The sequence below is a fragment of the Echiichthys vipera genome (assembly GCF_963691815.1).
Source record: "Echiichthys vipera genome assembly, chromosome: 4".
Classification (NCBI taxonomy): domain Eukaryota; kingdom Metazoa; phylum Chordata; class Actinopteri; order Perciformes; family Trachinidae; genus Echiichthys; species Echiichthys vipera.
The window spans coordinates 2,790,096-2,862,184 of NC_139829.1; the positions used below are offsets into that span (position 1 = coordinate 2,790,096).

At 41.3% G+C, this 72,089-nt stretch overlaps 1 protein-coding gene across 1 annotated transcript; it reads right to left on the reverse strand.

Annotated features, from left to right (window-relative positions):
• Positions 1-445: 445 nt before the first annotated feature.
• apba1a (amyloid beta (A4) precursor protein-binding, family A, member 1a) lies at positions 446-40,938 on the reverse strand (the record flags this gene model as incomplete). Its single annotated transcript, XM_083912743.1, has 12 exons — positions 446-678; positions 3,715-3,855; positions 3,975-4,094; positions 5,116-5,328; positions 5,520-5,699; positions 5,878-6,063; positions 10,103-10,189; positions 17,454-17,486; positions 24,645-24,790; positions 28,102-28,141; positions 28,249-28,347; positions 39,364-40,938. The coding sequence occupies 12 exons, from the start codon at positions 40,936-40,938 to the stop codon at positions 607-609; spliced, it is 2,892 nt and encodes a 963-aa protein (XP_083768869.1). The 3' UTR covers positions 446-606.
• Positions 40,939-72,089: the final 31,151 nt, after the last annotated feature.

Below are 72,089 nucleotides of genomic sequence, written 5' to 3' on the forward strand. Positions count from 1 at the left end.
TATAGTGCTCCTAAGTTTGAAAGTGTGAAATATGTCGAGCTTCGAAGCATCAACAGTAAGCCAGGAAGAACATTTTAGGATTCTGGGCCCGTATTCCCAAAACATTTTATCTAGGAGGACTCCTAAATAGCACTAAAAGTTCCTCACTACGAGTGTCCTCTTAAAACCTACTTTTACTAAGGAACTGGGAGGAATCTTCAGCTAAGAAAAAGGGAAGGGCTGACCCCATTTCTATTAATGATGTCATATTTCACCAAAATTAGAACTGACACGCCCTTTTTAGTTACTCCTAAATCAACAAATTAGGAGGTTCTTTGAGCCTTAAGATGGTTTAAGAATACGGGCCCAGGGGCACTACTAGGTGCTGAAAATGCACCCACTTTACATTTAGCCAAAATAAGAAACCACATCTTTTGTGACTACACATGGATAATATGTGTTTCTGTGTTGCTGTCACTTAAAGACGAGGCCAAGCAACAGAACAAGCCTGCTAACAACTCACTAAAGTCCATCAGCTTTGAAAAGAAGGGCACAGGATGAGTCGGCTTGGGGAGCGACGGCTGATTACAGGACATTTAAAGGGTGTGAGGTCAGGACTTTGTATGGTTAAATGTAAACAGGCTGCTCCTGGGCGGTCAGCAGGCGGTACATGGCTGCAGGCATCGTCTTCATGTGGATCTGAGAAAAAAAACAAAGCATTCAATTGATGGAATTATTAATAGTAAATGCCTTTGATGATCAAGTGCTAAAAGGCTAGCCTTCTTTGGCAACCCAGACATCCCACTGGACAATAGTAACTGCTGCTGTTTCTGCTGTTACTTAGCATCATCAGCTCTGTCTTTCCCTATGCTCTCCCCCTATTTAATGACACACTAATGTACATAGAAAATAAAAATTAACAACAAGCAAGTAAAAACTCACCAAAAATCTAAGGTTCACAAACACACACAATAGGCCTCATTTATCAATCTCGCCTAAAAACGGGCGCAGATCTGAACGCAGAATTAGTCGTATGGCAGGACCCACGTGTGATTTATTAAACATTCGTATCGGACCAATCTCAGCATACGAATGAGCCGGCCTGGATAAATGCGGCGGCTGAATTCGATCGTCATTAACATGTTACGCCCCTAAATATTCCTGTTTCGGAGGCCTCGCCCACTGAGGTCAAAGACGGAGAGACGAAACACTTGTAAGAAAAGAAACTTTTCCGACACAGAGATCGGCATCCTGACATCCGAGATGGAGCGAAATAAAGATGTGCTTTTTGTCAGTCTTAAGAGTGGAATAAAAGGGGCCCATTAAAACGCTGTATTGAAAAGAATAACGGAGGCAGTCAACCCGAAGCAGCGCTCCACTGAGACCCGTGTGCGCACTGTTGGACAGGTGTTGTGCCGTATTCAGCACCCCTGCCGTGAAATGCACCCCCTCGCATTATAGGTGATATTCTGGATCAGAAGGCTGTTGTTTCCACCTATAGGAGTAGTTTATATAGAGGTAACCACGTTAAAAGCACACACTTTTGAACCTATTAATTGCAAGAAAAACTGGGATTATATTTAGGAAACACTAAGTCAAATACATTCAACTTGCTCAAAAGATCCATTTCATTCATTTTGTAATTATGGCTGCAGTATATTTCCACAGAACATACAAAAAGTGTTGTTTTGTGTTCGCTATTATCCAAGTTTGTGGTTTTAAACTCTTTAAAATAGTTTAAAGACTGTAAGTAACCACTGTTCTGACAGTTGTGGGTTACCTGTATATGAACTACTCCTATAGGTCGAAACAACAGCCTTCTGATTCAGAATATCACCTATAATGCGAGGGGGTGCATTTCACGGCAGGGGTGCTGAATACGGCACAACACCGGCGCTCTTGCTCTGTAGCGGGGTTTGCCAGCGGGGTTATTAGGTATTCTGTTATAGGTTACCTTTGTCACTTAGAATAACCATACCAAGATGCCACCAACCGAGGAGATGACTTTGGCTCTGCAGTGCGTCTTGCTGCAGCCGCGCACCAACACATTAATTCATCTTCAACCGCTTGTCCCTGTCGGGGTTGCGGGGGGCTGGAGCCGAGCTGTTTTGAAATATAAAAGAATCGTGTGTGTCCACCTGGCCACCACGTTTAAAAGCGATAGCTTGGCATCAAAAATCACCTGTACATTTATCGAGTGGTAGTTTTGGCGATTGATGAATGCGTAATCATTCATGGATGGTGCCTTCAGACGCACATGAGTACAATCAATTGCTCCAACCACAATTTTTATTTATTTTTATTCGTTTTAAGAATCCGTTTTGATCTGTTCTTAATATGTGACTGCTTATGCTTAATGACAGCTGAGGTTTGTTCATTATTTTCAGCCAGATTTTGCTGTGCTGCACCGCAAATACACAGGCTGAAATGTGCGTACACGATCTCCGACCAGCCGTGAGATTTGATCGTAGCTCCCGCTCACGTCCAAATTGATAAATGCCGAAGTTTGCCAGGAAATGGTCGTACGCACGTTTTTCTGCCGTACGTTTGTTTGATAAATGAGGGCCAATGTGTTCTCTCGCTGTCATTTTGCAGAATGACATTTTTTAAAATGTGGTTCGAGTGAATAAAAAAGTGTCTATTTGCACCTGACCCCTCACCCACCACCTTCTAGTAGTATAAAGAGCGAAAGAGTGCTAAATTATGGAAGATAATAATGGGTTTAGGCAATACAACTACATGGTTAGGTTTAGGCAATAAAACTACATGGTTAGGTTTAGGGAACGAAACTACATGATCAGGTTTAGGGAACGAAACTACATGGCTAGGTTTAGGGAAAAAAACTACATGGTTAGGTTTAGGGAACAAAACTAAATGATCAGGTTTAGACATAAAACTACATGGTTAGGTTTAGACAACAAAACTACATAATTAGGTTTAGGGAACAAAACTACATGGTTAGGTTTAGGGAACAAAACTACATGGTTAGGTTTAAACAACAAAACTACATGGTTAGGTCTAGGGAAAAAAACTACATGGTTAGGTTTAGGGTACAAAACTACATGGTTAGGTTTAGGGAACAAAACTAAATGGTTAGGTTTAGGGAACAAAACTACATGGTTAGGTTTAGGGAACAAAACTAAATGTTTAGGTTTAGACAACAAAACTATATGGTTAGGTTTAGGGAACAAAACTACATGGTTAGGTTTAGACAACAAAACTATATGGTTAGGTTTAGGGAACAAAACTACATGGTTAGGTTTAGACAACAAAACTATATGGTTAGGTCCAAGGAACAAAACTACATGGTCAGGTTAAGGCAACTAAACTACCAAGGCTTCATGTCGGGTGGAACAACACCCCTTAGCTGTGATATTATCCCAATATACCACAGCCTGGCTGTAGCTGGGACTACTCTGGGAGGTCAGAAGTGTGGTGCTGCTTACACTGGGTCCACTGACATGCACCTTTGTGTGTCATGTAGCTGCTGTTGCTGTTTATAACCAAACAGCACAGCTCGAAGTCCTTGCTGCAAATCTAATTAGGAGACATCTGATGCTGTTTCTTCTGCTCAGCAACTGAGCTGTGCCATTCACTGCTAATAACTCAAATAATTATATGGCCATGCAGAAAGTTATGTGTTAACCACTTGTCATAGTCCCTTCATTTACAGTAGTAAGTAACCAAACAAGTAAAGGAACCAGATCACAGGGTTTGCCATGTATGACGTCTCACCTCTCCCACAGCATTGGACAGGATATGGACAATTTTTTCATGAGGCGTAGCCACCACGCTCTGGCTGTTGATCTCAATGATGCGGTGACCCACTCTGACCCCGCCCCTTTCAGCGATGCCGCCACGCATAAGGCTACAGATCTGTTGAAGGGAAACGTTGATTCTTTTAGATGACAATAATCAAATTTCACTGAGGAATTCTAACACGACTTAAAGGATCATTTCACATTAAAAGAGCACAGAATCACAGTGCTACCCACAATGCCGTTCTGGACGCTGAAGCCCAGCTGGTAGCGGAGGTCTGGCCGTCTGATGAGTACAGTGGTGACTGGGGGACATCTGACAATGTTTAGCTTGATCCCAGACTGGTTCTTCAGACCCTACATAAAGGAAAGCAGAATCAGAACCAGAAATGCTTTAATAATCCGAGGGGCATATGCAAGCATGTGGTATCAGTGAAATGACAAAAGGTTCTTGTAATGGAAACATTCAATTTGTAGTCCTATTATGCGTAGCTATTATATAAGATCCTTTCTAACCATCTATGCATGTTTTTATGTGTTGATCATTTGAGGAAATTTCCAAGTGGCTGTGATTCATTATACCTGCCCTGAACCAGCTCAGTTCAGTTCAGTTCAGTTCAGTTTATAAATACATCCTTTTTCAACTGCGTCTTGGTCACTCAGTTTTCACACTGTCCTGATCCATATTCGAGTGTGACTCTGTATGTGCTCTGAAAACCATTGGTAAAATAACCCTTAAATACAGATCTTTGTCTACAGTTTATTTCTTCTCACCAGTTACATTTCCATCACAGTTCTCATCACCACGCAGACAGATGATAAGATGCCAGGTGGTTTGCACTGCCTTCACACCGTGGAGGACGAGAGGATAAGATGCATGCCATATACATAGCTGCAATGCATTTCCAGCCTGGATCTCTAACATTTAGTCGTAAGGTAAACCAGGAAAAGTCTTTTAGAAAATGATTTCCACTCCGCAGTCTGGCATCTACACAATATTTAGTTCATAAAAAAGAACGAGTCATGCTAAGCTACCAGAAAAAAGTTTGTCGCTGAAATTCTGTGTAGATGTGTTGATGCCAGACTGCAGAGCAGGATGAAACAATAACAGGGTTCACCTTATGGCCTACATGTTGAACAAAGAAAGGCAAAATGCATCGTCTAACTAAACTAACTAACTATGAATTTTCTAACTTGTGTTGTGAAGTAACTTTTGCTCAAAACATTTACTACAAATAAAGTTTAATTGTGATTTTTGGAAAGGCAATCCACAATGAACTCAGACTCTGTGCAGTGAAAGGCAAGAACAGTGGTAGTTATACTACCTTTGCACCTCTTTTATCAATATCTTCATTAATTCCTCCGTTATTACACAAACCTTGATGATGCTCTGGCAGGTGGACAGTGGCAGTCCAACCAGACTGGTCCCATTAATGGACATGATCTGGTCTCCTATGTTCAGTCTGCCAGACCTCTCAGCCGGCCCAGCATGCATCATGTTGGCAATGATGACAGTTGGCAGGATGGAGCCCCACCCACTCTCCACAATGACCACACCCAGAATCTCCCCCTTCGCTTTCTCTATGAACACCTGAGGTCACAGCAGGCAGGAACAACACAAAAGCAATTTACAGTCAGAGTGAAATCTAATATGACTTTTCACTTGGTTTATTTGACACAACATAATGCAAAAATGTGAAATAGTCCACTTTTAGTATTTGTTGTGCAATATATGACTGTTGAGGCACCAGCACAAAAATGTTGATACACAGCCACACTTACGTCTTTGCAGTTCTCAGACTTGGAGAAGTGGATGAGGTCATCATTGTACATGTCCTGAGTGTTGAGCAGGTCACTGTACTCCTTCTGGCTCAGGTCCTCAGGGTTAATACCATTGGCCCGTAAAAATTCCTGGTAGGCCACACTGAAGGCCTGTCCTATGGACTGGGCAATCAACTGGGCCTAGAGGACAGGAGGGAGAACTATATCATTATTTATGTTATCTTAGGGTCAACTCAAGTTCATTTTTAATTAAGGTCAGTTTCACAGCTGTTTAAACGGTTAAAGGCAACATTACAAAAATCACATGCCATCCCTTTTGACAAGCTAAGACATCATATAACTTTGCTGTTGGACTCACATCCTCAGACTCAAACACGTGGCATATCATCTTGTACTGCCGCTTGCTGTCTTGACCCGGGTCTGAGGACTCCACATTCTCCTGAGAGTCGGGTCGAGGCATCCTGCGCCGGGCCATCAGAACCACAATGTTGCCAATGTCAGCGATGTAGGAGATTGTCCGCAATGGGTGGTCCATCATGGTCTCCTGGAAGTCAGAGAACCGTAACAGTCCTTATATCATCTAAATCCGGGGCTAGTGACCAAAGTACCCATGCCTAAGGCACTTAAAGTTGTACTCCATATGATTTGAGATTCCTTGTTTCTAGCGGCCTCTTTGTCAGTAAGATGTAACTGCAGGTGAGCCTGTTCTTTTAGAGCCTCCATATTGTCACGTTCACGGTCACTATGTGTGTTGAGTAATTATTTCTTAAAATTTTTTTTTTGCTCTTTTGTAAACTTTATTAAAACACATTCCCCTCTGTACTTCCGGTCCGTCCCCTATATGTCACCCTCTTAAATCCATACACACATGTTCCTATTACACTTCTGCTCTTACTACAAGACTACAAGCCTGACTCAGAAGTTGGAATTGAAAGCGAACGCAGCATAGCCGTTGGTGACAATCACGATCTGGGCCAACAAACCAACCAATGTCAGCAGCGTCACTAACATCAGAATCAGAATCAACTTTATGCCAAGTATGTAAACAGATTAGGAAACAGGAATTTGACCTGGTGATTTTTTGCTAAGCAGATACAAATGAACAAATGAACAACTATAAAAAAAATATACACATAAAAAACACAGAAAGAATTTAGCAATAACAACTAAATAAAAAGAAGAAATTCAACTATCATAGATATAAAATATGAAATACAACGTGCACATGTGTAGGTGATGGCATTAATGTAATGTACCATGAGTGTGTGGACGTTAATATATAACGTATAATGGTAGGGGGTGGCAAGGGGTTGGGTGGAGGGACTCGGGGCAGTGAGGTAGAGTGCCATCATGGTCGTTGATGGTGAAGAGGCCAGTTGCAGAGGGGAAGAAGCTGTACTTGAGGCGTGAGGTTTTGGTCTTTACAAACCTCAGCCTCTTGCCAGAAGGGTAGTGCTTCAAAGACTCTATGTCCGGGGTGGGAGGGGTCTCCCATGATCCTCTCTGCTCGCCTCAGTGTCCTGGAGGGACGGCAGGTTGCAGCCGATCACTTTTTCAGCGCAGCGGATGATACGCTGCAGTCTGTTTTTGTCCTTCACAGTAGCAGTAGTGTGCCAGATGGTGATGAAGGAGGTGAGGATGGACTCAGTGATGGAGGCGTGAGTGAAGTGCACCATCATTGCCTTTGGCAGGTTGTATTTCTTCAGCTGCCGCAGGAAGTACATCCTCTGCTGTGCTTTCTTGCTGATGTAGCTGATGTTCTGCTCCCACTTGAGGCCCTGGCTGATGACTATTCCCGGGAAGCGAAAGGACTCCAGTGTCCACTGGGGAGTCACACATGGTGATAGGGAAGGGCAGGGCTGTGTTCCTTTTGAAGTCCACAACCATCTCCACTGTCTTTAAAGCATTGAGCTTTAAGTTATTTTGTCCACACCAAGTCACCTGGTGGTCAATCTCCCACCTGTAGGCAGTCTCATCTTCATCAGAGATCAGTCCAATGAGGGTGGTGTCATCTGCAAACTTCAGGACCTTGACGAACTGGTGACTGGAGGTGCAGTTGTTGGTGTACAGGGAGAAAAGAAGTGGAGAAAGTACACAGCCTTGAGGGGAACCGGAGTTGGAGATGTGCTTCCCCAGCTTCACATGCTGCGTCCTGTCAGACAGGAAGTCAGTAATTCACCTGCAGTTGGAGTCGGGCATGCGCAGCTGGGAGACCTTGTCCTGTAGCAGGGTCGGATAGTGTTAAAGGCGGGATCCAGAAACGGGTCTGTAATCACTGAGTTCTGTGGGCCTTGTTTTTTGGGGCAACTGATATTTTGGCAACACTTGACTACATGGCGGTACATCTACGTTTAGAAAGGGAATGTCTCCACAGACATGGATATTGGAATACTCGGCCACAAGGCAACAAAGCGGTATAAACATTTTCTGGGTCTATACAACTTGTGTTTTATGTTGAGTTTTTGCTACTTACCACTTATTGTATTTTTTAGTGATTCTGTTGGGGCCAAATGGGTTAAACTGCATTGAACACTGCTCATCGTACAACCTTTTAGGTACAGATGTAGGGATTTTCACTATTCACACATGTAGCTATATTCAGGAACATTTCTGCCTTGCGTCTTTCACACTTGCCATGGCACTGTTGGGATGGATAGGGGAAGGGACAGTCAAACAGTGCTAATCCCTAATGGAGGAATTTCCCTGCACATTTCAGGGAAAGACTGTATGTGTGAAAGGGTCTTAACAGAAGCACAGACATGGGACAAGCAGCAGACTATGAAAATAAAAAAAATATCTACAGTATGATGGCATGCTGCTGTTTCTTATGCTTTTTTCTTGATGCACTCAATAATGATGGTATACATCTGTAACCCCCTTGGAAGTCGCCATGTTTAGTCAAAATTGACATTCTCAATCAAGACACTGTCCCGTTGGCCAGCCCTGACCAACAACGAGGAGCTGCCAGTCCCAACCTGGTCAGATGCGTACATGAACTGAGGAAGCCTCTTGGATGAGAGGTGAAACATCTTCCTAGACCAATAACCAAGTCCAGTTGCTTTTGACTGAAATTGCTTTGGGGATAATGTGGATACACTTTTATTTTTTTCGGGCAAGCCTTTATTATACAGGGGATACACCTTTTGATCCTCGTCCTCTTCACATAAAGTACAAAGGCAAGTATAGTCACTGCTCATACGTGTAGGTAAAAAGCAAATGCAATTGGTAAACAAAACAGCTTATTCTATTTAGACATTTCAGAGGTTACTGGTGTTATTCAATTCAATTCAATTCAATTTTATTTATAGTGTCGAATCATAACAAGTGTTATCTCAGGACACTACAGAGTAGGTAAAGACCACACTCAATGACTTATTTATGATTTACATAAACCCAACAATTCCTCTGTAGAGTACGGTGGCAACGAAAACCTTCCCTATAACAGGCAGGAACTTCAGACAGACCCAGCTCTGTGGAGGACGGCCATCTGTCTTGACCGGTTGGGGAGGAAGAAAAGGAGAGAGAAAGAGAGAAAAGACACACAGATGGACAGAGAGAGACAGACAGACACACTTCCAGAGATGCAAGCAAAGCCTAACAGTAACTATAATATTTATAGTAATGTGAATATAACGTTTATGTTAAGACAGTTAATACAACAGATTCTATTGATTTATTTCTGATCAACTTTTTACTCCTTAAAGATGCCCTATTATACTAGTTGTCAGGGTCATATTTGTATTTTTGGGTCAACTACAATAGTTTTGCTCGCTGTGATCATTAAAAAACACATTATATTTCTCATATTGTCCATTGCTGCAGCACCCATGCAGCACCTCTGTGTGTCGGGCTCTGTCTGAACCCCAGCCCCCAATAAAGCCTGCTGTGCTCTGATTGGCCTGCTGGTCTGCTCTGCTGTGATTGGTCAACTGTTTATGCTGCTCATAAAGATCAGTTACCTCAGCAGCTGAAAACACGGTCTATATGGAAGCTAGCCACGTTAGCTGCACAACATGATAACGTTAAGTTTAACAGGTTAACCTCCAAAATAAACAGCAAAAAAGCATAACAGTGTCTGAACTCACAGCTCACAGTTTGAGTCTGTGTGTAGCAGCATAACCAACAGGGAAGTCAGGATTCTTCTACGGAGACAAACTCAGAAAATTCAAAGAAATCTCTGATATCGACCGACACCCAGAACGTTCAGAGCTGAGTACAACCAACCCAGACGGTCGGCAGGGCTCACGTCTAAATGCTAAAAGTACTTCATTATTTGATGCTTTAGTATTATTTAACATGACTATAAAACAATATAACTACAATTATAGGTCAGAAAAGACGGGAAAGCAGAATAGGTCCTCTTTAAATCAATTATTGGCAGAACTATGCTGAGAAAGCAGACACTGGTCTGACCTGAACCCTAATCCCACTGTGCATATGGAACTGCGTAGCATCAAAATACTACGGTGTGCTTGGCTCTATTTTAACGTGTTTGTCAAGGATTATGTAATATATAAACAGCGGGTGGTCCTTCCTTAGCGGGGTGACAAGAAAAGGCACAGTATGTGAGTCAGAGCGAGTACCTGGGAGTCAGCGTTGAGCACTTTGATTCTCTGCGTGGAGATGAAGAGATCCACCTCTGTCATGGGCTGAGGCTCACCCTCAGGGGCCTACACACATATACACAACCACATTCACAAAGCAGTTAGACACACATTCAGAAAAGAGACAGACAGACATAAAAAGGCCAAAACGTTCATGAGCAGATGTTCCTGAGTAAACAGATATATAAAGTCAGTAATGTCACATTACAACCAGCGCACAGAGGAGGAAACACTTGCAAAATGAATGGCAGTACTACTGAATATTTTCCAAAGAATGCCACATTATGTTAAAACTTTGTTTCTGTACATTATAGGCGTGTTTCCATTAGGGTAAAATGTGGCTGGTCGGAAAGTTTCAGGGCACGCCCTCTAAAATGCTGTGTTTCCATTACAAAAAAGGCCCCAGAGGGATTTACAAGACCCCGGAGGTGACGCGTCACTTTGAATGGGTTTAGATCACCTGTGATCAGCTGATCAGTGGTTCGTATGATTCACGTCAACTTATGTATCAGTAAAATGAAAGATAACCATCCACCTTAAGAATTCTGCCGCTGTTAGAGAATGTGTTAATAGAAAGGCTGTCCCCCCACTGTGTGTGTGTGTGTGTGTGTGTGCGTGTGTGTGTGTGTGTGTGTGTGTATGTGTGTGTGTGTATGTGTTTGTGTGTAAATTGGAGACAGAGAGAAAGAAGGAACATGCAGCTGAGAGCTACAATCAATTTGCAACGAAGCTTCTCTCAGGGGTGTGAGCAGTGTTTCTTTAGCCCTGCTGGAAAGCAGGGCCAACAAATGGGTCAAGCCACTCACATGCAAATTAGGGGTGTCTCGGCGAGATAGACCCGCCTCAATCCGGGTATTCGAGCCTAATGGAAACGCACCTTATGACGCTCTAGTGAACTTCACATCTGCTCATCTTGCATGGTAATGCAAAATCCTCTCATCTTACAAAGGAAGAAAGTGAATATGTATAGTAAGCAGTACATACATAAGTGTAGCTCAGGAAAGTGAATGGAAACCAATGGCTACAAAATACCATACAAATACATATAAACATTTTAAACACTACAGCATGCTTTGGAATATGGTAAAGCAAATTGATTTGCAGGTGGTATAGGCCTTCACATACAGTATGGTGCTATGCACCATGTCTTACATTTGGTTCACTCTTTACTGTGACAAGTGCACACTAATTGAGAACGTAGTGAAAGTAGTCCCCATAACACAGCAGTAAACAGCAAAATAGTGCATTGATTTGAGGTCATCTCACTCAATTTGATGGAATATGTTTGTGTGTGAGCTGCAATGATTATTTGAAAAATAATCTGAGCAGCAGTTTACTCACATGTTGGGAGAAAAACTGGAGCTTGAAACATTAACATCCCTAAATATTTAAAAAGTTAAAAATAATATATTTTTCTGTGCAGTCATGTTCATATTGACGTATGGCTTCCTAACCTGGATAATCAAAAAAAGAACAAGCATATTGGTGCTAAAATGTTGTAATTTTAAGTGTGTATTACTCGTATATACTATTTTTAAGTTATATGATACTCAACTTAATTGCATTCCATATTTGAGTACATGAAGTCAAATTAATCCAACAAGGTGTTTCCTTCACTGTGGCCCTGGTTCACACAAACAAGTACACACAACTGTGAGTATTAGTATCAATATTTTGACTGAGGCGGATTCATCGGATCCACAGGAAGGTGAAATGCCAATTCCTCTTCTTCTTCAAATAAGTTAGATATATTTAACATATAAAGCCTTACCCCACCCAAAATCTGTAAGAAACGGTAAGGGCAGTTGTAAGATAGATGCAAAAATGTATTTTTGTTCTTCTTGGACAATGAAAACTGTGGCCAACTTGGATTCCAGGTTTCACAAATCAATCCATGGAAACATGCAAAACCACTGTTGCAGTGTTGCAACCTCTTCTATGTCCATCCATATATTCCAAACCAGGGACGTGCACAGACATTTCAGGGGCAGATGCTCTAACATGAACAAAGGACAACCCTTCTTATTATCAGTATTTGAACGCCTTAACTCTTTTAGTAAGATGCATGGCCAATGAGCCACCACTGAATGTTTAATTTTTTTTCAAAAATATATTTTCTGCATTTACAACCCTAATGCAAAATGCATCTAACTAAACGAAATGATAATGGAAGTAAATCATCCATTTATTATGGATCATTATGTATACACTATATATGTTTTAACAGTAACAAATAAATAATATCATGTAGGGAAAACCAATAATTTTAATTATGTTATCTGAGCATCAGAGCCCTGAATCTGAATCGAATCATGAGATGCCTAGAGATTCCCACACATACTAGCTAACTATGATTGATTAATGTGATAGCATTAAAAAAAGCAATATTTAATTTAGTCATTTTTTTATCTTGTTCAGACCACCTGGAATCAGGGAATGCCAATAATAACAAGTAAGGATGATATATGGTGATTTAATGTAGTCTAACTTAGGATGGGTGTTTTTATGCAACTTATCTTGGGCTCTCTGTAAATCATGAATATGTCAGAGTGTGGTCTTCACCTACTCTTTATGTAAGGTGTCCCGAGATAGCAGGTCTCTACTGACCGTAGTGGTGCCTGCTGCCGTGGTCTTGCATGACGCTTCCTTCTGCTGTTATCACTATTACTCATATATACTATCATTAGTTTTATGAATTATAACATTTGTAGCCATAAAAACATAATCAGTAATATATCTCATTATATCACAGCTGTTATTATCAATACTCATCATTGATCATATTTACCACCATAATTATTATCATTTTCATATTCTATCACCTTAGCTGTACTTGTTTCTACTATTCTGCTGTATTAACTGCCATAACATATAAGTCATAGTCACATTACTATAGATATTATTATAGTTACTGTTACTTTTGTGGTTGCTTGCATCTCTGGGACTGTCTCTCTGTCTGTCTTTGTGTCTGTCTTTGTCTCTATCTGTTAAAGGGAAGGTTTTCGTTGCCACTGTGTGAACAAGATTGCTGCTCATGGGGGAATTGTTGGGTCTCTGTAAATCATAAATAAGTCATAGAGTGTGGTCTTTACCTGCTCCATATGTAAAGTGTCCTGAGATAACCTTTGTTATGAATTGGCACTGTAAATAAAATTGAATTGAATAACATTAAATTGAATAACTTTTGTTATGATTTGGCACTATACATAAAATTGATTTGAATTAAGCTCAAAGGCAATAATGAAAATACAAAGTGTTCCTTCAGAGGGGCAGCTCAGTAAAAGAGGGCAACTTTAGCCTTGCCTTGTGCACCTCCCTGCCTTTCCCAACACTCATATTTCTTCAAAATAAAACAAAGCCTTCAGACCGTTTCTCAGCTCACAAGCAGACACACCTCCTATTCTTACACAACTGCTTTATCATACAGTAGTTCATTTTGCGGCTGTGATGACTCTGTATCCAGCTTAAATGTCAACTCAGCCATGCCCTTTTTTGTTCAGGACTGAGCACTCTTCCTTACCAAATTAAAGCATTATGGGTCGTGCATGAGAATTTAACTGGTAGCAGTGTATTTAGACCTATTCTGTTAAGGGTCCCCAAAGCAATTTCAGTCAAAAGCAACTGGACTTATTTGTCTAGGAAGATGTTTCACCTCTCATACAAGAAGCTTCATCAGTTCATGTACGCATCTGACCAGGCTGGGACTGGACCAACTAACTGGTGTGGAGATCCAGGTATTTAACCTCTCACAAGGCCGATCGTGTCACTGGAACCCTTTGTGCTCCAAGTGCGATGGTTTCTCTACTTTTGCATGGATGGCTTCTTCTATCCAAAAGAAGGGAAAACAATGCTAAACAGAGGAGGAGGTCTGAGACACCACTTATCTCCAATTTACAATGCTGCCATTTCATCCCTTCCCAGGAGATTCGACTATCTGGTGTGGAGATCCAGGTATTTAACCTTTCACAAGGCCAATGATGTCAGAAGCCATCTATCCTTCCCAGGAGATTCAACAATCTAACCTCAAATAATAACTGTTCACAAATGGCCTCCTGTGACTCCAACGACTGTCGTTAAGACTCAATAGAGCACTAACAAAGTCAAAACCTACTTCCCACCAACGACTGTCACTCTAATGACGGTCGTTGGCACTTGGAGCACAAAGGGTTCCAGTGACATCATCGGCCTTGTGACAGGTTAAATACCCGGATCTCCACACCAGTTAGTTGGTCCAGTCCCAGCCAGATGGGTACATGAACTGATGAAGCCTCTTGGATGAGAGGTGCAATGTCTTCCTAGACAAATAACCAATTCCAGTTGCTTCTGACTGAAATTGCTTTGGGGATAATGATGACCTGGACAAATGAGAACATTCACAGGTCTGTTGAGGATATTTCTTTTCAGAGAAATGGTTGGAAACTTGACGAAGTTGGAGGCTGTAACCACTGTAAATCCAACAACGAACAAACAGTTTACATTCACCTGGTGCACTGCTTCATCTCACTGTATCATCACTTTTAAACCAGTATAGTTGTAAGTCTTATGTTATGTAGTTAGATATCTGATTGTAAATATAGATCCCAGGACACATCATGTGTGCTGCCTTTAAATATCTGATGTAAAAATGTTTTAAGACCACACCAGTGTTTTTGCATGTTTTTGCTTCAAATCATCCTCAGTGATCTATATTGCTGAGAATGACAAAGGCCAGGATCTTAACACTGACTACAGAACTGTAGAACAAAGCACAGATTAGAACTCTGTGTATGCAAGCTTGTCAAGAGGGCCACAGTTTTATGTTTTTCCAGACAGTGAGTCTTTGTAAGGGGTAGATTTGTGCATATACATTAGTAATGTGTGTTCTCAAATTAACCATTTGGGCACATGAATTAACATAGTCATATAGCAGGTTCAGTTTCATCAAGTACTGAGATCGAGGATGTGTTTAACCTCCCTCGGTTCAGACCTTTAGACACGCATGGCTCCAGGGATGGCAGTGCTGTCCTTGGTCCAGTCTGAAATATCTCTCTCAACACATTTTGGATGAACTGCCATGAGATTAGGAATTCATTCATGGTCCCTAGTGGATGGATCCAATTGAGTTTTATGAAGCCCTGACCTAACATCTTCATCACTGCAAACTCACAATTTGCCTCAATCTTTGGTTTATGGCCAGCAGCAACCCCATCAGCCTCAGCTGGGCTTTATTTAGTGCTGATTAGAATGTTAGCATGCTACCATGTTATACTGAAATGGTGCCACAGTTTACATTTATAACATCATTCCTGTTCACCCTCTACACCAACAGCTGCAGAAGTGGAAATCCTGACATGGTTTATATTAAACACTAACAGCACAGTCATAGTCGACACCACCAAGTCAGTGCAGCAACTGCAGTCTGGCAGGGATAACCATCTCAACTTTAACATCTCTAAACCAAAGAGATGCTCTTCAGTTAGATTGCCGTATAATCGAGAGACTGGAAGAATATGAATAACAAAAGAAATACAGACTGTATCTTCAAGAAATGTCAACAACACCTGTACTTTCTCTGGAAGCTGCGATGCCTGCAAGTTGACAAGTCAGTACTCCAAGTCATTTTACAGCTGCTTCATTCAATCCACCCTCACCTTCAGCATTCTGGCATGGTTTGGTTCCCTGAGTAAGGTGAACAAATGTCCCCTCAGGATCATTAAAATGAGTGGGAAGATAATTGGACAGCCACAGACCACTCTCACAGCCATATATGAAAAACAAACCATCAGGAAAAGTGGACTGATTATATCGGACCCCACCATTGACCTCAACAACCAGTATCATCTGGTACCTTCAGGAAGGATACATGGTTCCATGCCACTATGAACCAAACGAGCCATGTCCACCTTTATGCAAGCATCCATCAGGATGTTGAATAAACAGCAAGCCCCCCATCCTGACAACCCAACCCATCACTCCAGACTAATCAACCTATTCACCTTCCCTAACTAACAATCTATTTTCCCAACCCACACCTCTACCCCTACCCACAGGGTTCAGCTTTAAGGAATTTATTCTTTCTTGTTACCATTGTGAGCATAATGACACAAGGCATTTAGCCTAAAGGGACAGTTCACCTCAAAATCAAAACTACATATTTTTCAAGCCGAAGTGCTATTTATCAATCTAGGTAGTTTTGGTTTGAGTTCCCCAGTGTTGCTAACGGAACTAGATGGGACTCAGCTTGTGGTGCTAAAAACTCAAAAGCAGTGTCTCTTTCCAGAAATCATGACCCGGTTACTCAAGATAATCCACAGACCTGTTGTGAGCAGTTTCATGTAGGAACTCATTTATCATAGGTCTGTTATTGTTTTCCACAATCAGTACCGGATTCCACGGCAAATAGGCCTGTGTAGACCCTAACACTACCCCCTAACCCTGACCCTAACCGTAACCTCTAAACCTAACAAAATGCTGAATTAAATCAGCAAAGGGGGAGGCTTATATGACCGGGGAACATAGGACCCGGGGGACATAGGGATGACCCCTGTTCTGATGCTACCCCTTCCTACAGCGTGGCTGTGGCTGAAGACAGTCAACAATAAATAATCTTCGGATTAGGAATCAACATTCCTGTCTGTAGCTGAATAGTGTCTACGCTAATGTAATTTGACATTGGTCTCAGTGTAGGGACTTGGGAGAGCCTGATATTTTCTGAGGTGGTACATCATGTACAAAGTTTGAGAACCACTGATCTAGACTGATAAATAGCACTGCAGGTAGGAAGAAGCTGTGGTGCAACAAGCGCCGCTGTAGACTCTTATTTTTACATCCCAGATCTCCGGCCAAAGATGATTTGATAGCATTTTTGTCATCTGACTCTGGTTAGCAAACTTTACAGGTTATTATTTACAGTCATACATAGTTTCACTACAAATACAGAATCAGCAGCAGAGAGAGCACACTGAATAAAACCACAAATCCAGTAAGACCTCACAGCATCAGAAATATTACAGCTGTTTCCTGCATCCAGCAAACTGCATTCCAACAAGTAGTTAAACTACAGTGTTCCAAATTACGAGGGTAACAAAATGTCTGATATGGAATGAAAAAATGGTGAAGAGACTTGGTACCAAAGGAAGGGGCCGTAACAATGAATATCACCTCCAACAATACAAAGCTGGATCCAGGAAAATGCCAACAATTCATCAGAATGACAGTGCACTGAAGAGGACACACAGGACAGTGAAATACACAGATAGATTCAGATAGAGACAAAGCAGAGGCAAGCAGAGGAGAAAGAGATACTGTGCTTTGCCATGTGGAGGACGAGACGGATATGTAGGTACTGCACCTTCTTCCTGTTCTGGGCTAATTTCTGGGCCGTCTGCCAGGCATGGAATAAAGCAGACAGGAGAGTAATGGGTTAGATCAGAGCACAGGACAGACTGACTGGATCACAGAGAGAGAGGGAGGCAGGGGCATCACATATGACATCCTCTAGCGCCACTGTACAGTGTTTGATATTTGGTTCACATTGTGTTCATTTATTTGTATGGTTACATGTATTTGTGTGATGAACATCTAAACTGGACTATGCAAGCCCAGTGTTCATGTGCCCTGCATTTTTCAATTTCAATAAAATACTCCAAATACCAGTCGTGCAAAAGTGTGATATAATTGTTTTAGAACACAGAGTAGACATTTTTATGACATGTTACATTTCATTAGACAGTTTGAAATATTGTGCCAATGGTAAAATTCAAAATGCAGAAAATAGAAACATGTTTTTTTGTGTAGGTTTTATGTGTACCGGCAAACAATACAGGCCACTGAGTTCTCCAGGTAATACGTTGTGAAAACGTGTCTCTAGCTTAAAGAGTATGCATTCTACTACTCACAAATCTTGATCAACACAAGCATGAGATGTTGTCTTGTTCTGTCAGGATGAGTTGCTTGTTATACAAATGAATAAATCTCTCTCCAGAAACATAATGTAATGCACATTGAATTTCTCAATTACATCATTGTTTCAAATTTGTAAAATGCTTTGTGTGTTTTAATTCTGAGCGCATAAAGAGAAATTTCCACCATGACTTGCAATGTTATGATGCTTAATAAAGAAATACCTTAAACTATATTCACCTTTAAGAAATGTACTTGTAAGAAATATGCAGTAGGTTGTCAACAAAAACTTAAAATATATATTTGAGAGATATGTTCATATACCGTCTGTCTAATATGAAAATAATAAATGATACAATGACCTAAAATTAGAACATTACATTTAGTACTCCTTTAATCTATGCATACATTCCTTGTTTTAACCACTCCAGTGTCTTGCCTGCTGTGGTAAATATCATTATGAGATTTGAACTATTTATCAGTTTTGACATCATAATTTTGCAGATACCTATACAATAACACAGGTTACCTAGTTACCTATGATATTAAGTCTCTAAACATAAAGCCTATGAATAAATATTTGTAATTTTTATTTGATTACTATTCTAATAGCAGAAACCGCAATCAAGATGAAAACCGTTATAATGCACTCCGTCCATTAGAGAGGCTGATTAGCTCCAGAGCAGAGCCTCCTCACTCTCTGACTGTCCATCAGCTGTAAACAGGGGCGTTCATCTGTCCTGACCTCCACCTGGCTGTAGAATACTTTCTGCCAACACATCACAGCCTCAGCCAACACACTCTAGACTGCTGTTAGTCTTCATTCTATCTTCATACTAAAACGACACACACTCATGGTACAGTAGGAGCCTTTGGATCATGGGAGGCAGTAGAGTGTTTGCATTAGCCTCCCTCTGCCAGCAGGTGACTCTGTTGTTTTGGCTCGCAAACACACTTGAGAAGCTGACTCAGCACTTTCTGTACAATAGAGCACAGTAGTTTCTGTACAGCACTACACACAGCTACTGATGATGAAGACTTCTGTTGGTAAGAGCCAACGCCAAAATCATCAGACAGATTCGAGTCCTGCCTCCTGCACTGCCTCCTGCGTGCTCTACCCAGTGCTGCCCCTCACCCAAACCAAACAGAATATTTCCAGTAAGAGAAAACATGTCTGACACGTACAATGTCATGTTGTGTATTACATTTTTTAAAGGTAAGAAGAAATCTAGCTGTTTTTCTGATATGAACACTGGACAATGTCCAACAAAGCAGGTGCAGACAATGGCCCTCATTTATCAAACAAACGTACGGCAGAAAAACGTGCGTACGATCATTTCCTGGCAAACTCCGGCATTTATCAATTTGGACGTGAGCGGGAGCTACGGTCAAGTCTCACTTCAGGTCTGAGATTGTGTACGCAAATTTGAGCCTGTGCATTTGCGGTGCAGCACAGCAAAATCTGGCTGAAAATAATGAACAAACCTCAGCTGTCATTAAGCATAAGCAGTCACATATTAAGAACAGATCAAAACGGATTCTTAAAACGAATAAAAAAAATAAAAACGATTCTTTTATATTTCAAAACAGCTCGGATCCCTGACAGGGACAAGCGGTTGAAGATGAATATATGAATGAATGTGTTGGTGCGCGGCTGCAGCAAGACGCACTGCAGAGCCAAAGTCATCTCCTCGGTTAGTGGCTACCCTCGATAAATTGCAATTTAATCAAACAAGGTATCAGATGATTAACATTTTGGTATGGTTCTTCTAGGTGACAAAGGTTATCCCCTAACAGAATACCTAATAACCCCGCTGGCAAACCCCGCTACAGAGCAGGAGTGCAGGTTCAGCAGTGCGCACACACACACACGGGTCACAGTGGAGCGCTGCTTCGGGTTGACTGCCTCCGTTATTCTTTTCCATACAGCGTTTTTATGGGCCCCTTTTATTCCACTCTTAAGACTGCCAAAAAGCACATCTTTATTTTGCTCCATCTCGGATGTCAGGATGCCTTTCTCTGTGTCGGAAAAGTTTTTTTCTTACAAGTGTTTCGTCCCCCATGTTTGACCTCAGTGGGTGAGGCCTCCGAACCAGGAATATTTAAGGGCGTAACATGTTAAAGACGATCGAATTCAGCCGCCGCATTTATCAAGGCACGCTCATTCGTACGCTGAGATTGGTCAGATACGAATGTTTCATAAATCACACGTGGGTCCTGTCCTACTACCAATTCTGCGTTCAGATCTGCGCCCGTTTTCACGCAAGATTGATAAATGAGGGCCATTGACTGGAGTTCCTATAAGAAAAACAGCCCTAGAGCTCTTTTTGACACTCTTGCCAAACTTAGTCCAAAAAAGTCCTGTTTACTGCTCACTCTTTATAGATGAGATTAAATATGAAATTAGTTCCTCATTTACAGCTACTTCTGAAAAGTTAGCAGTTTGCATGTGTTGAATCCCAGTCAATCTCTGTTCTTTTCTTGAGACTTTCTCTCTTGAAACACTGACTAAACTGTTGTCAGCTACTAAACCGTTCCCCAGCCTCATGCACCCCCTGTCAGCTAGCAGAACTGTGTCACCAGTCGGACAGTTTTTGGCTAAATTCCATCAAACTTTCTGTTTAACCTACAAATATAAATGCTTCTATAATGTCTAGTTATTTTAATGGTGTTAAACTAAAGTCTAACTTCTTATCTTTGTAACCATATATCGTTTTAACGGCCTGATTTATCTTTGTGTTCACAAGGGTGGTCAAAAGGACGCTAACACCGGTGAATTAGCCGTGTGCTCATTTAGTCGGACACCCCGATCTCCTCGCCGTAAACACTGGAGCTGCTGATCGTCCACATAAATATCAATACTGTCAAAACATCTGGGATCAGACTTCAGTCCTTCACAATAAAATTACATGCTTTAACATCTCCACAATAAACCGTAAAATCTTCCTAATTTCTATTTTTAATGTAAACCACCACCTGATACACTCAGGCTGAGTGTATCCCAAACGTTCTTACTGCTTTCTCTCATCAACGCCACTTTGTTTTACTATTTTGACATGTAAATGTTCATGTACAAATATGAAACTTCACTTGTAGATTCTTAGAAGTGTGTAAATTAATTCTACTTCCACTTTGGTGCAGATCACCCAGTAAAATGACGACGACAAGGCCGGAGGCTGCGGCAGACCAAATCCGTCCGGCTAGGGCTAATACCAGCGAACGGCGTCTGACTGGTGACCTAAAACCTTTCTCTGGCCTCTGGATCTCTGGCTATCTCATGTCACCTACAATGCTTAATATTATTAATTTGTCTCTTACAACTGGCATTGTCCCCATTAGTTTGAAGACTGCTGTGGTAAAACCTCTACTCAAGGAACCACACCTTGATCCTGGGTCTCTAAATAATTACTGACCACTCTCTAACCTTCCATTCTTTTCAAAAGTACTGGAATCATCAGTGATTTCTCAACAACTTTCGGCCCATATGTTTAACAATGATCTTTTTGAATCTTTTCAGTCTGCCTTCAAGACCTGTCACTCCACTGAAACTTACTGTGACCTTCTGGATTCAGATTACACCACAGTGCTTCTGTTGCTGGCTCCCAGTGCAGCTTTTGACCCCATAGAAATGCTCCTTGAATGGCTGGGGAAGAAATGTGGCGTCTCTGGCCGGGCTCTCACGTGGTTTAAGTGTTACCTATCTGAAAGAACACTGTGTGTTTCTTATAATAATAATACCTCAGGACTCTGTTCTTTGCCCTCTGTTTTTCTCTCTTTATATTTCAGAGAATTAATGTCCATCGCCACGTTGATGATACTCAGCTGTGCCTGTGATCCTTTCACATTATTAAACTGGAGGGCACATCATTTCCTGCTCTCAAAGAGATAAAACTGAGATGCTGATCACTGGCCCTACTCCACAGACACCAGTTTAATCAATTAACAGTAACTCTCTATAATGGTGATTTTTCAAAGTCTAACTGTCTAAGTATAAGTGTGTCATTGACAATTACTTTCAGAGGTTTTAATAAGAAGAAATAAAGTCATGCTAATGAAATGTGCGCTTCATAACGGTTGAATTCATATTTTTGATAATCTGAAGGTCTGATTTTATGCAAGGGCAAAAACCCCAGTGTTGATTTCATTTTGGTTTGAAACATTAAGAAGTACCTCTACAGTATCAGAGTCATTAAAGGCCTCATGCTCTTCTCTGAGAACCAAAGAAGAGGGACTTTCTCCCAGTTTGAGCGTGAAACTGAATGCATCTCATCTCCATTGGCCACACCTTGAAAGTGGACTTTAAGATGGTAGACAAACAGTCTCCCCCTCAGCTAAGTTGAGTATCTCGTTGTTGTGCACAAACAGTCTCCCCCTCAGCTGACTTGAGTATCTCGTTGTTGTGCAGAGTGTTTTGGTTTAGTCTTTCCTTTGTAACCTTTCTTTGTACTCTGCCTCCTTATTTGTCGTCTTTCTAACTCTCACACGTAAAGTTCTCTATTCTATAAGAAGTTTAGTTTAGTTTAGTTTTGTAATAGTGTTTTTCTCAGGAAGTTAGGACTTGTGTTTCTGATCTAAGCTCATTTTTTTATCTCGGCCTGAGAAATTAAGCTTCAGAGGTCATGATAACTACGTTTTTATTCAAATCCAGCATTGGCCGAGAGCTTGCAACAAGAGACCAAGTGACTCTTCTGGCTCATTCTAAAAGCTGTCCCTGCTGAGGAATCCACAGAGACTCCTGATATGGCTAAAAGCTGAAGATTTGGTTATCCAGAATAACCATTAAACTCTGGGAGCTGAACATGCTGTTGCCAAGGTAACTGCATCAGCATCCCCTCTCGAGAGACTGTGGAGGGCAGGCCTGTTGGACCACAGCCGGCACACTGTTTGGGCCTCTGACGACTCTCTGTGTCTGTGAATATTTCATTCTAATTGCAAAGAGTCTTGTGGTCAATGTCAGAAGTGTTTTCAGATTGAGATCGATAAAAGAAATGGATAGAAAAAAAAGATTATTTTAAAATGACAGAGACTAGCATCTCTTAATTTAAAAGGTATTATACCTTTAAGTTTAATAAAAGAAGATCAATAAGGTGATTCATTGATTTATTAACGCTTATTCATGTAGTATCTTTCTGATACACATGACCGTCTTTGAGTACTGAGAAAAGTGCTATATAAAATCGATCTATTATTATTATTATTATGACCGAGTTGTGCTGTGGAGCTATTTCTTTATTATGCTGATTTCTATGTAGACGCACTTTTCCACTGATCATCCGATTGCGGTAAGATGCCAAAATATGCAAAAAAAAGCCCCAATAAAGGCAATGAAGAGGAACATTTTTAGCTAGTAAGAGTAAGACCATCTCTCTGTCTGTCTCCATCTCTACATCAAAGGAGAAACCGAGGCAAGCATGGACAAACACCGGCTGTGATTCATGGATCTTCTCTGTCAGGTATCCAGCTGGCCAGTGTGCAGGCGCTGGGCCCTATCGGCCCTTATCTACAACACTACCTTGTACGATTCCATGTGACCAATTAAATTGATTGACTTGTTGATTGTAGGGCTGCAGCTATCAAATATTTTTGTAAATTAGTATTCTACCGATTATTCCACTCACCATTACTTACAAAAAATATATTATTTCTGGGGAAGGCCTATTCGGTGTGTTTGTGTGTGTGTGTGTGGGGGGGGGGGGGTGAGATGTGTGTGTGCTGAAGACAATACACTCGCAATTTACCATGAATAAATTTACTATTTAGACAGTTCAAAGTGGTGCATTAAATTCTCTCTGTTTACTCAAACAGGTTTAAAAAAAAAAAACAGATTCATTTATATATGAATTAGAGATGGATATATTCAGGAAGAGTGACTTACTCTCTTCCTGTTTACTGTCACAACAAACAATGAACAAAACTCCACTGACACATTTACTCAAACAAAACTATAAAGACTGATCAGGGAGGTGACGTTCTTTTTAACATTGTAATGAAAAACTAAACATAGAGGCATTCACAAGGACAGCTACGCATTCTCTTCCTGTTTCTATGTAACTACGGCAACCACCCTCCTCAAACCTGAACAGCTGCGCTCGGTGAAGTGGTGTTAACAACGGGCTGCTTTCAGCTCAGACGCTGAATCATCAATGTCCTGCTGTTGTGGTAGAACAGTTCTAGTTAAAAGAGGACACATTCACCTTTTTGGCTTCCTTTTTAAGTGTGAAATGATCCCAAACTTATTCTCTGCTTTTTCCGGATGTAGCGGTGTGCATCCGCAAAAACGGTCCCTGTGGAACAATGATCCCTTCACTGAACAGGCCGCAGAACACGCAAGATAGGAATTAAACAAATCATTGAGGCAGAGATTTTGCCCCGATGATTTTTTTTACAGGTAAACACATGGACATTACAACAGTATAGTGAATATCTAAAGACAAAACTTCAGTCATCATCAGGTAAGATGGGAAATAAGAAAATAATGTTTTGTTTTTTTAAGAAAATGAAGAATAGGTACAGTATGATGTTTATTCATTTGGTAACAAAACCAAACTGCAGGAGTCTGACTGAGCATGAGACATGGAAGACTTGTAAAAATACTGAGTACTTCTCTGAGTGTGTCTGAGTGTGTAATGTGTGTTTTCACCTTGACGCGGCTAACGGCCTCCTGTGCCTGCATCATGCGGATGTTCTTGGATGGAGTCTTATCCGACAGCATCTGGGTGGAGCCCAGGTAGTTGGCTGCGAAGATGATCCCATCGATCAGGTCCTCTGGGTCACATGGGCCTGGGACTGGAGGGAGGACAGTGTTTTAATCTCATTATACAACACAAGGGTTCCCTTCCCACTTTGACAATAATGTAGGAAGAAGGAGAAGCGCTTTATTCATCCTTCATTGGGGAAATTTGTAATATTGTAATATTTGTATATACAAATATTACAATATTACATCATAATATAGCTTACCTATCCTAACTCCCAACTGCTTGGAGTGCCCACTATGTCGCAGCCCCTTTGCTCTGATGTCTCACCACTAATGAACGATTATAGGTCCTGTGTGTATTATGAATAACAATAGGAGAGTGTTCAAATAAAATTTCCCCAATGAAGGATTAATAAAGCGCTTCTCCTTCTTCCTACATCCCAGTTGGGAGAATGAGCTGAATTTCTAACTAATTTCTATATCACTAGAAATATGGAAGGATATAATTAAAATAGATGTAAAACAATAAGTTCATTATATTGGAGAGTATGCTGTTGGAATATCCAACTTCATTATTTAAAAACACAATCAAAGTCTTCTAATGAGGTTACTAACTTGCTAGTACAGCAGTGGTATAGACACAGCTGATATTCTATCAAATTATTAACATTAAAAAAAACAATATTTCAGAATAAATCAAGTATTTATAATTTGTTCTCTAATTTTGATCTTTTTTTTTTTAATTAATTTGTATTCATTAGCACATTTCATATACAATTTCACAACTCTGCTAAGGGTCCATGTTCCAATGTCTTTGTTTAAAGTTGTACTCCATAAGATTTCCATCTAGTTAATTATCTTTTAAGTTCCTCTCTATCACAGAGTGAGTTAAAACAATGGTGAATGATCATGTTACCCACTAATGAAAACACTTGTTGCCTCTTTGATGAGAAATACCATCAGTGTCTGTGGAGACATTCCCTTGCTATATTCAAATGCGGCGCTCTATTATTGACCTTCTTTACGTCAGTCAGCAGCGGTTGCTCAGGTGGAGCTTGTCACTGCTGCTTATGCTGAGATTCATTGTAATCGGAAATCGAGAGAATTACAACTTCCGACAATTAAAAGTGCAATGAAACAGAACATTCAAGTCAGAATTCCGAATCAGGCTCACTCCTGTGTGTCTGATCAGGTGAATTTCATTACTGCTGACTCACAGAGGAGGATCAACAGACAGAGTGAGGAGACCGTTTAACTTCCAGTCAGGGGTGGACTTGGCCCAGGATGGACTGGCCATTTCGGAAATCTTCCGATGGCCAGTCCATCCTGGGCCAAGGGCCGGCGGTCATATTTCAATTTCAGATGGCATTTACAGTCATGGAGGTATTTAAACAAGTGACAGAAGTGACTATGAAGGGGATACTGGGACACAGGGTGACTCCAGTCATCGTGGTGATGAGAAGGGGGAAATGATGAAGAGAAAGAGGAGGAGGAAGAGGACAGGCAGGAGAAGTATGGAGCAGGAACCAGCAAAGATGCAGTGAAAGGTACACACGCAGTGAGCAGGGCTGGATATTGGCAGTTGTTTCATGAAAAGAAATAAAAAGACGTGAAGAGCTGTATGATTGTGTTTTAAATTATATAAAACATTAAGAGAAGATCCATTATTACTAATAAATGTAACGGCCTTCTGAATTAGAAATCTTTGTTACTTTTAAATGGTAAGTCATTAGTAATCGTATAAGTTACTGATGTCATTTATAGTACTTTATTTTCATACAGATGTAGCTTTACAGTCAGCACAGGCACATTCAGGCTCTAGCAAAGTTGAGCCTGCTATATGCCCATATGAAGATGAGGGATTTCCAGTTTAAGAAGGCCTGAAGGCCTGTATACCTTAGCAATTCAAATTACTTCCAAAAAAGTTTCATTGTGCACCCTTCACACGCTCTCATGTACTGGGGTACATCCCTGCTTCCAGTCCAAAGAGAAGAAGGGCAAATAATCGAGAAACAAAGCGATGGTGAGCATGGCAGAATGGCACATCGCAAAACCTCCTTCAAATTCAAATAAATAGGCTGTCAGCATAAGTGAGTCTTAAATTTAGATAACTCTTATGAATAACAAACGTTACATAAATGTAACTTTTTAAATGTCCAATTCCGTAGTCGCAACAACCAAAAATTATTTCAGCAGTCGGGTTGCCAGGTGTGTCAGTGATGAATCATACAGGGGAACAACTAATTTGGACTAATCACTTAATTTGACGACTGGGAGTCTTTCTTTGAGCCAAATTACAGTCAACGGTCATACTGGAGGATGATAAACAAAAGCAAGATAAATTGTGACAATCTGACAAATGTTGTTATTACTGGTTTATTACCGAAGAGTAGCTCCACAACTGTCTCTCCCCTCCTCCATCTCTGTTGGCTACTGAAGGCCTTGACATTTAGGAAATGCTGACACAGCATTGACAACAGGCTTAGATCAGCAGTGCAGTTCAATAAGCTGTGTATTAGCAGCGGATCACTGGGGAATCAGCAACACTGACAGTATCGGCAGCCAGAGGTTAGGAGGACATCACACCCAGCCTCCATCACTTTTTTTCTCTTTGCAAAAAGCTTGTAAGCATGCCAGTGGTGTTGTGTCTTTAAACTTTCATTTAGGTACAAAAAGTGCTTTTGCATTTACAGTAGTGACTAGCAGTTACAGGAAAATGCCGTTTGGACAATTTAAAAGTAAAAATAGGCTGTTAAAGGTTTAATATGTAGAATCTTTATTAAAAGCTATATTTAAAAAGAAAGAAAGAAATAATACACCCATATGGCGTTTTTAGGGGGGCAGAATGAAAGTATTGCTTTTCCATAAAAAAAAATATATTTAGTCTGAAATAATTTTTGTAATTTTTTGACGGGTTTGACAATGACTTCCTGTCCCGTTCTGTTTCCATTGTAGCAGCCAATAGCGTTAGGCGTTGTTGGTTGCCAGGGTTGTCTGTTGTTGCTACAGAAACAAGAATCCATTGGAGTTGAGAGCTAGCTAATGGATTACACAGCACTCAAAGAAAGACTTCAGCTGAAGACTGGCTAACGTTAAATACTGTTGTCAAATTAACTGATTAGTTGAAATGAGGCGAACTACAAACTTCCCTAAAGCTAGACTCTATTCCCTTGGAGGTATTAAAACTTTATTATTGGGTTTTTTTTATGATTCTTGTAACTGTTTCTAATTCCTTGTTGTTGTATAATCGTGTCGTTGCTGTTCTGGGCATTATGTTCTTGTGAATGTACCTTGTCCTCAGTTCTCCTTTGAAAAAGAGATGCTAATCTCAACGCGACTGCCTGAAAAAAAATTCAATAAAATAAAAAACTGTTTGAAAACCTCTGGATGAAGCACTCACCTTCTACATATGTAGGGAAAGACGCAAGGCTTCTCCTGGACTATAAATGAGAAGAGAGAAAAATGATTCATTCAAACATCAACTCAAATTGATATGCAAAAGTGAAAATGAGATAATGTCTAATGAATAGTAAAATGTTGAACACACCTCTTTACTGGAGGGAGAAGATTCAAAGCTGTCCTCCTGCAGCAGGTGTCTGCTGGATGACTCTGCTCCTGGAGGAGAGGGCGAGCCTGAACCAGGAGACTGCAGGGACAAGGTGTGGGGACAAAGTCAGAAACTGAAACAAAGTTTGACATGTCTCAATGGGAAAAGGTGTGGGAGAAAGTGATCATGTTTGTAAATAGATTTTGGTGAGCACCTGAAAACACATGTTAGGTTCACACTTGTCAGCAATCTAAACGTGTGCTAAAGTGCCCTTTACCAGCCAAAATGCATGCTAAAGTGCCCTCTACAAGCCAAAACGTTTGCTAAAGTGCCCTTCAGCAGCCAATACGCGTTCTAAAGTGCCCTCTAGGAGCCAAAACGTGTGCTAAAGTGCCCTCGTGGGAGCCAAAATGCGTGCTTAAGTGCCCTCTAGAAGCCAAAATGCGTGTTAAAGTGCCCTCTTCAGTGGCGGGGACACGCTATGTGCCCTTTTTTGCTTTTCGGCCTTGCCCCTTCAAAAAGTCTGTGCACTCCACTGCTTATGATGCACCAAACTTTGTTGAGGTGTGAAAGACACCTCAGAGTCGTTTCTAAAAAGAGAGCACTTATCAGAATGTGAAAGTATCAGACAGCAAAACACACAAGCTGTGATGAGGTGAGCTGACGTTGACACATTGAATGGACAAATCACAGCTTAGAGGCAAAACATGACAACATAATCACCTTTGTGTGGAACGGAGGGCAGAACATTGTCAAAACACAGAAACATAGACCAGTAGGAAACATCGTGCAGGCTACAGCTCAAATACAACCCCAATTCCAATGATGTCCTCAACTTCATGCAGATGAGTTCTACCAGTGCAACGCGGTCGAAAACTTGGACGAAGCTGTCAAACTACAGTAGGTCATGTAAACTGGATTCAGCAGTAGCATTGCCCTTATCAATTGAAATGTTTTCAGAAAATATATTTTAACTTGACCTGACTTGACTAGCCCAAGAAAAAATTACTTGGAATTTGCTTGAGACTTGGACAAAATGACTTGAGTCACATAGTAGTGCTCAAAGGACTGATACCAAACAAAAAAAACTACTTGCTACATTAGATCATGTTTTGGGCACATGAACACTCTGCTCTGTTGACCAGCTTCACACCATCTCTGTTATCCACATAATTAGTACATTTTAGACCAACAACCTTAGTTGAGCACTTGCTTGCTGGTGCTGAACATAGCTATTCAACACAACTACCAGAAGTAATGATTTAATTCGCCATTTTCATTGACCCGTTTGATTATTCACTCAACACCTGCATGTAGACAAGTATGCCAAGATCACCTGTCTTCAATTACTCCCTACAATTCATCTCCAAACCATACAGTTCTTCCCAGGAAACAAGATGATTGAATTGTAAAATAAAGTCTTATCAAAAAAATGTAACTACAGCAATTGATATACAACCCAACATAGTATACATTAGGGCTTTTGATTTTTTAACTAAATTGTCTAAATTGTGCTGATTTGAACGACAGCATATTAGGGCTAAGTATGAAAAAAAGAATTATAGACCAGGGAGGGGGGGCTAATATGAGTTGAAATTGGCAAATCTATGAGAAAAAATTGCAGATTTGTGAGATTCAAAGTTGGAAAAATAGTCTTTTGATTTACACCTCCAGTGTTTTGTTTGACACTCCTTGTTGAACTACATCACCTCAGGATCAACACAGGCACTGCTGCAGGCCGTGCAGGCTCCTATGTCTGCTGCAAACTCTGAAAAATACTGTGTTCGGAAGTTCAGAAAGAACACATACAAGGTCCAATGATATCATGTATAATTAGTCACCTTTAGAGACAGTGGGCCTCATTTATCAAACGAACGTACGGCAGAAAAACATGCGTACGACCATTTCCTGGCAAACGTCAGCATTTATCAATTTGGACGTGAGCGGGAGCTACGATCAAATCTCACGTCTGGTCTGAGGTCGTGTACAGACATTTGAGCCTGCGTATTTGCGGTGCAGCACAGCAAAACCTGTCTGAAAATAATGAACAAATCTCAGCTGTCATTAAGCATAAGCAGTCACATATTAAGAACAGATCAAAACGGATTCTTAAAACGGATAAAAAAATATATAAAAATTGTGGTTGTACTCATGTGTGCGTCTGAAGGCACCATCTGTGAATGATTACGCATTCATCAATCGCAAAAACTACCACTCGATAAATGTACAGGTGATGTGTGATGCTCAGCTATCGCTTTTAAACGTGGTGGCCAGGGAGCCGGGGGGAACACACGCAATTCTTTTAAATATCAAAACAGCTCGGCTCCAGCCCCCCGCGACCCCGACAATGAATGAATGAATGAATGAATGTGTTGGCGCGCGGCTGCAGCAAGATGCACTGCAGAGCCAAAGTCATCTCCTCGGTTCGTGGCTACCCTCGATAAATTGCATTAAATCAAACAAGGTATCAGATGATTAACATCTTGGTATGGTTCTTCTAGATGACAAAGGTATCCTCTTACGGAATACCTAATGACCAACCAGTAGCGCCGATGTTGTGCCGTAATCAGCACCGCTGCCGTGAAATGCACCCCCTCGCATAATAGGTGATATTCTGGATCAGAAGGCTGTTGTTTCCACCTATAGGAGTAGTTTATATACAGGTTACCCACAACAGTCAGAACATTGGTTACTTACAGTCTTTAAACTATTTTAAAGTGTTTAAAATCACAAACTTGGATAATAGCGAACACAAAACAACACCTTTTTGTATGTTCTGTGGAAATAAACTGCAGCCATAATTATAAAATGAATTAAATGGATCTTTTGAATATCACCTATAATGCGAGGGGGTGCATTTCACGGAAGGGGTGCTGAATACGGCACACCTGTCCAACAGTGCGCAGGGGTCATAGTGGAGCGCTGCTTCGGTTTGACTCCCTCCGTTATTTTTTTCCATACAGAGTTTTTATGGGCCCCTTTTATTCCACTCTTAAGACTGCCAAAAAGCACATCTTTATTTTGCTCCATCTCGGATGTCAGGATGCCGATCTCTGTGTCGGAAAAGTTTATTTTCTAACCAGCGTTCTTCCTCTGCATATTTGACCTCTGTGGGCGAGGCCTCCGAAACAGGAATATTTAGGGGCGTAACATGTTCATGACGATCGAATTCAGCAGCTGCATTTATCAAGGCCCGCTCATTCGTACGCTGAGATTGGTCAGATACGAATGTTTCATAAATCACACGTGGGTCCTTTCCTACGACCATTTATGCGCTCAGATCTGCACCCGTTTCCACGCAAGTTTGATAAATGAGGCCCAGTGACTGGTTTGTTTCAGCAACTCCTTTACAGCACTTGACCAGTGGCAGTATATTATGCTGTATACAGACAGCTTTCATCTCAACAGGTTTCAATATTCGGTTATTTTCAGAGTAGCGTACTGTGTGTAAAACAGCAGCAGAGGATGAGAGATTGCAATGTGACCCTTATAACTTTATGATCCCCAAAGCAATTTCAGTCAGAAGCAACTAGACTTGGTTATTTATCTAGGAAGACGTTTCACCTCTCATCCAAGAGGCTTCATCAGTTCATGTACCCATCTGACCAGGCCGGGACTGGTCCAACTAACTGGTGTGGAGATCCAGGTATTTAACCTCTCACAAGGCAGATGATGTCACTGGAACCCTTTGTGCTCCAAGTGCCAACGACCGTCATTAGAGTGACAGTCGTTGGTGGGAAGTAGGTTTGGTCATTGTTAGCGCTCTATTGGGTCTTAACGACAGTCGGACATTTGTGAATAGTTGTTCTTTGAGGTTAGATTGTTGAATCTCCTGGGAAGGGATGGAAGGGCAGCATTGTAAATTGGAGATGAGTGGTGTCTCAGACCTCTCCTCTGTTTAGCGATGGTTTCTCTTCTTTTGCATAGATGACTTCTTTTACTCCTCTTTCAAACCATCTGTCCTCTCTGTCCAGGATGTGGACATTGTTTTCATCAAAGGAGTGGGCTTTCTCCTTGAGATGGAAGTGGACAGCAGAGTCCAGGCCTGAGGAGTTAGCTCTCCTGTGTTGGGCCATGCGTATATGCAGTGATTGTTTTGTTTCTCCAATGTAGAGATCTTTGCATTCCTCGTTGCATTGAACAGCTTAAACCAGATTGCTTTTGTATGTGTGTGGTGTTCTGTCTCTGTTACACACCAATGGCTCAGGGTTACTCCTTTGAAGGAGTTCAAAGCCTTGTCCTTTACCTCCATGTATAGATTTGCCACAATAGGGGATACTGGTGAACCCATGGCACAGCCATGTTTTTGTCTGTAAAAAGTGCCATTAAACTGGAAATATGTGGTGTTCAGGCACAAATCCAGAAGCTTATGCCTGTTGAACAGATGTATTGTGTAGGTACTCTAGGTTAATTGGATCAAAAGTGTGACTAAATGAATAACGAAAAATTACTAAAAATGAATAACTTTAATTTATTAAAAACTTCACACGGAGAACCAATTAAATGTAGGGCCTTGACTCACGTTCAGATTGAGAATGAGTATTCTAAATAAACTTATCGTTAATCAAGTAAATATTAGTTATCACCAATAATTATCAAAGATAGTAATAAAAATTACTCTAGTTAAACCAGAGTTCCTCGGGGCACCACTGTCATAGACGGAGTGACAACTAATATAAGTCTCATTAAATATATTAAACTACTAATTAAGGGTTGAACACTGATAAATGTAATAGTTTAATCAGTTGAATGATTTAGAAGTTATTTTCCTAGTAGAGGAACAAACCGACATATGGTAAACACAAACATTTATTAACAAATAATAAATGCAACAAACAAAACACAATAAACTAACTAAAGCTAACAGCAAGTGTGTGTGTATGTGTGTGTGTGTGTGTGTGTGTGTTTGTGAGGTTATAACAAAGTTATAGTTCTAGCTTAGCCGTTCTTAAAGTCTTAAACCATGTAGTAATGCCCAGTTGGTGTTAGTTACCAGTCCATGAGATGGGAAAGATAAGTTGCATTGCTTCGATGCCAGTGGCTGGTCCTTGTGAAGGAAGCTGGTTGAAGAAAAGATTCTTGTTCTGGTTGTTTGCTCTTAGACAAAAGAGGAATCAGGTTGCTCTTTGTTCTGCTCATTTGGGTTGGTAACCAGTTGGTTAACCTGGCAGATCATCCTACTCCATACAGGCCATGTTCAGGGCTTAGGGACAGAGGGCATCTGGTCCCTGGTTCCAGCAGAAGAGCATTGCGTTGAGTGAATCCAAGAAAAGAGAGTGAGCAGGAGGTGTCCTACAGTTTTATAGACTCAATCGACTTAGACTTATGTCATCACCAGAGGTCAGGTCAGCCAATGGACTGACAGTTTGGGGATCCCTTGGAGAGTTCACACTTGGGTGTGACCTGTTGGGGGAGAGTTGCATGGCAAGCCTTTGTCTGTGACCATAGGCTCAGGGACAAAGGCTACCAGGCTTTTGGGCCCAGTCTTTCCCTTTGTTTGATCAGGCTGAGGCCTTCTCATAATCAGACTGAAAGTTCACATTGATCCAGAAATGAATCATCATTTTGGGATGCAGGTTGCACCTACAATTGATAAGGTATTAAATGCTAAAATTAGCAACACTAATGCAGATGTAAGTGAAATAAAACCTTTGTGAATAAAAGGCCAATACTTTATTAGGCTACTACTCTTTTCAACAGGCATAAACATGTAGAAAATAGATATTTCAGTCTGTTCTTTCTACAAGCAGTGTGGGCTGTGGCTCACTTCACAATCAGCATTAATCACTCACTCACTCACTTATCTTCAACCGCTTATCCGAGGTCGAGTCGTGGGGGCAGCACCTCTAGCAGGTGAAAACACCTCCCTAGGGAGGCGCCCAGGGGGCATCCTTACCAGATGATCCTGAACCACCTCAACTGGCTCCTTTCAACGCAAAGGAGCAGCGGCTCGACTCTGACTGTAATAGACTCGGCCCTAATACGCCATCATTATTTTCAGCTGTAAGATGAAGAGCCAGGTCGGTAGAGAAGAGACCAAAAATGATGAGTTGAAAGTAAAGTAAGCATAATATTATGGTCACCATTTCTTTAAGTGAGATAATTTATTAATAATCACAAATTGTTATCACTACAAATCAGACAATTTTGTATTAATTTCCAAAAGAAAACATTATTCCCTAACACTACTGCTTTGGCTACTGTATAAATCCACAAAAAGGATATGAAATGACATAATTTTATGTAATTTCTGAACCCTTCACACATCACAACACTCATGAGAGAATTGATTCCACAACTGCAAATCATCACTCAACACATGAAAAAACTCTTCAAACCATCCACACCTCATCTCCATCATGTTGATCAGCCTGCTGCTTCTGCTTGGCTTCTTCCTCCTCAAACCTTTCCACTTGATACATCCAGAAGTTTTCCATGGATTTCAGTTCAAGCACAAACTCAGCTGAACCTCAACAAGTGTCCCAGATGAACTAGTGTTGAGAGTGGGAGTGTGCGGTTAAATGCAACCCCAGTGTCTACAGACAGAGTGTGGACTGCTCAGGTGACACTCAGGTATCAGGATTCAACATGGAATCAACAGGCTGGGTCTCTCTGCCTGTTGGCCTGGATTTTCTCTGTAGACAGTATGACGTTATGTTATCTGTATTTATGAAATGAACTGAAGCTGTATGATAAGGGTGCATTTTGAAGTTTAAGGCAGAAGTGTTAGAATGCAGGTATGTTCTGATCCCGCCGATGTAAACAAGAAAACAGCCTGTGTTATTCCGTTATTCGATTCCTCACTGAATTATTTAACTGCCCTTTACCCCTCTCTCTCTCGCCCTTACTGAATTAATCATAAGGAAGAAAATGGGGGGGTGGGGGGGCAGTTCCACCTGAATGGGAATTGGATTAATCACCATGACTGATAAGGAAGCCAAATAATGTGAAAGATAGCGTATCCAGTGTAATACAGTATCAGCATCAGAAATTAATAATCACAGGGGGAAATCATTTTGGTTTTAAACTCCAGCTATACAAACAACATATTTAACAACAAAAATATTATACAGATAACATATTTGTAAAAACAGAAATATAAAAAAGTATATATATTAAATATCACATTTACAATAGTAATATATACAGATCAAAAGTACTAATGTGCAAAGTACTGTAAAAATGTGCAAGACAGATTAGTCCATATTACAGAGAGGGGGTGACAGACTCTCCTAGGGAAGTGTTGTATAATTTAATGACCACAGGCAGGAAAGATTTCCTGTGGCGCTCTGGAGCATCTGGGTGCGAGGAGTCTTCTGCTGAAGGTGCTCCTCTGCTGGGCCAGTGTGTCGTAGAGATGGTGTGAGACATTGTCCCGGATAGACCAGAGCCTGGACAGCATCCTCTCTGCCACGGTCGTCAGGGTGTCCAGCTCTTTCCCCACGACATCACCGGCCCTCCTGATCAGTTTTTTCAGTCTGTTGGTGTCTGCGACCTTCAGACCACTGCCCCAGCATGTGACAGTGAAGAAGATCGCACTGGAAACTGACTCATAAAACATCCTCAGCATTGTCCGGCAGATGTTAAAGGACCTCAGCCTCCTCAGGAAGAAGAGTCCACTTTGGCCCTTTTTGTAGACAGCCTCTGTGTTTCTAGTCCAGTTCAACTTATTATTGAAGTAGTACCCTAGATACTTAGACTCTTCTACAGTGTCCATAGCGACCCCTGGATGGAGACAGGGGTCACAGGTGTTTTCACCCTCCTCAGATCCACTACAAGCTCCTTTGTTTTAGTCACATTGAGCTGCAGAGGATTCAGCTCAGTCCAAGTCACAAAGTTGCCCCTAACAGTCCTGTATTCACTTTCATCCCCCTTTCTAATGCAGCCAACTATTGCTGAGTCATCAGAAAACTTCTGAAGGTGGCAGGATTCAATGCAATAGTTGAAGTCTGAGGTGAAGAGGGTGAAGAGAAAGGGTGTGGTCAGGAAAGGGTGTGGTCAGGCCCTTCACTGGATCAGTGAAGGGCCTGACCATAGGCCTTAGCTGCTCCAGGAGGAGTCTTTCCATTGTCTTCATGATGTGGGACGTCAGGGCCGCTGGTCTGTAGACTTTGGCACCGGCACAAGGCAGGACGTCTTCCATAGCACAGGGAATCTCTGGAGGTGCAGGCTCAGGCTGAAGACTTGACTCAGTACTCCACACAGCTGGGGGGCACAGGCTTTAAGCAGCCTGGGAAATACGCAATCGGGGCCTGCAGCTCTGCGAAAGTGGAGTCTCGTCAACTGTCTTCTCACCAAGTCAGGCGTGAAGGACACTGTAGAGGTGTCTGTTGGGGGAGGGCTGAGGTCGACAGGTTGTGGAGGACATGATGTAGAGCAGGGGGGAGGGGTGGATAAGGGAGGTGTGAAGTGAGGTGGTGAGGGGTAGACAAGGGGTCTATGAGGAGGAGGAGTAGGGGGAGGTAAAGTGGCAGTAGTTGAAGGGCAGCCAGCAGCAGAGTAACGTGGGGGATGGGCCGCAGTATCAAACCTATTGAAAAATAGATTCAGTTCATTGGCCTGGTCCACACGGTCCTCCAACCCTGTGCTGCCAGTCTTCTGGAACCTGGTGATGGTTCTCATGCCACTCCACACGTTCCTCATGTTGTTAAGATGGAGTTTATTCTCCAGCTTTCTCCTATAATTGTCTTTAGCCTCCCTGATTTTAATTCTGAGTACCCCCTGCGCTCTCCTCACCTCATCACGGTTGCCATCTCTGAATGCTTTCTTCTTTTCTTTCAGGATAGCCTTAATGTCCTTGGTGATCCAGGGTTTATTGTTGGCGTAACAGGTTACAGTCCGAGCTGGACATTGCAGTCCACGCAAAAATGGATGTAGTCTTTGATGCACTCACTGACCCCATTAATGCTTTCCCTATGCAAATCACAAAATGCAGGCCAGTCAGTCACTTCAAAGCAGCCCTGCAGTGTCTCATAAGCCTCCTCAGACCAACCGCCTCACAGTCCTTGTGGTCGTAGGCTTCCTCTTCACCAGAGGCACATAGCAGGGTTTGAGGTGAACCAGGTTATGATCTGACCTGCCCAGAGGGGGGAGAGAAGAGGAGATGTTTGCATCCTTAAAGTTAGCATACATCAGGTCCAGTGTCCTCTTCTCTCTGGTAGGACAGCTCACCTACTGTTGGAAGGACGGCAGAACTCTATCCAAGGTGACGTGGTTAAAGTCTCCCGACATGATGATGAGGGCACTGGGGTGTTGAGTCCGGAGTCTGGAGATGGTGGTGTGTATGATACAGCAGGCAGATGTCGGGTTTGCAGAGAGAGTGATGTACAGAACAACAGTGATGACATATGGGATCAGATGGTATGGACGGAGTCCAACGGCCAGCAGTTCAACATCCAGGCTACAGAGCTGTTCTTTAATGGTGATATGACCAGGATTACAACGTCTGTTGTTTACTAGAACGGCAAGCCCCCCTCCTTTCCACTTATTTTAGTTAAGAAAGTTTAAAAAAGCAAACTCAAATGCGGGAGTAGCAACAGGCTGCATGCGACTTTTCGCACATGCGCACTAAATGTATGATAAGGTTTATGAGTTTATTGTTGCTCTATATCCTAAATCCTGCTCCAACTCCTTTGGTTGTGGTCTCCTGATCCCCTTGTAGTTGTAAAAGGAGCAGTTGCTTTTGTTGCTCAAATATTAATCCTGCCCAGACCGGTTCCTTCAAATGAGACATTTTATCCAAAAGCAATTCCCACTTTTCCGAACCGCCCCCTGAAGCTGAGATGGACCAGTTCCTGTCTCTCAATGTACAACACAAACGACTGATATCTGTCATTTATAATAAGATTGCTCTTCTGAGCCAAGTCCCCACTGTATCACCTAAAAATGCATGGGAAAAGGATTTGGGGGTAGACATTACTGAGGTCCAGTGGAGGGACATTCTGAAACTGGTCCACTCATCCTCAATTTGTGCCAAGCACGGCCTATTACAGTGAAAGGTTTCATCAACACTAAACTGGCTAAGATATACCCCAGTCACAGTGATGCCTGTCAACGTTGCAGTAAGCAGTCCCCAGCCACATGTTCTGGACGTGCCCAAAGCTTACTGAATTTTGGTCCGATATATTTCAAACACAAATTTGGAACCAAATCCTCTGACTGCTCTTTTTGGGATCCCTCTGTCTAAAAATCTGCCCATTACTACACAACTTGTCGTGGCCTTTACCACCTTGCTCACCAGAGGTAACATTCTCCTTAAATGGAAACATGTTTCTCCACCGACTCATAATAGTTGGGTACGTGAAAACATTTATAACATTCCAAAAAACTTGGGACCCACTGCTGGCTCTTATTAGCACAGTCTTACTGTTACTGCTGATGATGCTGAGGACACTTCCTAGCATCTGCCTGGAAGGAGAGAACCCCCCCCCCTTTTTTTTTTCTCTTTTTCTTGGATTTAAAGAGTTTATTTACTTTTGCTATTAGCTATAGTTTTTACTGTATTTTGTTTCATTGTACCTTGATTATCTACTTATGTTATTTAATTACTCAGTTGGTTATTGTGACTACGTCTGACACGGGTTGTTGGTAGGGATAGTGGGATTTATGTTAGGGTTTTGTTTTGTTTTTTCACTTCAAGGCAGACGAGCTGATACACTAAACAACTATTGTACTTTTTCTTTTTGCCTGTCTGCAAAATTCAATAAAAAAAAATGGAGAAAAAAAGCAGCTACCTTATTGGTGTAACTCGATCACATGTTGAACCGTGCCACAATGCACAACCAAAATCGTATTACTCTATGAAGAAAAATAGTTCGGTATAAAACATAGATGCATGGATAATCAACTGGAATTTCAGCAACAAACTTTCTTTTGGTAGCTTAGCATGACTTTTTTAATGAACTAAAGATTGTGTAGATGCCAGACTGTGGAGCGAGATGAAACAATAACAGGGTTCATCTGTTGTCTACTAGAGGTAAAGGAGAAAAATGTTCCTCTTAAAATATAGCAAGTGAAGTAAACCAACAAATTCATATGCAAACAACAGTTGACTCGTACTACATACATGTTATCAAATGCAACCTGATCAGAAACAGCCAGAGCTTCTCTACTTACGTCACCCCCCAGTGATGGCTGCAGGTCACACTCAGCAGTGGGGCTCAGGTCCTGCCTCATTACCCAAATTGGCTCCTTGGGCTCATCAGGTGTGTACGGAGATCTCACTGTTCTGATCTTCACCTCCTCTATGGCTTCCTTAATGTCCTTGATGGCCAGTGATATGGCGTCCCTCTTCTCCTGACTGTTCCTCACTGATACAAGCTCGTCTGAAGGACTCACAGCCTGTTTTCCTGTTGGCTTCCCTGGGTTGGCAGCGTTGGGTTTTTTGTCGGTTTGAGACTCAGGTTGGAGGTTTTCTTCTCCATGTTGAAGCTCATTTTCTTCATCTATGGTGTCTTCCACAGCACGATGAAGACTCTGAGAGCTTAGACTTTCTTTGACCTCAGCCACAATGCTGTCGATATCCTCCTCCTGGTCGCAGCTGTCGGCGCGCGGGTAAGGGGCAAACTCAGCCTCCTTCTCTGGGCTGTCTGACTCGCCATCTGAGCGTTCATCGTAGTGGCGCAGACGGGAGCCCACCGCCTCCTGCTGATGGTAGTCTCCACATTCTGCCCGGCACTCCAAGAGCTGAAAGCCAGCCCTCCTCTGTTGCAGTGACTGTGTGTCCTCAGCACCGTCTGCGGCCGATGAAACGGATGTGGGAGCATCGCAGATTTCCTCGTAAACATGCTCAGAGAGTGAGTAAATGTCATATGGCTCAGAGTAGGCTTCGTCTGCAAGGACACCGTCTAAACTCTCCAAGCTCTCCCCGCCCAAGACGTCGGCCCCTACTCCTGAGTGGCTGAGGGGCTGGGTGTAGACGTAGTTGGAGTAGCCAGCGTTCAGCATGTCCTCTGCTTCATCCTGTCTCTGCAGGTTTTGGATCTCAGGGAGGGGTTCACGTGGCAGTGGTGGGGGCTGAGAAGGATAGTTAGAATGTGGATGGAGATGTTGCTGTTCTGCCTCAGCACTCTCAGTGTACCCCTCTGCCTCTGGTCGTAGCTGTACTCCGTAGTTCCCGGCCTCGTCCTCCGCCTCTGGCTGCTCCTCAGGCTCCAGAGACATCATCACCAGACCATCATCCCCCTCAGCCCGGTCGGTATGGGTGTGGAAGCCACTTTCGGTGCTCGCTGAGCGTGCAAGCACTGAATCGTCCCTCTCTCGTTCATCTTCCTGGTTTATCTCTGCGTGGTGCTGCTTCTCCTGTTGTTGTGCTAACTGTTGTGCTCTCTCTGCCTCTCGCTGCTGCCTCTGTCTATGCCTCTGCTGCTGGGCTCTGATCCGGGCCTCGCTGTCCCCTTGTCTGCGATAACGTGTCACTGCAGGTCGGGGAATGGGCTGGGGCTGCTGCGGCTGTGGAGACTGAGCTCCATGTTGCAGCTCTGTATCTTGTTCTTCCTGTGGCCTGCACTGCTGTGGCACCCTCACTCTGCTGTCAGCACTTCCTCCAACAGGGGCTTCATAACGTCTGTAGCGTTTTTCTTGATTGGTGTGGTTACGGGACCGGCTGTTGTGGTTGTTCTGGCGATGGCAAAGAGGGGTGTCTGCCTCCTCCATAACCTCCTGGCCAAGCTCTGTCTCCTGGGGGTTCATGGCTGTCTCGTTCTGGTTGGTTGAAATGTGTCAGAGGAAGATTTTAGGAGTCCGTCATCAATAGGCACATCTACGAGGTCAGGGCAAAGGCTGCTGGGAAGAGCTGGAAGTGGTAGACAGAAAGAGAAAAAACATGAGTAAAGAGAAAATACAGCTATAAGTGAAATGTATTATTATGTTTCTGGTCACACCAGAATCTAACACAAACACTGGCACTGTAAGTTAGATGACATTGTGACTACTACAGGGCTGATAGCTGGCTAGCTTACTGCTCACACTGCGATGGTACTGTCTTCTTAAAATTACTTTACTAAAGAATATCGAACATTATTATTCATTATCATACATACAATGTATTAAACTGTCAACCAATTCTAGCAATGAACAGGAATAAATAGACTCAATAAAAACATCATCAGCTAAATAAACATCATGTTCAGCATCAGTCAACTTGAAAAAAAGGTGATTGTTGAGTCTACACAGGTCTCATCTCCTCAGCTCTGACCCAAGCTCTTCCCACCAGACAAGCACGGGCATCTGATGCACGCGCTTCATACACGCACCGACAGTTCCTGCATGAGGCATTTGCCAACTTGCCAAAGCTTCTTTCTTTTTTTACGTTATCCTCCATAATGTCTGAGTCACAGGTAAGAAAATCATTTTCTTGAACACATGAGCGAAAGTAAATATGGTTTATATTTAGGCGATCCTGGACAGTGCTGAATGAGTTCATTAGACGGCCGGGGTGACTGAACTGGAGAACTAACTTTACTCATATGTTCACCTGTATCAGTCTGCTTACGCCTCACTCCTATCATTACTGCGATTGTTAAAATGATAGAGGGGAATTTCCTGTCACTCTTGGCAAACTTGTAGGTATGTGAAGACGTTTGAGGTGGAATAGTTTGATTCAGGACTCTAATGTAGCAACATAAACGTGAGCTTGTATTAGCAGCAGCCGTATGCCTTTGGCTACGGTTAGCAGGAGGCTAACGTATTAGCAGCCTCCGACAATGCGTTATGGGTAGCCGCTCTGGCCAGGCTGTTTCCATGGTAACTCAGGCCATCACGGGGTAGATTCTTTAAAGGCTGAAAACAGAGCCTAAGAGAGACGCAAAGGTCTGATCTTCTCCCACATCACTTAATTTACAATTACGACTACAAAAATGCCTCAAGTCAAAATCTATGCCTCAGTGATACGTTTAATTCCTGTCTTCCGTGTTCTGCGGCCTGTTCAATGAAGGGATCATTGTTCCCCACGGACCGTTTTTGCGGATGCACACCACTACATCCGGAAAAAGCAGAGAATAAGTTTGGGATCATTTCACACTTAAAAAAGAAACCAAAAAGGTGAATGTTTCCGCTGTTAACTAGAACTGTTCTACAACAACAGCAGGACATCAATGATTCAGCGTCTGAGCTGAAAGCAGCCCGTTGTTAACGCCACTTCACCGAGCTGTTCAGGTTTAAGGAGGGCGGTTGCCGTAGTTATGGAGAAACAGGAAGAGAATGGGTAACGTTAGCTGTCCTGGTAAATGCCTCTATGTTTAGTTTTGTAAATTGTTTGTTGTTACATAAACAGGAAGAGAGCAAGTTCTTCCTGAATATATCCATCTCTAATTCATTTATAAATCAATCTGTTTGTCTTTAAACCTGTTGGAGTAAACACGTGTGTCAGAGAGAATTTTATGCACCACTTTGAAATGTTTAAACAGTAAACTTATACAAACACACACACACACACACACACACACACACACACACACACACACACACACACACACACACACACACACACACACACACACACACACACACACACACACACACACACACACACACACACACACACACACACACACACACACACACACACACACACACACACACACACACACACACACACACGTTAGGTTACCAAACCAAATAGGCCTACCCCAAACATAATAAATACATTTTATGCAGAGTTATCAAAAAAATTTGTAGCTTTTCGGGAAAGAGGCTAAATAAAGCTATAGGCTAAAGTTTGGCGAGGGAATAACTGGCATGGCAATTTTCAAAGGCCTTGACCTCTGACCTCAAAATTTCTAAATACAAATGGGTTTTAAGAGTACTCACAAGTCTCCCCTTTACCTACATGCCCACTTTGATACTCAAATTTTACATTTTACTTAAGCAGAACAAATGTGTTGTTTTGTCCTATTCTAAATGGAGTATTGTAATATTTCTGCATACTGGGGTCCATAAACAGTGATGAATGTCATTAATTAGATCTGACTGTAACGCTGAGACTCTTGTGGATTCAATGAGCCCAGTTGTCTTCATGTGTGATGATGTTAGTCCTCATAGGAGCCATTTCATTGGAGTTTCATCTTTTTAAACTTGACCTCACTGGGGTTATCGCTGAGCAGCTTTAAATTGTGCATTCCAATTGAAAACTCCACGTCAACAGTTTTTCATGCAAAATCAAAGCATGTCTTAATGTCTTATTTGGGTATTTTGGAGGGATTTATGACTTTTTTAATCAATTCTCGAGTGGTCAAAAATGAGCCGCATCTTAAAAGCAGAAAAGGCCCTAATTTTGCAGAACTTTATATAATTTAAATGGGTACGTTCTACAAAAATTCACCCCCTACAGTTGTCATCAATAGTGAATTTATCCAAAGAGACCAACCCTGTTTTTGTACCAGGCTGTAAACATTTCTGCAGTAAAGTTGGGCTTTTTAACATGGAACTCTATGGGGATTAACTCTGTTTTGGAGCCAGCCTCAAGTGGACACTCAATGAACTGCAGTTTTTGGCACTTTCACACCCTAAAATAAACCAAATTGTATGAAACCGCAACACATCTGACTGCGGTCATTTCATTACAGTCGCATCTGTCCAAACTAAGATCTGATGTGCCTCCCTTCCTATCAGTCTTACTGCTCAACACTGGTATAGTTAACTGCAGGCAGTCATTGCTGTCAGATGCAGCATTACAAAGGGGGAAAAGGCAGAACACTTACTTCTCATGCTGCAGGCTAGAGAATAGATTAGTATTAGAGTCAAACAGACAGAGAGAGAGGTAAATTAGATGGATTAGACAAGTCTGGCAAGGCCAACAGGTGCAAATACCCAGTTACCAGAAAAAAAATCGCACATTGCAGTTTCTGCAAACAACAGAAAAGTCAATACATGATGCTTACCCACCCTCTAGCATCTGTATGAGACGCAGCGGGCTTTCAGCTGACAGAAAGTGTAGTTTTGTTGCATAAATCTAAGTAACAGTTTTTGTTTAAATTCGTGTTAGCCACGTATTGCAACTGTGGAGCATCGAAAAGTGGGCAAATAAGCAGTGAGAACGGGTTCCAGCACTTCTGTAACGTTGACATTCAAAATCTTTGGTTTACAGAAACGTGCATTGCCCATTTTAATCTGGTGACAGGGGTGAGATACAATATCCACCCACTAACATAAAAGAAAGAACATAAAAAAGGCAAGACTAAGTTATTTAGAACATTGTAATTTGCTCATTTAATGGTCTGCCTCTGAAAAAGGAGTGAGAACTGCCAACGAGCAGCTGTTTACTGGGCACAGCAGAGAGAGACCGGGTGGGGCAAACAGTGCGCTGCTCCCATTTTCACATCTTACTCTGTGAATTAAGGATTTACTGTCACTAAACCAGAGCTGGTGATTGACTATGGAAAGACTAACTAAGACGGGTTTGGTGAGTTTTAACTTGATTCCATCCTGTTTGAATAAAGTTGTTTTTTTCTACAGTCTTGGTTCGGTGAAGAGAAACACTTGAATTAAGGAGGTGATCAGTTGTATTCTTCTGTTATGGTGGTGAGAATAGTTCTGATATTGACATTTTGTAAGTTTATTTTGTTTGCTAAAAAGCTAAGAAGGCTTAGTGACCTCGCTGGCATACATGTAGGCACGGCTGCCACGGATCTGTGCACAGAACTCAATTTTTCAGTTTATATAGCACACACTAGGGGATTTATTTGTCTCCCCTTCTGTTCCTGAGTCCTGAAACAATATGAGGTCACAGTGAAGTTAGACTTTAAAGTTGACCATATAAATGTCATCACTTCATCACTTTATCCTGTTAGATATGTGTGTGAAAAGTTGTCAGAAATAGAGAAGCATGAGGTCACTGTTAACTTGACTCTGGACATTCAAAATCTAATCCCTTCACCCTTGGGTCCAAGTGGACATTTGTGCCACATTTGAAGGAAATTCCTCCAGGGGTTTCTGTGATATCGCATTCACAAGAATGGAATGGGCAGACAAACTACCAACATAATGCCTTTAAAAAGCAGCAATTGTAACTGGGCCAGGAGGAGTTTATGTGTTCCGGTTTACTTTTACTGAATCTTTCAAGGATATATAGTAGTAACCTGGATGTGATATGTGAGGATATGTGGGACCCTCAATTTTTTAATAGAAAGTAGGCTGACATATTTGGTTGTTTGGGAATAGAAGAAAGATGTGTGAAAAATTCAATAAAATTAAGTCTAGTGTTTTTATAAAAAATGCTTCTGTGTCCTTTTCCTTCCATAGTGTCGAATCATAAATGCCCTGTAACCATCTTTCATCACCATTCATTACATCCCTACAGTGGGGCATCTTTAGTGCATCTAATAAAATTGTGCACTTCACCCTTATGTGTCACTTACTCTCAGATGTGACGTAAAGAACTACCTATTTTTAAAGTGAAATTATCAGACAATATAAGTTTATCGGGCACTCACCTTATGTTATCAGGTGTATTTTGACAGCAGTAGTTTTAGACGTTAACCCTGGAACAAAGAGAAGAAGTCAAATTACAACCTTAAAAACGATTATGTATTCAATCTACTGTAACATTTTGCTCCATATTAACTCTTAGAGACTAACTAATCAGAGCGAAACATTCAACTCTACATGTACAATAGCTAAGAAGAGAGACCTAACAGACAGACATCTTGTTCATCACTCTCTAGACTTTTCTCCAGTGATGCGAAATAACAAAGCAGGGAGATGTGTTTCTTCTGTCCTTGTTAAATGTGAATATTAACTGAGGATGTTCCGTGCGCACACACACACACACACACACACACACACACACACACACACACACACACACACACACACACACACACACACACACACACACACACACACACACACACACACACACACACACACACACACACACACACACACACACACACACACACACACACACACAGAATGTGCGATAAGGCCACATGTATTGTATGATGTTAGAAAAACGTCTAGCTCTATAGTTTATATCGCGGTGTCATAAATTGTGCACTTTAGAGGCTGAGGGGGGTGTGAATCTCAGAGGAGTCGCTCCGTGCGTTATGATGCGTGGTCAAAGACTGTGTTTCTCTGTAACACACATACAGACCAGTCTACACACACCAGATGCAAAACACATGCTCTGTGTGTGACTCCGACACAGGCTGCAGTGTTTAAGTGGAATTAATAAACGATCAGCTTACTACGGTCAGGTCTGACAGTCTGACAGCTCCGTGAAAATAAAAATGAAAATGAAACTGCAGTTCTAAAGCCAAACAATATGACAATATGGTAATGAAGCTGCAGCAGCAGACTGGGGTGAAGTTAGTTTGAAGTTGGATATTTGGCTAGACTGGGAACAGAGTGGGTCTGTTGAATATCCAACTTAAAACTAACTTCACCCCAACAGCAGAAGGTGATGTTCTCTCCCTGTCATCTTTGTGGGAGAGAATGCCTTTCTGCTGCTGATGTTAATGCTCGCAAAAGGACAGAAATAACAATATCACGCGTCTCAAATCTCAAGTCACATTTGTGTGCGACTTAAGTGTGAATGGTTGTCTGTCTCTGTTTGTCTCTATGTGCCCTGTGATAGACTGGCCTCCTGTCCAGGGTGGACCCTCACGCCCGATGTCAGCTGAGACTCCATCAGGGACAAGCGGTTTAAGATCATATGAAATGACCAATATTATGATATGAGATTTTGGTCATATCGCCCTGCCCTACTGCAGTGTTTTTATCAGTGTTTTTTGATGACAACTTTATGGTCAACTAGGGGTGTCACAATATCAGACTATGATATCAGGATTATTGTCAGAGGAAACGTCACTGTTTCATAGTTTTGACTGTTATTAATCACAAAGTTTAACCATGGAAGCAAAAAGACACACAAAATACTCCAGTGTTTGCTGAAAGAAGATGCCGGGACTCATTCAAAAGTGGTCTTTTTTAGATATCCACAATGCTCCCACACTGCTGATTTAAGGTGCTTTTTTGGCAGATACCAGGCTGGAATATCAGTTCCCTCTGACATTTTTACAGCTCTTCTTCTCAGCACTCTCACAAAACAGATCAACTCACACAAAAGTGTTACGTGACTCACAAGAGGAGATTTCACCGCACTCACAAACAACGTGACTAGCTAGATTCATTTTAACACAATCAGGACACCATGGATATTACAGCTTCTGCACTTCTTATGAAACTGAGGTTATGTAACCGCAGTTATGGCAAAACCGGTAAATCCCAGAATCCCAAAGGTCAACACACTCTTAAAACTTTTTAGTATTCTTCTTAGTATTTGCCATGCTTACACCAGATTTAAAATTTTGGTAAATTTGACCCATTAGGTCCAATAAAACTGAAAGCAGCAGGACATCAGTTAGCTCAGCCACAGATTCAAACATTCAGACCCAGGAGAAGTATTTTAGCACCTGGGCAGCATCTCTCACTGGAATGGCAGTTCCATAATCTATCATCATTTGTCATTTTGGAAAGAAGTTTGCAATCTACAAATTAGGTGTTGAAATTAGTGTTAGTTTTAATTTCCTGTATGATTCCATACTGGTAGCCTCGTGAGCCCATCCTTATCGCTCAACTCCATTTTATTTTACTCTCAGATCAGTCTGGTAACGTGCAATGGAGAAAATTTGGAGAAGGTTGACCAGCGCACTTCCAATCAGCGTTGGTTTTGAGGTGGGTTTAAGTGTGACATAATGCATGAAAATCCGACCTGATGTAAACACATTTTCAGACAGCCTTGGGCCTTTTATCTTTAAATTTGCATACACAAACGGCAAATATCCTTTACAGACATTTACCTTCTGAGCTTTGCCTCGATTCTGTTAGTACGTCATACACTTTGTTGATCTGATTGGTTGATTTGGCCCTGATAGACAGATGGTTCATCAAATCAGCAATCAGTATTTTGGCCCCTTCCCAAAAGATCTCCAAACCAGAGTTCAGATGGATATGCAGAGACAATGAGAATCAACCCATCTGGAGGAGTCAGGTTAAGGAAACGCATGCCTCAGTATCATGGTGGTTCTCAGTATAATATTGAAGTGTATGGTACGCCCTCGATAGTTCAATAAGCACTTGTAAAATTAGTTTTTTTCAGTTTTACAACAAAATTTTTATTTCATGTTTCCATGCTTGGTATTTCTCTCTGTCTCTGTCGGAGCTTTAGAGGAGCACTTGAACGGATGGGGAAAACCCTTTCTGTCGAGCAAGTTGGATTACCTCCAACACTGGACAGTTTATTTTGGTGTTGAATACAGTGACGAGGGAACGGAAAGAGTCAACAGAACAATTACTGTCTAAAGCATTGCTTCACACGTGTCGCCCATGCAAATGGTAACACTTCCAATATGAACGCATATTTGTTTCTGTATACACAGCACATGCGCAAATAGACTCCAGTAATCAGTAACCTGGTTATTTCTATTTATCATGTGCACTGGGATTATGAATATTCTGTTTCCCTGTGCTCATGTAAACACCATATTCTGAATATGATCATAATTGTGATAAGCCTCATAAACGGGTAATTCATGTCCATGTAAATGCACTCAATGATCCTCTGACAGTGCTGACAGAGCACCATCATGTGCTGACATGTATTTAACTGCAGCGAACAGAGTTTATGCTCCATGTACTGTTTTCCAGACAGTAGGGATGTTTAGCAGAGAGAATGCACTATGTTGAGGCAGGCATATCGCTGGGCTTCCTCTCCCCTCCCTCTCACTCTCAGAACATAGGCGGTGGTAGGACTGCTGGTTGTCATGGAAACCACTGGGTAATTGCTCTCTGTGGGAGGGCAGATGAGGAGGTGACCTCTCCAGGGGGCAGCTGTGTTCTCTCACCTCCACCACTACGGCTGTCACTCCCTGCCCTTTACCAGCCGCTATAAAACTGATGATGGAGAGTCAAGGTGAAAGAGGGACTGCAACATCAGTCTCTGAACTATTGAAATGGTACATCGTCTGTTTATGTTGCTTTTATCCATCTTTGGTGCTATGAAGTTGAAGGGGGCTAGGTATTTTCTAATATGTCTTTTAATATACTGCTGTGTGGTGTTTCATGCCTCAGTCTTTGATGTGCCATTTCTGATTGTACACTCTTTTTGAATGGTTTGTCCATTATTAATGTGAGCATTTTTTTCTTTTCAGTGGACAAACAGGTCTGTCTTTCTCTACTAATGCTATAAAACCAGCCTGCAAATGAAAAGAACCACTTTCTCAGAGATATCTCAGTGAAGTAAGATATGTGACCTACACTGTGCCAATGCCACTACATTTTCTGATTCCCACGGCTGCCTAAGCTGTGCAATTCCATATACAGCCATGGGATGTTTTGCCTGGATTTGGAGGACATAACCTGTCCTCAAATCCACCAGGTGTTGATATCAAACAATTGGATATGATTTACATTATTTCAGTCAGAATTTGATTCAAAATCAATTCTCAATATCTATATTCTCAAATCCCTAATTTCAGAATCTACTACAACACTGATAGGGGCTACCAACCTGGCTCTGCCGACTGGAGGTCCTAACAGGTGAGGTTGAAGCCATAAACAAAGATGGCTGGCTAATGGCTCAAGCTAACTCCTTAGCTGCAATCACTACCCAGCATTTTCCACACCAATGTGAGGTCTCTGTCTAACAAAATGGTGGGGCTAAATCTGAATATTCAACTATTCTGATATTCGTTTGTTGGGTTTTGGGGTTCGGATATCCCTTTTTTATTTTTAAAACTAAAGAAAAACAGTCCTTAGCAGTGACTCAGCTATCCGCTAACTTGCTGCTCCTGCTAACAATATTAGCTGCTACAGTCTAAACAATGAAACACTGCAGCGCGGCAACTGAGGAGCTAGATCTAAACATTGATTGATTGATTGAAATTCTTTATTGTAATATGCACAAGGGTAGGAATAAAAAAGTGCATCAGGACAAAAGGATAACACAAAAAAGCCCAAGGGCTTATTTCCATTGTGGCCTCTTCGTAGTGTATGCATTTGTAAGTGTGTGTGTGAGAGTGATGTGTGAGTGTGCGTGTGTGTCAATGCAATGTATATGATAGTGTAGGAAGGAAATAAAAAAACACAATTCAATCAAACACATACAAACATACACACATACACACATACACATATACACACATACACATACATAAGTTAAAAAGATACCAATAAATACCACCATCTTATGACTGTCTGATACTCAACCATTTTTTAAGGTGGCTTTGAAACTCACTAGAGAACCCATTGTCTTCAGATTGGTAGGTAACCCATTCCATAAAACTGCCGCTGAATATAAAAAAGAGCCCTTTCCCAAGCAACTTTTAAATCTAAATACCACTAAATCAGTAGCACTTCTCACTGTGGAGTAGCTGTGTGTGTTCAGTATTCTAGAAAAATAATTATTTAGATATTTAGGTACCTAATTTTTTATAATTCTATGCACCATACACAGTTGTATATAATTTACCCTGTTCTCTACTTTCAGCCACTTAAGGCTACTAAAATGAGCAGGAGTGAGATGAGTGAGAGGTTGAAGCTTGAGAATCAGCCTCACTAGTTTGTTTTAGGATGTTTGTAATTTAGTTTTGAGTTTTTTTGGAAGGTTAGTAAACCATGAGGTGCAGGCCTAGTCAAAGTGACCTTGAATTAGGGCCCCAGTCAGTGTCTCTAAGGCTTTTTTATCAATAAGATGGGAAATTCTTGCCGGAAATTTTGTTTTCCGATTTATCTTGGTAATAACTTTCACCTCCATGCTCTCCCCAGTAAGTTTATTATCAAGAATGCATCCTAGATAAGTTACAGTGTTTTGAGCTATAATCTCAGATTCACCCACTACTACCTTGAACCCAGAAGACTTTCTCAATTTTGAATTTGAACCAAATAGTATTGACTCGGTCTTACCTAAATGAAGGGACAGCTTGTTTTCAACTAGCCAAAGACTGACTTTCTGAAGTTCTGAACTCAGTACACTCTCCACTACAGCTTTATCTTGATGAGAGAATAGGAGTAAGTTTATTATCAAGAATGCATCCTAGATAAGTTACAGTGTTTTGAGCTATAATCTCAGATTCACCCACTACTACCTTGAACCTAGAAGACTTTCTCAACTTTGAATTTGAACCAAATAGTATTGACTCGGTCTTACCTAAATGAAGGGACAGCTTGTTTTCAACTAGCCAAAGACTGACTTTCTGAAGTTCTGAACTCAGTACACTCTCCACTACAGCTTTATCTTGATGAGAGAATAGGAGGGCTGAATCATCCGCACAAAGATATAGGTTGCAGTTACACGCTGACTCCATGTCATTAATATAGAGCAGAAAAAATAGAGGCCCTAGGATGCTCCCTTGTGGAACTCCACATGACAGTGGGAGTGGATCTGATATAGTCCTGTTCACTTCTACTACTTGTTCTCTGCCCTCCAAGTAGGACCGAACCCACTGAAGTGCTGTGTTGTTGAAGCCCAAGGCCTTAAGTTTAGCTAATAGAATAGAATGGTTGACTGTGTCGAAGGCTTTTTGAAGATCTAACATAACCATACCACAGTATTTCCCTTCATCCACTTCCGTGAGTCAAGTAAAGCAGGCACGTATCAGTGGAGTGAGACTTTCTAAATCCAGATTGAAACTCATACAGAAGATTATGTGTGGATAAATAGCCTTCTATTTGCTCATAGACAACCCTTTCCATTATTTTTAGAGGCAACATAAAATAAATACTGGGCGATAGTTTCCCTGCTCTAGCTTGCTTCCGTTTTTGTGTAAAGGGGTTACCCTTGCCCTTTTGAATTCAGTTGGAAACTTGCTTTGTTCAATGGACATGTTGGTTATGTGGGTAATGCATGGAGCAATAACTTCTGCAGCATCTTGAATGAACCTCGTGGGAATATTATCCAAACCTGATGCTTTATTAGGATTTAGACTTTTGAGCTTTTTGAGAATCGCATCGCTGGGTACTTTTGTCAAGGAAAAAGTATTTATCTGGACTCCCTTCTGCTGATAAAACTGTTGAACATGACTGTCACCATAGAGCCCTACTTGATTCGGCAACTTTCTTACCAATGTGTTGGCAATGGTTGTAAAATAATTATTTAAACTGTTTGCCACTTTTTGTCTATCAGATATAACTGTGCCTTCTATATTCAGTTTGAGGTTAAATGATCTGGTTTTGACTTGTTTGCTGTACCCTAACATTTTCAGGGTCTTCCATAGCTTCCTGGGGTCGTTCCTATTTTCTGCTATTCTATCATTAAAAAATCCTGAGTTAGCCTTCCTAATCAATTGGTTTACCTCATTCCTGTGTTTTTTATACTCCATTAGCAAATTCTCATTTTTAATCTTTCTCAAAGAATTAAAAAGATCGTTTCTCCTTTTTATGGCTTTTAAAATGTCTGCATTTATCCAGGGCCCTGTTCTGGCTTTTATCCTGATGTTTTTTACTGGGGTGTCTACTGCTGCCAAGAACAATGATTTGAAGTATAACCAAGTTTTATCCACTTCTGCACAATTGTAAACAAGAGACCAATCTGTATCACTTAATAGCGTACACAAAGCCACCTTGCTGTAGTTTTTTAAAGATCTAGTTTTAATTGTATTATGACAATTGAACTGTGCTTTCTTGATTTTACGTGTACAAAAAATTATTGAATGATCGCTAAGTCCATATTCTATTACACCACTTTTCAGTATTTTTGATTGGTCCGATACAAGTATTAAATAAATGATGGTTTGGGTATCAGTACTGACCCTTGTGAATTGTGTGATCAACTGGCGTAAATCAAATAGGCTTGTAAAAGACCTCAGAGCTTTACATATGAAGGCATCCTTCTTCAAGACATCTGTATTAAAATCACCAATCATTATCACCTCGGATTTAACAAAGTCTACGGATTTTGCACAAGTTTCTTCCAAAAGTTCATAAAAGTTTTGTTGATCCGGTGGCCTGTAGCAGGCTCCTATTAAAATGGGTTTGGATTAAGGTATTAAAATGTCCAGCCATACGGCCTCTACATCAACATGATCCAACTCCGTTCTAACATTGAAGCCTATGTCTGCTTGAACGTAAACACAAACCCCTCCCCATCTCCGGTTTCTGTCCTTTCTGACAACCGTGTCATTTTCAATTTCTATCTCGGCATCATTTATGGAGCTATCTAGCCATGTTTCAGAAAAACTGAACACTGCGATCTTACTTTTGCAGACCAGTAGCCTGATTTCATCTAGCTTATTGAAAAGGCTTCTTACATTGAGATGAATAATGTGTAGACCTGTTTTTGCGAAGACTGTGTCCCTGAATTGTCCATCTGTTATCAAAGTTGATTCCTTGGCAGCGAGCGTTGATCTTAAGTTGTTATCCGAATGCACATTGTTCGAGTTTGGAGCAGATTCTCCCAGTTCTCCGCCGGTGCACAGGCAACGAACCTCTCTGGTCGCTACCCTCGTTGATCCTGTTGCAATCGTAGACCCACATGGATGAGGCATCAGTACGCGTTGAGAAGGCGACTCGTCAACGTGGTCGATCCACACGGGAAAAGACTCCATGATGGCAGCACATGAAACGCCTGCGTCTCCCCGCATTTGTCGGTGTCTTCCCCCGGCAATCGTCCATTCACAATCCATACCCGCCGACGCGGCCACCACCAATGTAGGATATGATCCAGCTGCCAGGGGAGGATGCCCGCCGGCGCCAGCACCCAGGTGAGGGTGAGGCCCAGGGTTTGGTTGAATATCCCCGGCCATCAGAAGGGTTGATAGTAGGTATAGGATCGTTTTGAAGGGTCGATGTTCTCTCTCCTTTGTGCAGTGAACTGGCGGTATAGATAGTCCATTTTTTAAGATACTGGTGTAGATTGTATGCTGGCTCCGTGTATTAGGTATGAAACTTTGGTAATGCCCATGATCCTCCGTTTGGTTAATGAAGCAGCAGCGCACAGAAAGTTACACAATCATGAGCACATAAGTCATGATAAACAGACTTTGCGGCTCTGTATACGTTTTTAGAGACCGCAATTGCACCTGCCTGTTGTTGGATCTGCGCTGCCGCCGCCATGTGTGCCGTTGAACTCTTTTATCTACTTCCAAAGGTTCCATTGCAAATGCAAATAATAAAGGAGGAGGAATCAAGAAGAAGACAGTACCCCTTCTATAGAAACTGATGCTTGTGAATATAATAACTTAACCCATTCAGTAAACCCATCTTCAAAAGCAAACTCCTTAAAAGTTTTAAACCAATAATCCCACTCTATATGATCAAAGGCTTTTTCGGCATCCACTGATACCACTAAAGGGTTAAGTTTCTGAATTTTAACATACTGTAAAATACCCAACAATCTCCTTAGGTTTGAATGTGATTGCCTGTTTTGGATAAAGCCCGTCTGGTCATGTCCCACAATTTTTGATATAATATGATTAACCCTAGCAGCAAGAAGTTTAGCTAAAATTTTACAGTCTGTGTTTTGAATACTTATTGGTCTATAGGATTCGGATTTGAAGCCAAATGTAATGATTGAGGAAGCTTCTTGATTGACAAAGAGTGTTAAACATAGTAATTAGGGGAGAGAGATTACCTTTGACTGTTTTATAAATGTCTGGAGGAAAACCATCTGTTCCACAAGCCTTTCCAGATGCTAGGGTACCTATCACCTCCTCAACTTCCATACATCATATATCCATATAATCCTATCTTCATCAGATACTTTAGGGAGTTTTATACGTTGAAAACATTCATTCATTATATCAATGCCCACTGTTTTTGATGTATATAAAGATGAAAAAAAATTGATTACATTATCAATTTCAACGTTTGTATAATGCAGTTAATACTTAATTTTATCAATAGATTTGTTTGAAGATTTGTTACCTATAAGACTAGCTATGTACCTCTATGTTCTATTTGCATATTTGTATATGTTATGTTTTTGTCTCAACAAACTCTTTTCTGCCTGTGTGTTTAGGGACAGTTCAAGTTCTTATAACTTTGTGCCAGTTTGCATTGCAGCCATTATGTTTAAATTCAGATTCAGCTCTTTGTAATTCCAACTAAAGGCGTTTCTGTTTTTTCAACTTTTTTTTGTTGTTTGCTGAACAATATGATATAATTATGCCCTTTAAATAAGCCTCAGTTGTTTTCCATAAGTTTCAGGGATTCGTGTATTCATTATCGTTCTCCTGGATAAACATTTTTAATTCTTTTTGAACCATGGAACAAAAATCTTGGTCGGATTATGTAGACCTATTACATTTCCAGCTGTGTCTGTTTAAATTGTATGAAATATACATACCCAAAAAGACTGGCGTGTGGTCTGATATATGAATTGATCTAATATTGCATTTTTCAAATTGTTCTATAGAAGATTGTGGAACAAGAAAAAAGTGAATTCTAGTTCTGTTCTAATGAGAATTGTGGGGATTAGAGTAAAATTAATATCTTTATTAGCATCAAACAAACTTCATCTAAAATTTGATGGATAGCTTTTTGTCGAGAGGTTGGAATCGTTGATAGATTGCCAGGATGCTTATCGGATTTCCCATCTAACACACAATTCTAGTCACCACCCATAATAACGTTAGAGGCTATATTGGAAAAGCAATGAAGTTAATTTTGTACATAGATTCCAATGGATATTTGGTGTAGCATAAACATTTAAAATCATATAAAAAGCATCAGTATCACATTGAAAATGCTCGACTTTAAGTGAAAGGTCCTTGTTAATTAAAATAGCAACTTCCCCACTTTTGCTGTTATATGAGGCAGAAATATTTGTCCAACCCAGTTTCTCTTTAACTTGTAGTGTTCAGGCTTTGTTCGATGTGTCTCCTGTAGCAGTCCAATAGCTACTTTTTTCTTTTTTCAAGTTTTATTCCTTTTTACGTGATGTTTGCACCCTTTAATGTTCCAGGAACAAGTTAAAATGGGATTATTGAATGACATGAGGGATTATATTTTATATATTTTACTGAGGCTTATATTCAGCACCACTATATAAAGGAATTTACAAGTCACTGCTCTGCTGATAACATACATGAATAAACATAACTCATATACAACACACAAAATAAAACACTGACTTCACAATACATGAAACACATAACCCAACTCCTCCCACCCCAACAGCAAAAGGCCCGGCCCAATGTCCAAGAGACGTGTGCTGTGCCCAACCATACCCTAAACCAGGCATCTCCAACCCTGCTCCTGGAGGGCCGCTGCCCTGCATGTTTTTGGATTCTCCCTGGTCTAACACACCTGAGTCTAATGCTCTGCTCGTTATCAAGCAGCTCAAGCTTGTCACAGGTTTGATAATCAATAAACGCAAGTGTTTTTCAGCAGGGAGAAACCTAAAACATGCAGGAAGGAGCCAATGTCCGTCAAATATTTGAAATAGCAACATAGCAATGGCAAGACCTAATATTTTCCAAAAAACAAATAAAGAGTAAAAAAAAACAGACCTTGTCTCTTTGGTAGTATAATCATTGCCATCCTCATAAAGCAAAGCATCTTATCATTAATATCATTTAATTAGGACCAAATTCAAGAGTTTATATGTTATGTTACATACTATATACATTTTATTACAATATCAATTATTTTGCTACACCCCTAACCAGTACCTGATGTCAAATACTGTATGTCTGAACTATCTCCTAATGGTAGTGTTTGATATTATTTAATAGCTTTTAAAGTGGTGCAGGAGGTATGGAGGGGGTCAGATAGTCTATTATTAGGTTCTGACTTGAGGAACTAATTAGGAGGACGCTAACAAAAACACAGCAGCCAAGAGAAGGCCGGAGCATGTTGACCCTTATTTTATCTGGATCAATTTCATTTCATGTGCTGCTGCTAAATCTCCTCTCTTTAAAGCTCCTCTTATCTTGGATAGCAGCAGGGATATTAGTAGGCTGCTTGGGTGCTGAGGAAAAAAGAACAAGCAGGGGCGCAACTGCCTACTTACTGAGGGGTATGCAGACACATTCAGTGCGTTTACATGCAGTTTAAAAACCTGGTTATATTCGGGTTAAAGGCATACTCCTATTTCTCAAACACCATGTAAACACCATACCACGGGTAAAATCAAGAGTTCTCTTACCCCGGTTAACAGACCTAGACAACTACTTTAGTACCCCGATTATTCCTGCATATAAAGAGTCTTTCCGGAGTAATATCTGGTTACGCCTCTGCGCATGCTCCGTGGGTTATAACTCCCGCTCCCCATTACGACTGTGGCTTTTGACCCAGTAATAGAATAAACCAGGATGCAACGGCGCTGAAAACAGCGTGAAAAAAACAATCAACAATAGAGCGTTACCTTTAAACCGAGGGAGCACTTCGCAACAACAACTAACATCACTACTAAGAAGACCTGTTTTTGTCCTAATTCTGTCCAAAAGTCGGCCATTTTCCCCCCGCTTGTGATCTTGACAAAGGTGAACCAGAAAATAAAGCTGTATTCAGAGCAGCTGTATGTTGGTGGAGTGCCACCTACTGTACCAGAGGAAGAGTTACGCCATCATTTCCCATTCAACCCCCTTTCATGTATACAAGGGGAACTTTAATAATCTGATCAGTGGCGATTGCTCTAAGTTGTAAGGGAAAAGAAGGGTCCAACCCGGTACTAGCAAGGTGTACCCTAATAAAGTGGCTGGTGAGTGTATACCAGTGGCCATTGCTCTAAGACTGCAAGGGAAGCTCAGCTTCCCCTAAAATGTACCAAAAAAAGTGGTGAAATATGTACTGCTGTGTGTACATTTCATTGACTAAATACACACTAGAAAGCCTTCATCTTTAGTTCAGAAACAGCTCCTTATCACAGGTAACTGGAGAAACTTCCTTCTCATTCATCCCCACAGCTCCACAGCACTTTACACAGTTGGACGCTCAGCTTCTACTAACTTCAATGGGGAAGCGTAGAGCGGGTTGCTCCACTGCAGCCAAAGTAGACGCTCATCGGATAAATGCTGGGCTATGTCCCGCTCAGCGGACGCTCAGCGTCTCTGGGGGGCTGACCCAGACGCTCGGCTTCTGCATGATGATTGGATGAGCTGTCTGAGGCGGAATCCTTTTTTGATTGACAGCTAAATGAGTGAATTAGCGATCTTGAAGAATAAACATCCACCGGAGCATTTTCCAAGTTTTTCATTCCGTTATTCTGAACTGATCCGGAGACTTTACTGATCCCCAGAGACTTTTTCTTTGTTAAAAATGACTAGCGTTGTGTTTGGTGACTCTGTTCTGTCACTCTGCAGATTTTTCCCCCAATGAGCAGCGGCAGCTGTGGAGCTTCTCCCCTCGTCACAATCACTCACACTCACAGGCGGTCACACTTCACAGTAGCCTGGCGCAGCAGCTCCAGCTGGGCCAAGGCCGTTTAAGCAGCCTAGCTCTGCTGCCATTGAGAGGACACTGGTCAAGTCCCTGGAAAAGACGCCTAGTTGATACGACAAGGTCACAGATCATTTTCTCGAAAAGGAACGAAGGGTAGAATTTACATATAAATAAAGAAACATATCTATGATGTAGGCCGGAAAAATTAGCTCCGACTGAATCCGATTATTCCCTCAACCGGTGTAAGACCATTTTCAGTGACATGTCTGTTATGAGTCTCTCTATTCTTCTTTTCTTTCGCTCCATCCTCACACCTGAATAACATGAACTTTTTGTTAAAGAGGTTTCAAAAATACAGAAGTCAAATCACAAAAACGAAAAAAATGATATCTTATGATTCACCATCTAGTTAAATAAATGATAACTGTTTGAACTACAAAATAACCACAAACAACTTCCTTTATTTTTCTTTTCATGATCTGTTAAATTGTAAATACTGATCATTACATATAATTTAGGCATACACATGCACAAATAACTATAAAAACAGAAAATGCTGACTCAAAATAATTTTCCCCCCATCGCTTTGGCACCCCCTCCAGTGCGGCGCCCCTATGCACCACATATAGTATATATCCACTTTTTGCGCGGGCTTTTAACAGGGGCTTTACAGGATATACTGTAGCATAAATACCCTGTTAGAACTGTGCCATTTCTCATGAACTTGAAAAAATGCAATTAGTAGAGAAGACGCTCTGAGAAAGGTCACTGATTGAAATATTTGCCCTCCTGTAAATAAATAATGGGAATGGCAGTGGCACTGGAGTGCAGGAGCCTTTCTATGTGATGGACACCAGACCCAGATCAAACAATGCTACGATTACTACTGAGATATATATGTTCTTTAATTAATTACACTGGAACCCATAATCTCAATTTAACACCCGTAATAATCATAATGTAATAATTAGGGTTGTTGATGGCACCGGTTGCTAAATGAACGGTATCTACCTGACCGAATGACAATGCATATTTCAGTGCCTCATTTTGGTGCCACTTGAATGCCTGCACTGCTCTGTGGTGCTTTGAAACCGATGTTACAGGTTACAGAACCAGGTTGAAGGTAGGGCGCACACACACATTTGTACAAAGAAGATCTGATGAAAAGCTTAAGGTGTTGGGTCAAAATGCATTTGATTTGTGACTGACAGCTGATGTTGACTGTGTGGAAAATAAGCAGTTCACTGAACTGAACACACACACACACACACATCTGACTCGACAACTAACGTTATAATACAGCCTATGAGTGCGATTAATAATCATGAACACGATAAGTGAGTCCTCACAGCCAGTTTCCAGCTCCATGCGTAATTTTACGCATGAGCCAGTAGACAAGTGTGTCCAAACTTTTGACTGGTCCTGTAAATCTCCTGTTGATCTTCTTAAATAACCTGAAAACAACATCAGTCTGCTCCAGTTCAAACACACAGACCTCCTGTGAAACAGCCATGTCCAGACACATCAGCTGTGATGTATAAATAATGTCCAGGTGTGAACTTAACTTGCTGTTTGTTGTTACATTACAGTCTCTTCACAATACGATTCCTACGTGGGATAAACCTGGGTTTTGGCCAGCGATGGCAACATTTTTTTTTTCACCTTGCCTTTCAGGTCTTCCGTAAGCACCGTTTAGGCACCGGCACCATTTTGAAAGTATAGTTTTAGCACCAGGATTGGAAAAAACCCAAACCTAGTAATAATATAGTATTATTGTATGCATTGTCATAATACATATTGTGCTTGTATTTACGTACTGTTTTAGAAAAATTTCTATAATTGAACCCCCAACCCATTGAACAAACTAACAGAAAGATGAAATAAAGACGGTGTATATCATTTTACGAATTTGTTTTCTAATAGACTTTGTCAGAAGACGTGGAGTCCCAGTGAAAGGGACAGGCAGTGATTTCCCTTTGCTTGAACACTTATATTAAACTGTTAACGTTCATTTTTAGATGTTTTGATATCCTTTTAGCCTTTTCTATATTTCTAGATTGTAGTGTGGATCATTCAGCAACATTTAACCTGATTGACTGATAATTTTTCCCTGGAAAAATGAGCTTCCCCTCCTTGAAAGACCAGCAGCTGCCACTGGCTACCCACATCTCTGAAACAGTTCATTCTGCAGACAACACATAAAAATGTACTACTACTTTTAGGGATTTTATAGTTGTTTTATTGGTTTGACTTTTGGAATAATAATACAGTAGTATTCCCAGTAATTAAAACCTCAAATTAGAAGTTTAAAAATCACTGTTTCACTTAGATCCAGCACTGGTTCCACCACATTCTACTCTTCTGCATTATCCAGCAGCTCACTTCACTATACCTCATGCTATCAGTGACCTGGATAGAAGCACTGAAAATGGCCACCAGGGATAAGATATTCATACAAAGAGGGGCGGCTGTGGCTTGGTGGCAGAGTGGGTTGTCCTCTGTTCGAGAGATTGGTGGTTCGATCCCCATCTCCCCCCGGTCCACATGTCGAAGTGTCCTTGGGCAAGACACTGAACCCCGAATTGCTCCCCGTGCTGCGCATGGGTGTGTAAATGTGGTGTGAATGATTAGATCAGATTAGATGGTATGTAGATGTCCACTGCCATCAGTGTGAATGTCTGTGTGAATGGGTGAATGTGACAAACACTGTGAAGCGCCTTGAGTAGTCAGATGACTAGAAAGGCGCTATATAAGTACAAGTCCATTAACCATTTACCATTACCAAGAGTTGTCTTTTGTAAGAGGCGGGCTGCTTTTGTTTTCACTGTGCATTTATTGAAGTCAAAGAAATGTATTCATATTTGATAGTGAATCTCATGACTTCTCATGTGGCAACTAAGACCGGGTTTCAGTTTCTCTGGTACACTTCTATTTTAGCCTAATTTCTCTGGCTCCCTGCTGTTATTCACTTGCTCATCATGGTCTAGCCCAGACGATATTTTTTAAATGTGACCCCAGATGAGCCCGTTCGCAGCCTGAGACTTGGCAGGGCCCTTCTAACTGTTCCAAGGTCGAGGCTCAAAACCAGAGGTGATCTTCTCAAACAGGGCCCCTTGACTTCGGAACGACCTGCCTGAGGATCTAAGGCTTCCTGAATCACTGACTTCTTTTAAAATCACTCTTAAAACACACTTTTAATGACTTGCTTTTATGTGATGGCATCTTTTTAATTGTATTATTTATGTATTTTTATTTTGTCTATTTATTGTATTTTTACATTATCTTCATTTTTCTTTATTATTCATTTGCTGTTTTTACTGTTTGTCAACAGTGTCCTATCGTTTAACTTGCATTATTGATGTATATACTGTATGTGTGTACATATATAGATTTGTATGTGAATTTACCTCTGCTCTTCAGTTAAAGCACTTTGTAAACTTCTGTTTTTAAAGGTGCTATATAAATAAAGTTATTATTATTATCTCTGGCTACACCTGCTTGGACTTCCTTGATCTTACTGAGACCTGGATCTAGGGCTGTAAACTAGCAGTTGCCACTCGCCAAATGCGACTAAATTTTCCCCTGGTAACTTAATTTTGGAGGGCTCCATGCCACGGGGCGGGTAAATGTTTGTCCCGATGTTCGTGCAATAATTCATGCATGATGAAGCAAAACATTGTAGTAGCTATAAAATGATAAATTATGATGGTAGCAAACGTTAGCAGTTTACCGGTTATTTGTTATGTGTCACACTGAAGTAGCCTCCCCCTGAAAATAGAAAATAGTTCGGAGCAGAGACTTTGACCGGCAGCCTGAATGTACCGTAGATGGTGGTGCACAGAGGGAGTCTGCTGAAGACAGTGATGAGGAGTTCTGATTAGAGATGCAGACTGGATCGGTCCCATCTGTAGTTCTGATGAGTCATTAATGAGGGTTAAAGTTTTACATTTGCAATGTTTTGAAACTCAATTAATAATACTAAAATGTATTTCTAAATAATACTTTGGCCTCTTTTCTAAGCATGTATTGCTCTATAATAATTATCTCAATGAAAAGTACTGAAACAGATGGATATGCTGGCCAGTAAAAAATTGACTTGGCCAGTAGATTATTTCATCTACCGGTCCCCTTGGCAGATGAGCCAAAAAGTTAGTTTACAGCCCTGCCTGGATCACACCAGACAACACTTCCACCCCTGCTGTCCTCTCCACAGCTACCCCTTCACAAACACACCAAGACCTGCCAGCAGAGGAGGAGGCACTGGTGTGCTAATCTCTCCTAAATGGGTATTTTCTCTTCCTCACTTCACTCCTTGTTCTTTTGAATTTCACGTGTCTGTAACCTACCCAGCTCTGTGGATGTCTAACTCAGTGCGTGCTGGTGCAATGGTGTAAGTGCCCTGAGGACCTTCTTGCATACCAATCTCTTTTTCTTTTCTGCCTCCTTATCTGCAGCTAAAAACCCCACCTCCCTCCTACTGAGTGACTTTGTTAACTACTTTGTAGAAGAGATAGATGTCACACTCCTCTTTTCCCCACTCACCTACTGACACTACCTGTCCTATTCCCAACTCTCAAACTCTTTCTCTGCCCTTCTTTTCACCACTCTGTCCCATTGAGGTACTATCCTTGGTCACTTACCACCGCCCCACCACCTGCCCTCTTAACCCAATTCCCTCTCACATTTATCAGTCTATTGGCCCTGACCTCCTTTCTTTCCTCACTCACCTCAGCAATACCTCTGTGACAACTGGTTGTCCAGGCTCTTATCAGCTCACGTCTAGACTACTGCAACTTCTTCCTGGCTGACCTACATGTATGAGCCATTTGACCTCTGCTGCTCATCCAGAATGCAGCGGTCGGTGTTGATCAAATATGAATCCAGATGCTGTTACTGTGTTGTCTATTTCTCATTAACTAAACTTCAGAAACACATTTTAGTGTACTGTTTAGCTGTAATTTGAGAAAGTCTGTTACTGCACTTATTTCCTCCTTCAAAATGGTCCAAGCTCCACCCCAACTTGCATGTGTCCCTCAATGCTCCCTCGTTTGGTTGCTGTGGTTAGTTGTAGGTCAGGTTTTGTTTTTGCTGTGCTTGTTTCCACTTTCCTGCTGTATTAACTGCCATAACATATAAGTCATATTCACATTTCTATAGATATTATTATAGTTACTGTTACGCTTTGGTTGCTTGCATCTCTGAAAGTGTGTCTGTCTGTCTCTCTCTGTCCATCTGTCTGTCCTCGTCTCTCTCTGTCCATCTGTCCGTCTTTTCTATCTTTCTCTCTCCTTTTCTTCCTCCCCAACCGGTGCAGACAGATGTCCGTCCTCCACAGAGCTGGGTCTGTCCGACGTTCCTGCCTGTTATAGGGAAGGTTTTCGTTGCCACCGTAGGAGCTGTGCAGCTATGGGGGGCTGAACAGTGAATGGAACATCCACACAGTGCAGCAGACAGGCTGACAGAAAGGCAATAGGCTGCATGAAGAGCTCAGTTCAATTCCAGCTTAGCCTCTGTTGCACTAGCCAGACTGTTATGTCGTTAAATAATAATAATAATAATAATAATGTTAAATAATACAGCAAATTCAATAATTGGCAAATCAAAGTACTTGTCACAATTCAGGCCTGACTGATTTGTTCACAGCAGTGAAACACACTCAGACGTATTAGAGGGATAGTTTAAACAGTATGATATGGCAAAATCTAAAAACTGGAGTTTTTTCAAATCTATATCGTTTGACAGTCCTCATATCAGCACCTCTATATGTGCCACCAAGCCCCAATCCTGGTTGATCCAATAAGGAAGTGCCAAAAAATGCAGCGCTAACTCCATCATCTTGACCTAGACTGTGGTCATTCATGTGGTGTACTTATAACTAATTTGTATGTCACAACCCTAAACTGTATATTATAGAACGAATTAAAAGGTGTTAGTGTCGTGAGTGTCACAACGTGTTAGTTCTGTTATGCTAATTAAATAGCCGCACTTGCATCATGACTTGCGAAACAGCCTACTATCTATGGCACATGCACTAGGTGCTAATCTGGAGTACTGGGAGGATTTGGGGTGTGAGGGTCAGTGAGGGTCAGTCTATTGGAGTCCTGTCTTTCCACAACAGTAGCATTGGATGCCAGCTGCTGCCTTGTTCTTGGACTCAAAAGACAACTTATGCACTTGGTTTGATGTACTTGGTTTGATGCACTTAGCTGCTGCGCTTCTCGGGCAGCCATCTCCATTGAGACACTTGTTTCAATGGCTTTTCCAGTTTCAGGTTAGCCTCAGTAAGTAGTCGTTTCTGAATAGCCTCACTGCGTAGACCACACACCATCTGTCACGTATGGCGTCACTGAGCCACAGCAGCCCTTTACTGGATCAGTTTGACATCCAGTTTCACTTGCCTTTGTTGTTTTATAGCGGCCTGGAATTAAATTAGTACTGAAAAATTAGGTGACCAAAGCCCACATCTCTAACTACGGAAAAGGGATGCAAATCTTTTGTAATAAACACCCCACTTCACTTGTTATTTTCTTGTGTTTTTTTGAAGCAGTAGAATAGTTTTGTTGGAAGACATCAGAAGAGACAGCTGTTTTTGAACCGACGGTGTTACCTGCTCAGCCAAGCTGCTTTCAGACACTGTTGCTCGGTGGTGACGCCGCAAATGTGGAAGAGTTACCTTTTGCATAGGCAACACGTTTGAAGCAATGCTTCAGACAGTAATAGTTCTGTTGACTCTTTTCGTTCCCTCGTCACTGTATTCAACACCAAAATAAACTGTCCAGTGTTGTAGGTAATCCAACGTGCTCATAGTGTTTGGATATTTACTCGACCGGGAGGTACTCAACCCATCTGTTCAAGTGCTACCGAGAAAACCTCAATTCAAAAGTGTGTATGGAACAGTGTAGGGTGTACCGTACAGTTCAATATTATATTTAGAACTGTGGCATCCCTATTAACTGCCATAAAAAAATGTTCTCTCCTTGTGTTTAAACCTGTGCTTCATAGCTGACAATCACTGTGCTTTTAAAAGTGGACTTTTTGCCTCAGGCAAGGCAAGGATGCAGAAACTGACATCATCAAATGGATTCAGCCTGCTTCAATTTCCTCATGTATTTGCCTAGACTGAGTGTATTCCCAACTGAGGCTAGTCGAATGGATGGCCTCTCGGACAAAATCCAATCTCTGTTGACAGATTCACACCAGTAGGAACATTCCCCAACAAACAGAGATGCTATTTGCCGGTTGCAAGTTAGCAGGGAACTCCTTTTCCATGTCTGCCAAGATGACCACTTATTTTATCCTCCCTTTGTCTAAGCAGGAGGTTGAGTGTAGGCTGGCTCAGCCACTGTCCAATGATACAGACACAAGGGGCCTGAGACAAACTTGTTTGAAGTTAATACCTTCATCATTTCCAACTCAGGGGGGATGTTTCATGTTGGATATTCAGTAAATAGATGGTTATATCATTATATTACAACTACAACAGTATGGCTCATTAGTAAAATGAACTACTGGTACCCTGGTTTTTGCTCAACACTCCCTGGCACAAGGATGATATCCAAAGGGAGCCATTGATAATTCAACAAGTATATCTGACTAGAATAAACACAGATCAAACTGACTATGGCTACATTGCCTATTTCTCGCTTCAAATGTTTTAGTGTACTGTTTGGCTGAAAAAGTTTTTGACCCTTGTGTCTCAAACAGACCAAGCACCACCTCAACTTGCATGTGTCACTCAGCACCACGTTGTTTTGTTGCTGTGATTGGTTGTAGATCTATCCAATTAAAGGTATGTGCATAAGCATTTCAGGTTCCAGACTAATGTATACACATTTGCGAATTAGTCTGGCGATGCCACATTGGTTGTCAAAAAAAAAGTATAGCATTAACTTTGGACACCGGATGAACCAAAACTTTCTACAGTTAAACACAGAGTGAGATCCTTGTGGTGGACGCTAGAAGTCAGAGACAGGAGACTCCAAACTGATCCCACTGTCTCTGAAACGCAATGAGCAGGTTAGAGATCTAGGTGTTATCTTGGATTTAGAACTCAACTTCACAAGCCCCATTAATAGTATAACTAGGACAGCATTTTATCACATAAAAAGTATTTCCAAAGTCAATTTCAACTGAGGGGTGTACAAAAAAGTGCGCTGAACATCCCCAGGGTTTCTTTGGATAACCAAAAGAATTTAAAAAAAATGTTTTGATCAACTCTTTATTTTATTTTTACTGAAAAACTTAGAAAGGTACAAGTCAACATTATAACAATAAATCCTGAGCCATGTATTCATAAGTACCCATACCTATAAACGTAGATAGATACATAAAGGTAAACAATAAAACTTAAATATGTGTATATATAGAAATAATAATAAAAATAAAATAAAATATATAATAGGTTAAATAATAAGATCAAAGAAAAGAAAAGAAAAAAACCAACAAGCAAATACATAAATAAAATGACTACTCCAAACAAACCCCCCCACCCACCCCCCTGGATCCAGATTCCAAAGGCCTTACACTTCACTTTGAAGCACACAGAGGACAGTTAGGAGCGTGTTCCAAGCCTCTATTGCAGATCCTTTGGCTCTGTGTACTCGAGCTGTTGACAACTCTAAATTGACAATGTCCAGGTATGTTAAAATCCATGCTCGGAAGGAAAGTGAGTGAGGAGGTTTCCAGCGTGTGGCAACTAGTTTTTTTTCAGCTGTGACTCCCGACAGCAAAGCTCTTCTCTCGTCCAGTGTCAAACCCAGCCCTGACAAATCATTTAAAATTAATGTGGCAGGCAAACAAGGCAGCATGATCTGGAACAACTGGAATAGATTCAAGGCAACCATTTTCCAAAATTCCACCACTGGTGTACACTCCCAGAACATGTGAAATAACTGCAGATCACTTTGGAAGAACATAACGTACATGTAGGATCATTTATAACTTTCATCAAATGAAGCTTCCTAGGAGTAAAATATACTCTTAAGTAAATAATTACTGTATTTTCCGCACTATAAGGCGCACCACATTATAAGGCGCACCTTCAATGAATGGCTTATTTTGAAACTTTTTTCATATATAAGGCGCACCACATTATAAGGCGCATAGAATAGATGCTACAGTCGAGGCTGAGGTTACGTTAAGGACCGCCTCTAAATTCATTGATGTTGCTGTTGCCTTCAGTCGAATAGGGATTGTACTGACTCTTCTACTTGCTGCTCTCTGTTCAACAACACACTGTTCGAGTTTGTCCTCCAACTGTAGCCATCTCGCTCTGTTCCCTCGGAAACTCTGTTAAGTTTTCTTTACTTGGCGCAGGTCATCTTGTTGCTTCCTCCACTTCTGCACCATTGATTCGTTCATGTTAAACTCTCTCGCTGCTGCTCTATTCCCGTGTTCTACTTCGTGACTAATCGCCTTGAGTTTAAACTCTGCGTCGTAAGCGTGTCTCTTAATAGGAGCCATTTAGGGGTCTTTACACAAACACACACATGGAAATGAAACGGCACGCTTCACGCAATCATATATCTCAACATGCACCACGCGTTACTTCTTCTACGGGGGAAAATAGAGTCGGCGGCTGCTTACCGTAGTTGCGAGACCTGTTGTGGCTCAATATTGGTCCATATATAAGGCGCACTGGATTATAAAGCGCACTGTCGGCTTTTGAGAAATTTAAAGGATTTTAGGTGCGCCTTTTAGTACTGAAAATACGGTATAGTGTATTTATTGATGGTCAGGATTTCTGGATGCTAAACTTACATCAACCCATACTCTATCCCAGTTAAATGTAGCTTTCAAATTTGGGATATCTTTCCTCCATGTTTTATCTAACGCCAGAGATCTGTAAGGGTGTCACAGTATGAACCAATAAAGTCTTGAAACAAAACCACTTGGGCTTCTAGCAGAGTCAAACAATTTGCGGATTGGGTGTGTTACGAGAGGGCTCTGTAATGAAAGACCATTGTTTTTTAAGGTAGATCTCAGTTGCAGAGTAAAGAAAAAGGAGGTACGCGGTTCACCATATTTAATACAAATGTCCTGAAAAGTAAGAAACCCCTTTTCCCCAAAGATATATTTAAGTGTACAAATGTTTTTTCTTTCCCAGTCAGGAAAACGAATGTGTTGACCTCCGATCAACAATCTATCATTGTTAAATATCGGATAATGTTGGCCCCATCCAGAAGAACAACCAACTAACTTCTCCACCCTCCTCCATACAAGTAACAAATCTTAAACGACATTGGTGGACTGAGATGTTAGAATGCAAAAAGCTAGCAAACGAATATGGGCTAATATCTGCTCCTCTAGGGCACGCCATGATACCTGAGCGTTAGGTTCAATTCAATTTTATTTTATTTATAGTGCCAAATCATACAAAAGTTATCTCAGGACACTTTACAGAGTAGGTATAGACCACACTCTATGACTTATTTATGATTAACATAGACCCAACAAATCCCCCGTAGAGTACGGTGGCAACGAAAACCTTCCTTATAACAGACAGGAACGTTAGACAGACCCAGTTCTATGGAGGACGGACATCTGTCTGCACTGGTTGGGGAGGAAGAAAGGTAGAGAGAAAGAGAGAAAAGACGGACAGATGGACAGAGAGAGACAAGGGCAGACACGAAGACAGAGATGCAAGCAACCAAAAAGTAACAGTAACTATAATAATGTCTATTGTAATGTGAATATGACTTATATGTTGTATATATGTGTAGAATAGTAGAAACAAGCACAGCTAAGGTGATAGAACATGACAATGATAATAATTATGGTGGCAAATATGGTCAATGATGAGTAGCGGCAACCAAGGTAATAAAGGTCAAAGTGTAAAGGTCCACTTATAAATTTTAAAGTTCGGGAGCAACAAACCACCAGCTTGTCCTTCTCGCTGCATTGTGGTCAGATTAATGCGGGGTCGTTTACCACGCCAAATACATTTTGTTATAGCTGATCCTCGAAAAGGATTTATGTCTCCTTGAGTAAAATGAGAAGTCCTTTAAAGAAGGGTTTAACATACGCCAAATATCAACCATGCCTGTATTGGCTGCCCACTGGCACAGCGCCTCGGATGCAAGACGTTGGTCTCTGGTCTCAATGCCGGCTGTTTTGTCCATACTGCTGTCCCACACCGTGTTAAAATCTGCCCCTAGAACTAAATTAAATCCTGTGAGATCAAGCAAAGCTTTAGTTAATAGTCCATAAAAAGCGGCATCAAATGCGTTAGGGGCATAAGCAGAAATAAGCGCAATGTTTTTCCCATCCATACGGATTTTGGCAATGGCCACCTGACCCGCATTGTCTGCCCAAGAGTCAATCATATCAACCATAACCATACCATTACTTCTTTACATTTAGTAGATGAAGAGGAAGTTGCAATGGGGTGATAAAACTTATTGGCTAATCGACCTGCATCTTTGGATAATAAATGTGATTCCTGAATCATAGCAAAATCTATGTTTTTCTTACAAAGAAAATCTAGTACAGTAGTTAATTTATGTAGAATTTTAAGACCCCTGGCATTGACTTAAATGAGATTAAGAGCTGTCATATGCTAAAAAATACTGTAAAATAAAAAGATAAATTAAAAAAATGAAGTTGCCTCCATGGTAGTAAGAGAGAAGTCTGGCTCCATAAAAGAAAAACACCGAAAAACAAGAAAGGACAGAAAAAACATCAAAAAACACCAAAAAGAACAAAGGAAGGTGAAAAGAAAAGTACTTTCAAACCTTCCTGGTAATTCAATAACCGGATAACTAACTCAAGGAACTATTAGTTTCTGGCCACCAAAATAAGGCAGCAACACCACCAATTATTATCAAATATAAAAAATAGCAGCAGAGTGAGCATTTCCCCCCCTCTTCCAGCAATAAAACATCTGGTTTGTAACAGTTATGTGACACTTTTAGCAGTCTATGACATCTTCCAGGCTTAGCTGGCAAAAGTGACCGATGGAGGATGTCGGGGGAGGGTAGCTCTCTAAAACAATATAGCATCTTTATCTTCAACCCGTTCTGGGAAACCGTAAATGCATTGATTAGCTCTCCTTTCCCGGTCTTCATACTCAGTTAGCTTGGCGTTCAGCCTTTCAACCTCAGAAGCCGCTAATCCAGCTTCGTAGTACCCCACAGGTCTCTGGTCCATGTATTCATCTCCTGTAGACTACACTACTGTAATGCCCTTCTTCCTGGGCTTCCAAAAAAAGACTGTGGTTGCTGCAGCTAGAGAAATCACAGGAACAAGAAAAAAATGAACACTCCTAAAACTTAGATCACTGCTTCCAATAAAATACAGAATTGATTTTAAGATACTGCTCAAATCATCGTTTGCAAATCATCATCTTAATGGTATAGCTCCTAATACATCTCTCACCTGCTTACTGCGTACAAAGCCTCCAGAAGTCTTCAATCATCAGAGGCTGGTCTCCTAACTGTACCCATGATCAGTAGTAAAGCTGTTGAAGGTGCATTCAGTTATTGTGGTCCGCTGTCTGGAACAAACTGTCTGATGATATAAGATATACCACAACTGTGTTGTATTTTAAAAGCAAGCTAAGACCTACCTATTCTCTTACACCTGTCTATCTCACTCCCTCCCTCTCTATCACTCTCTCTCTCATGTGTGGGTGGGAAGGGGATGACAAACTATGTATTTATGGCTTATCTTATTTTGTGTCTAATTGTTTTGTGTGCAGCATGTAGAGCTTACATTGTATGAAATTTGCTATACATTTGATTTGACTTGACTCGATAATGATGATTATGCTGTTGTGATGGTTTACAGGTAAATGTGATAGTGGTGGTATGGGCGCTATAAATAACCACAGCCATGCGTAATGACAGCTGCTCTGGTGCTGTTGAAGAACCTCGCCGATGCAACACAATCTGTTAAACTGCACTTCTTTGCAATTTAAGTGTTAGGGCAGGAATATGTGATTGGTAGATCAGTCAACACATGAATCCTTAATGTTGCCTATGTCTTCCACTGAGCTTCACCTCCAATATTACTTCATTTTCCACATGTTTTTTCATCCCCACTGAAAACAAACATTTAAAATAAGGAAGCCCTAAGTCAACTGGTCTTCCAGTTCCAGCTATTCATTTGCGCTCGCCATAGAGTGACCGTAATCAGCTTGTTTTGCTAACCTCATTACATGTTGCTAACGGCGTACAACTAAAAGTTTCCTGGCAAAACTTGTACTTGTGAACTGTGGTTCTGCATTACGTGCTTCAATTTAAATACCGGGTACTCTGCATGTGGTGTTTACCGTACTGTACAAATACACAAACAGTTACAGCCAGAACTCCTATACAGAGTTTTGCATCTGGCCCCAGGTCTTTACTCTGGTAGAGAGACGGGTAAATAAAATGTTGTTTCTGTCACAAGGCTTGGCGTGAATTCACAGTCTTTGTGAAAAGTTGGAGGTTGTTTGTATTAATTGAGTTCATGCCTTAATTGCCAGAGCCTTCCATTCCAAACAATGAAATCTGGGGAGAGAGACATGATGACACTGAATATTC